General features: G+C 35.3%; 2 protein-coding genes across 3 annotated transcripts in view; one reads left to right on the forward strand and one right to left on the reverse strand.

The window, feature by feature from the left end:
* The window catches only part of LOC110446309 (biogenesis of lysosome-related organelles complex 1 subunit 4-like), a 5073-nt gene extending 1477 nt beyond the window's left edge, over positions 1–3596 (forward strand). Inside the window, exons 2-5 of the mRNA XM_021491391.1 lie at positions 183–254; positions 585–686; positions 1313–1432; positions 2470–3596. Coding sequence (XP_021347066.1) covers positions 183–254; positions 585–686; positions 1313–1432; positions 2470–2640 — 465 coding nt within the window. The 3' untranslated portion in view covers positions 2641–3596. The remainder of the gene's footprint in view (positions 1–182; positions 255–584; positions 687–1312; positions 1433–2469) is intronic.
* Positions 3597–13547: 9951 nt separating this feature from the next.
* Positions 13548–41989, reverse strand: LOC110446310 (oxidative stress-induced growth inhibitor 2-like). 2 transcript variants are annotated; one of them, XM_021491392.1, is made up of 6 exons: positions 41871–41989; positions 28061–28312; positions 19915–20051; positions 19503–19694; positions 18697–18788; positions 13548–18290 (listed from the first exon to the last, which is right to left on the reverse strand). In XM_021491392.1, exons 2-6 carry the CDS (start codon positions 28122–28124, stop codon positions 17264–17266), a joined length of 1512 nt encoding a protein of 503 aa, XP_021347067.1. In that variant the 5' UTR covers positions 28125–28312; positions 41871–41989; the 3' UTR covers positions 13548–17263. The 2 variants fall into 2 exon arrangements, with proteins under 2 accessions (XP_021347067.1, XP_021347068.1); XM_021491393.1 differs by lacking the exon at positions 41871–41989 and adding an exon at positions 29468–29504.
* Between the last annotated feature and the right edge of the window lie 30100 nt (positions 41990–72089).

Genomic DNA, 72089 nt, shown 5'->3' on the forward strand with positions numbered 1-72089 from the left:
CAGGGCAAAGGAGGCCAGGTATGGATATTAGTACTATATTTGGGCATGCATGCCATACATAAAAACAGATCATTCAGATAACATCATACACGATCTGTCATGGTAGTCATTTCTTTGTTTTTCCAAGACGCACTTCGCTAATTTCGTGACATTTTAATTTAACTTTTTTTTTTCATTAACAGAAAAACAAATTTGGTGAAACCATTGAAGATATGTTGACCAAATTGGATGAGTTTGGTAGCCTTGTGGATATGGTAAGCCAGAAAAATTGATGATTTCTTGAACTATAAGAATATTTCCCCTTGTAAATAAAAGGTATGGATGTCACAGTGAGTTTCTTTTAATAAATTGGATCATGAATTTGTACTGACATGAAAATAAAATCCGTGATTTGTTTTGAAATTCATGAAATTAAGTACACATGTACAGGTATCTCTTTTTATGCCCCCACCATGAAATGGGGCATATATGTTGCCCATATCCGCCCTGTCCCGTCCCACATCTCAAACACTGAAACTAATTTCACATGGTGACGGGGGCATTCATGTCTTACAGACATTTTCTAAGGTGTTTGTACATTGTAGATACGCAGTGACTCCACTCTCTGTCTAACGTCCACACTACCTAAGATACAGAGGAAACAGGCTGAGATCCAGGATATGTTTGACAAGATCGACAGACTAGAGGTTTGTATTTAAGCTGCCAAAATACATTGGCATCCAAATGTTAATGGGATTAACTTTCTGTGATGGTGATTATCAATATTGTCCCCTGCCACAACACATTAGTGGATTAACTTTCTGTGATGGTGATTATCAATATTGTCCCCTGCCACAACACATTAGTGGATTAACTTTCTGTGATGGTGATTATCAATATTGTCCCCTGCCACAACACATTAGTGGATTAACTTTCTGTGATGGTGATTATCAATATTGTCCCCTGCCACAACACATTAGTGGATTAACTTTCTGTGATGGTGATTATCAATATTGTCCCCTGCCACAACACATTAGTGGATTAACTTTCTGTGATGGTGATTATCAATATTGTCCCCTGCCACAACACATTAGTGGATTAACTTTCTGTGATGGTGATTATCAATATTGTCCCCTGCCACAACACATTAGTGGATTAACTTTCTGTGATGATGATTATTAATATTGTCCCTGCCACAACACATTAGTGGGACATGCTTTAGGGCCACATCAGAAGAATGCTTCACTTATTTCCTTCAAAGTTTGTTTATAAATGTTTTAATTATTAAATGACAGGATGATGCAGTGTCATTCCTTTTGTGTTTGGTTTGCAGGCGTTTGTGTCGGTGGTACGTGAGAACACAGCCATGATGGAGGAGTGTGTCAACAGAGCAGAAGACGAGATGGGCTCCTTCAGCGGACTCAAGAAAATGCTGTCCTCGTTTGTTAGTCCAGTAAGTCCTGTTGTAGTGTACAGTCTGTAGGAAAGCCCCTTAAAACATAGAACTTTTACACAATATACTGCCTGGTAGCTTTACTAACTATCTTCAAGGCTTTGAGCAGATCCTTGAGAGTAAGTTTTGATTCCCAAGAATAAGCCTTTGGGGTTTGAAAGGACTTGTCTATTCGCCAAGTGTTTTTCCAGTCCTAATTCCAGGGAAAATGTGTTAATGAAATATTTGAATGTCTAAAGATAAAATATACTGTTTGCACAGAAACAAAATATTATTAACTAAAACCACTTTAAATAATGCATCAGGTCTGGAAGCTAGGTAATGTCCTCAGTTAACATTGATCCTACAGCTTACTGGTTTCAAAGATACGTCATAAGTGTTCTTGGGTAGAATAATCTGGAATTAATTTCCAATACATTTTTATATAGCAATTAGTTTGAGGAAGTCTACAAGGCTTTGGCTACTTCTTGAAAACTGAATATTCTCAAAAACCTCTGTTTACATAACTTTACAAAACAAGATATTATATTTTGGAAAATAGGTAAAAAATAATATGTGCAGAACCTTATTATCCTAATTGTTAAATATTATATTTACAAACAACGTATGAAAGGTGATACACGTTTTATAGAAAGTGTAAAGAGAGAGATATAGTGTACAATTGAAATGTGGAAAAATATATCGCAAAATGTAAAGGGAAACAAAATACCTTTCTCCAACAATGGAGACTCTTTTCTCACTTAATGATGCCATAGCTTATTTACCAAGTCTTGTGTATTTATCCATATATGCAACTATAACTTGAACCTTATTCGATTGCCGCCCGAGATGTGTACCAACTCCAGACCGCAATTTTACGGTCACAAATATACAGGTACTACTTGTGAAGTGCACCACTCGGATGGGAAGTCGAAAATTCTCCTTAAATGTCCATAGTGCGAGAGCAAGAGTGTATGCAAGTTGTGTTTGGTGCTGTCTTTTGTAAAAGGATTACAAGGTTCTTCTGTTGAATCTCTGTCAATTATTTTTCTCCACAGAAGCGTTCTCAGACCAAAGACAACCAGACTCTATCATTCACCCCTCCACAAATATTTAAAACAGAAGAATATTTCCCAAGGCAGTCGTCACAAGAGGATACTCCAGGGGAGACAACTGAAGGTGTTAAACCAGAAAGAAATATCACATCTGCAACATCAACAGCCTCCTGATATTTGAATGTGTGTGTTTTTAGTTGATATAGAATAATTTATGCCCTGGTCTTATGAGTGCTGTGTCCGAGAGCGTGAGTGTTTGGTGCAGAGGATAGTAAATGTTATGTAACATTCCAGGGAATTGTTGCTGTTGGCAAATAATAATATATACATGTATTTAATTAATACTAAAATACTACTTTAATAACCTATGAGTTTATTGACTGTATCCTTTTCAGGTCAAAAGTGCTCAAACAATTTCCTTTAAATGAAGCTTTGAGAAATGCCCTTAGATCAGTGAACAATGTTGTGACATCATAAAGGGTGTAGTGCATCATGTCTTTTAATCCATTACCAATAAAAAATATTAAGATTATTTTTGAAGGTAGTTGAACTATATTTTGTTCATGATCAAAGGGTGTAATGCAACAGTATCATACTTTTATCCATTACTTAATAAAAATATTTAAAATACAGTTATGTTTTTGGTAGTTGAAGTATATTTTGTTTTTAATAAAAGAATAAGGGACTTTTGTGATGGTGAATTCAATGTGTTGTATAGATGTAACATTGAATGTTAATTCACACCACTCCATATTTATAAATTTTCGATGCTTTGCCGAGGGTTTTGCCAGATTTGAAAATCGCGAGGGTGGAATTTCCCTATTCTACAACCATGGGCAAGAAAGAGTATTTTTCTCTCACTACACCTACCAGGATAAGTTCAGAAACCATGAAAATGCATTTGGACTGGCTACCATTTTGAAAATATCAATTTTTCCCCTGAGCTTTTTAGACAAAAACGAATCCGTCGGCAAGATTTAGCATGTACAGTAAATATATCTCTAAAGGTTTTGATTTCATCACGTCACCTTTTCCGCATTGCTGCATCAGAGTTTTCCAAATTTGTGACGTCGCATCATTGTTGGGCTATTATGACGTCACGACACATGAAATGAGGTGTAAGATAGAAATTTCCTACGCCCCTTTCTTACCCTGGACAGCTCTATCTTATACACACGGAAATGAGAGAAATACATATATCTACTGGCCATGCTATCTTGTCGGCAAAATGAATTGTATACTGATTTTTGTAATACTTTAATATTTCAGAGGATAGAACCACAAATTGTCATACAACTGTATCGTCATTTATTTTTAGACAAATTATACTTGCCCAGTATATATACAATCATACAAATCTACATGAATTATAGCATACCCACAGTTATAGTCAGAAACATTAGATTACTCAACAACAGTATTTACTGAAATGATAATTTGAAAAAGATATAGAGGCTCTTAAATATTTGACAGGTTTGTAGACATTGGGTTGTACTAGGGCCTGTTCGTTATGCGGAACAGGTTTGACTAAAAATAACATTTTCCAGTATAAACCCTTGCGAACCTGCAGAAGTTTACACGGTCCTTGCAAGGCTTTGTCGAGGCTCGCCTGAAAACAATATCAGATTACTAGGGTCAAACTTATTAAATAAACGAACAACTCTGGTCCAAGATGTTATTTTTACTTCAGTTCTACATTTGTCATATTGTCAGTAACTTTTCCTGTAGTTGCCTCCCTTCCATCTTAACACATAAATTGTATTAAAACTTGTTAGATTTTGTATCGTTGTCAAAAAGGTGATTTAAATCAGATAAAGATGAAAAGATGGACTTGTGGTAAAGAGGATGACAGGTTTTCCACGTTTGCTGTCCAGGTTTTTAACCATATTCTGTCTGAAGAAGTGATTGAACTTATACTTTGATGCCATCAACAAAATAACAGTTATTTGAAGGGTTACATTCTAGGGTTATATGCTTCACACAGTCCTCCAAATTTAGGGAGCAAAGTGTTTAAGCATGTCTCAACCCCAAATATGTAAAGGATGGTTTTACTTGTTAAAGATCCTGCTTAAGTATTGGACTAGTTCCTTTTGGCAATCATATTGACTGTGAATGCTAACTGAAAGGTGTTCAGTACTTTATTTAACATTTTTGAAATAATTTGATCCCATGAAAAATTAAATTTATACAAATGAAGAATTAACGTCAAACAAGTGTATGTATCCTGTATGCATATTTAATGAACAGCTTCGGGGTGGTCAGTGGTATCCATCGTTACAGTTATGTCGTGATGACGCTGACATGTTAGCCATGACATTCATAGTTGATATGGATGCCATCCTTACTAAGTAGGGTTATACAGTGGCATTGTCATAGACTGGTAATTATATAATGGCATGCCTCTTGAATATTTAGTATTGAAAATATAATACTGATTTTTTTTATGTCTATAAAACTCAAAAAATAACGTTGTGGCAGAATTATGTCAAAAATTGGATAGCTATACAATGTTGTGCTATTCATACACTTGTGCAATATAAAAGTAATAAAATAATAGTACTCCATTATCACTGTCTTCATTAGCTTTTTAATTGGACAAGTTATAAACTTGGTTTTGTTTTCAACATAATAATTATTAATAAATTGTTGAATGCAAAAGGTGTACGACAACAATGACATAACCCTTCAGGATATCAACAAGGTGACCAAGTAGAACATCAAGAATTAATTGTGTAGCAGGCAAGGAGTATTAGGGGGAAATACTGCCTTACCAGTGAGCTAGCTTTTACATGTGGTATAACCCTGGGACTTGCTCATTAAGTTCTAACGGCAAGCATGATCAGTGGCTGGATAAGATCCACACCCATATTACAAATATTACAAGCGAAGCCCAAGGGAAACATGATTTATCTCGGGGGAAACAATTCTTCAGGTCTCCCTCACACCATGGCAATAAATGTATAGGGTTATAATATATAGGTGTCAATTTCAGGTCCCGGAATGGAAAGGGATATTCATTTTTGATAGTTAAATAGCATAAATTCTTGCTTATACCATAAACGATATGTTTAGCTCAGAATATTTTTTAAGGATGAAATTCTTTACTGATTGTTAATTAACAATGTATTAGCAGTCTTTGTACTTCGTTTCTAACTTATGTATCATATTAGCTATAATGGGACATTGATAATCCTGAATTCATTAATAATGTCTGTTGTAAAGAGGTTCCTGAAAATACACCACATTTATAATCAATTACTCATTTTGGTACAGAAGTTAATTTATCTTGGTGTTCAATATTTAAAACAGCACTCTGTATCCAATCATTTGAGATGTAGGAGGTACAATCAACCATATTTTATATCTTTTGAATCAAAGGTGTTGAGCTAGCTCATAAGTCAAAGATCGATTATGACATACTATATATATCATATCTATATGTATTATGTCATGATCGATCTTTGACTAATTATAATGAGCATGCTAAACACCTTTGAACCTGTAACTTTTAGGCTTTCTGACCGAACCTGTGGTGTGGTACCATATGGAATGCGTTCTTACAGTCCATGTACACAATGTCCAGCTCCTCTCATCTGCCCACTTTTAGCTATAGATGAATGAACTGGGTGGTCGGGTGGTGCAACATATAGCGCGCATACTTTTCATCAAGATGACCAGGGCTTGATTCCCTGATTAGGTACAGTATTGGCCATGTTGGCTTTTAGCTCACCGGGTCCAAAGGACCAATGTGAGCTTATTCCATACTGTGGCATTCGTCATCCGTCCGTCAACAATTTCTTTAAACGACTTCTTCTTCTTAATCACTGATTGGAATTAAATTAAATTTGACTGGAAGCATTCCTAGGTGGTGGGGATTCAAAATTGTACAATTGGTGGGGCTGACCGACCAGGGGGCTAAGGGGTGGGGCAAAAAGGGGGCAATTTAGCTATATTGCTTTAAGCGACTTCTTCTCTGGAACCAAGAGATGAATATCAATCATATTCGACTGGAAGCATCCCTAGGTGGTGGAGATTCAAAATTGTACAAATCGTTGGGCTGACCCCCCAGGGGGGTTGAGGGGCGGGGCCAAAAGGGGGTAATTTGGCTATATTGCTACAAACAACTTCTTCTGTAGAACTGATGCACTGGATATTAATCATATTTAATTAAAAGCATTCATGGGAGGCAGGGATTCAAAATTGTACAAATGGTGGGGCTGACCTCCCACGGAGCTGAGGGGTGGGGCCAAAAAGGGTTATTTGGCTATATTGCTTTAAGCGACTTCTTCTCTGAAACTAAGAGATGGATATCAACCATATTTGACTGGAAGCTTCCCTAGGTGTTGGGGATTCAAAATTGTACAAATGGTGGGGCTGACCCCCCAGGGGGCTGAGGGCGGGGTCAATTTGGCTATTTTGCTATACACAACTTCTTCTGTAGAACTATGCCATGGATATCGATCATATTTGGTCGGAAGCATTCATGGGAGGCAGGGGTTCAAAATTGTACAAATGGTAGGGCTGACCCTCTGGTCTAAGGGGTGGGGCCAAAAAAAGTTTATTACTTGGGAATTGTTGAGATCCACACCATATAACATGGCCCTAGGGTCTGGCCCCACCCTTGGAGACATAGTCCCTGGGCCATAACTTTAAAACGGTTGAGATCCCCACCCCAAAACTATATATACAATTGCTGGGCATAAAGAGACGAATGCAGTCATGATATTAGAATAGACCCTGGGGTCTGACCGAACCCCTAGGGACCTAGTTTCTTAGTCACAACTTGGAAACAGTTGAGATCCCCACCCTATAACCATATATACAATTGCTGAGTATAAAGAGATGAATGCACATATGCTTTCAGGATGGCCTTGGGGACTGCCCCACCCTTGGAGACTTAACCCCTGGGTCATAACTCCAAAACTATATATACAATTGTTGGGCATAAAGAGACGAATGCACTCATGATATTAGAATTGACCCCAGGGTCTGCCCCACCCTTGCAGACTGAACCTCTGGGTCATAATTTTGAAACGGTTGAGATCCCCACCCCAAAACTATATATACTAATGCTGGGCAAAAGAAGAAAAATGCAGTCATGATATTAGAATTGACCCTGGGGTCTGGCCACAACCCTAGGGACCTAGTTTCTGAGTCACAGCTTGGAAACAGTTGAGATCCCCACCCCATAACCATACATAAAATTGCTGGGCATGAAAAATCTAATACAGATATGCTACAAGGATTGGCCTTGGGGTCTGGCATATTCCCTTTGATCTCATTTGGAGAATATCTTGCCATGATTGCTTAGATATCCAGGTGAGCGATACAGGCCCTCTGGGCCTCTTTTTATTGACTATTGTACTATTACATAGCTTACTGCTTGACTGATAGGTGTGAACCATACAACATAAAAGCTTTTAAGCAAAACTTGTTGCGATACGAGTACATCAAAGTAATAACTTTTTTATTTTTTATTTTTTTTATTTTTCATAAGTGTTTTTTACATATATACAAAAAAATATAGTACCTCCTGACACCCTTATATAACGACTCTCACAACAATGTCCGAAGAATACTCATACTTGACCTTTGCGTAAAGTTTGACCAAAATCAATGAAAGAATGAAGTTGCTATGTGTTTAAATTGAATCAGTTGATGATTTTCTATATATAGCAAGAGTGACCTTGGCCTTGACCTTGGACCCCCTGAAACACAACAATGTCCGAAGAATACTATACTTGACCTTTGTATAAAGCTTGACCAAAATCCACGAAAGAATTAAGTTGCTAAGTGTTTACATTGAATAGGGACGTGACAGGACGCGACGGGACGGGTGTTTGCATTGAATCAGGACGGGATGCGATGGGACGGGACGGACATGGGCAACACTATATGCCCCTTCATTTTATGGCGTGGGCATAAAAATCTGTTCTAAGATTTAAACAAAGACATTAAGTTGAACAAACTTTATACATGTAGCCCTTCATCCCAGAATGCAACTTGCTAAATATTACTTCCCTATACCTTTTTTAATGAGAAGACTTTTAAAGAGTCATACACAAATTACCAGATGTGAGCTTGAAAGAGTGTCAAAGTCATTCACATGAACAATCTCGATAGCTCTTCATCTGAGCATGCTTCTGGTCACATATCACCATCCTTTGCATTTTGTTTTTTCAAAAGATTTTTTTTTTTTTTTTTTCATATTTGACCCCTGTGACCTTGAATATAATTCAAGGCCATTCTTTTGAATAAGCTTTTCAAATCATCCAAGCATGCTACTGGCAAAATGTCATCATCCTAGCCATCTTGTTTGTTGTTTAGGAGAAGTTTTTGACATATTTGACCCATGTGACCTTAAATACGGATGAAAGACATTCATTTGAAAAAACTTGGTAGCCATTTATCCAAGCATGCTACTGGTCAAATATCATCATCCTGGTACTTCTGGTTATTCAGAAGAAGTTGTTAAAAGATTAACATATTTTACCTGTGACCTTGAAAATGGGTCAAGGTCATTTAGTTGAACGAACTTGGTAGCTCTTCATCCAAGCATGCTACTGGCCAAATACCAACATCCTAGGTCTCTTCGTTAATCAGAAGTCATTTGAAGATTTTAAACATATTTGACCCTGTGACCTTGGAAATGGGCAAAGGTCATTCATTTGAACAAACTTTGAAGCCCTTCATCCAAGCTTGATACTGGCCAAATACATTCATCCTGTGCCTTCTGGTTATTCAGAAGTTATTAAAAATATTTTTAAAATATTTGACCCCTGTGACCTTGAATTATAAATCAAGGTCATTCATTTGGAAAAGAATTGGTAGCCCCTTATCAAAGCATGCTTCTGGCGAAGGACATTCATTTGAACAAACTTGGTAGCCATTTATCCAAGCATGCTACTGGTCAAATATCATCATCCTGGAACTTCTGGTTATTCAGAATAAGTTATTGAAAGATTAACATATTTAACCCCTGTGACCTTGAAAATGGGTCAAGGTCATTCATTTGGACAAACTTGGTAGCCCTTTATCCAAGCATGCTACTGGCCAAATATCAACACCCTAGCCATCTTAGTTGTTCAGCAGAAGTCGTTTAAATGTTTTCAATATATTTCACCCCTATGACATTGAATATAGGTCAAGGTCATTCATTTGAACAACTTTCAAAGCGTCACCCTAGGCCTTCTGGTTATTCAGTAGAATTCATTTAAAGATTTTAAACATATTTGACCCATGTGACCTTGAATTAAAATCCAGGTCATTCATTTGGAAAAAAAATGGTAACCCTTTATCAAAGCATGCTTCTGGCGAAATATCATTAACCTTGGCCTCTTGGTTATTCAGAAGAAGTATGTTTTAAACACATTTGACCCCTATGATCTTGAATATAAGTCAATGTCATTCGTTTGAACAAACTTGGTAGCCCTTCATTCTAGCATGTCCCTGGCCAAATATCACCACCTGGGGCCTTCTAGTTATTCAAAAGAAGTTGTTGAAAGATTTTAACATATTTGACCCCTGTGACCATGAAAATGGGCAAAGGTCATTCATTTGAACAAACTTGGTAGCCCCTCATCCCAGCATGCTACTGCACCCTGGGCCTCTTGGTTATTCAGAAGAAGTTGTTTAAGATCATAGGAGTGTATTGAGAAACGGAAATAAGAAGTTCATCCCTAGTTGAAAATCCAATGTACTGGGAGACAGTATCACAATTTCCACATATTCTAATGTTTAATATTAAACTATAAAGCTGGTGAATATTGTATGTTTATTATTGTCAGCACAGTGTGTTCTCTCAATATTAAAGTATTTCAAAGCAATTCAGGCATTAATTCAGTTGTTTTTTTATCAATGAGTCACATGTGTCCATTTTTGTGTACTTCAGGAAACCGGCTACCTATTTTCACTACTGTGAAGTTTTTCAAGAAAGATAACTCTTATATGCATTTACTATGTGTATATGGTTTTATTATAAAATGTTAATTTTTCATCGTTTATAGATAATAAATTTTACACAATTTCAGCATTTATTCAATTGATATACATTAATGCAATACTAATCTGTGTCAGTTTCATTTTTTTTTCAAAATTCTCTCCTTTTTACATAAATTTCCATTTAAAATCCTTAAAATTCTGACAACCTATATTTTTTTGTGGCAGAGAATTTCCTTTGAAGAAATTCTATTGAGAAATGGTGACACAATTCTATAACTTAAAGTAAAAAGTTGACGCCGGACGGATAAAGGACGCCGCACCATGGCATAAGCTCACTTGTCCCTTTGGGCCAGGTGAGCTAAAAAACCCTTAAACAAACTTCTCCTGAATAACCAAAAGGCACAGGGTGATGATATCAAGCCAGTAGCATGCTAGGATAAAGGGCTACCAAGTTTGTTAAAATGAATGACCTTGCCTTGTATTAAAAGGGGTCAAATATGTTTAAAATCTTTAAATGACATCTTCTGAATAACCAAAAGGCCCAGGATCATGATATCAGGCCAGTAGCATGCTAGGATGAATGACTACCAAGTTTGTTCAAATGAATGACCTTCACTCATATTAAAGGTCACAGGCATCAAATATGCCATGACTTATGTTCAAGGTCACATGGGTCAAATTTGTTTAAATTCTTTAAACGGCCTCTCCTGAATAACCATAAGGCATAGAATGTTGATATTTGGCCAGTAGCATGCTTGGATGAAGGGCTATCAAGTCATTTCAATGACCTTGACTCACTTTCAAGGTCACATTTGGTCAAATATGTATAAACCTTTAAATGACCTAATCTCAATAAACAAAAGGTCTAGGGTGGTGATATTTGGCAAGTTGCATGCTGAGATGAAGGGCTATACATTTTGGTCAATGTAATGACCTTGTTCGACTTTCAAGGTCACAGGGGTTAAAATGTTTTAAAATGTTTTAACAGGTTGTTTTGAATGACATAAATACTGATATGATGCCTGTAGCTTTATTTTAGAACACTTTTAAGGTAACAAGTGTGATATTAATACCAGGTGAGCGATGCAGACCCATTGGGCCTCTTGTTTACGGTCTTGCACATGGCACTTGACATGTCAGATCAGGGCCCGTATTCATGAAACCGTTATGGATTCTGTGCTCAACTCTAATTTCTTTTTCCGTTTATAAATTAATAATGAAAGATTATTTTGACAATGATTTGGAAAATATTTGAAGACTTAAAGTCAAATACTGTTTACAATGTTTACATTTGATATCATAGTCAGCAGTTGCTCTTTTAAGCCACTCCAGATAGTCTCAATGTGTTTGTTTAAACAAAAGTACAATTTAAAAAGACCCAAATTTAGCCTTCGTCTTAGTATATTGTACATACTCATTAAGATTGATGGATTGATAGTTAAGCAGGTTAACTTGCAGAAACCAGAGTGTGGGTGGATGCTCCAGATATTTGTGATTTTGCTGGCCCCTAAACGAGTCTTTCATATTTTGACAGATAAATCTTTCACAATCTGGTCCTGGGGCCAGAGGAAAGTTGAGTTAAACTCATTTGAATTAAAATTTCTTAATATAACCCACTGGTACATTGCCTAGTAAATCTGGAATTTTCATGATTCCCTATAAATTTCCTTGGTAAAATGCAAATGGACTGTTATTCCATAATACTGGTGATGTCTGGTCATAACATCTTCTAAAATATCATTAGTCAATTTTAAAAGGCACTTGGTTTAACCTTTTGTTTTGAAAAATTATCTAAGCACATTTTCCAACTTTGTCTCTACCCTAGACAGGCAGGTTACAATATCAGATCTATCTATCCTGTTAAGAGCGCAATGATTGATCCTATTGTCAATCTTTATTCCACACATATTGAAAGAAGAACACAAGAATGATTGAAGTTAAAAGAGAAATAAATCATTTTATTTTTCTTAAAGGCAGTTGTTACTTTAATTTTTGTAAAAAATACAAATGATTGAAAGACATAGTAGTAAATACAAAAAAAAACACCTTCATAATTGTGCGATCGTGACGAGTCGTATTACTCTCAAATGAGGGGAAAGTCTGGTACCTAAATGGGTTCTAAGGGACTTCCTCTCCAGCATACCAATCACTGGTAAAATACCTGTAATACGTTATTTTTATTTTTTTTATCAAAAGTTTAACCCTTTAGAAACATAGTTAGATCATTTTTATTCTGCAGCAACAGAGAAGTGGCACTATACCACAAATATTCAAGGAAATAAAAAGACAAACTGAAGGCTACATACCCATATATTTGAATAAAACATAGAGCTTGAAGTGTATTTATCACAGTAAGGTATGGTACATTCCTAACTGTTAATATCAGACTAACATATATATTCCTATTTGTATAGATGATGTTATATCAAAGTTTTACCCTCTACACAAACAATGTACGTATTAAATGTGTCACAACGTTTCAAGACCGACTGGTCCCTTTGTCAAGCTATGTCAATAGGGGGTGTATGCACCCTGCACCAGATCGGTCATAGCTTGACAAAGGGACCAGTCGGTCTTGCAACGTTGCGACACGTTTAATACGTACATTGTTTGTGTAGAAAGTAAAACTTTGATATCACATATTTCCAAACTGATGAATCTTATTAAAGATATAGATGACATTGTCATACTTATTAAGGCCCCATTGTTAAACCCTGTATTCTCAAGCCTCTCAACACATAATCGTATGGATTTATAAACTATTTCCTGAGAAATTATTGCTGGGAAGTATTGAGCAGAAGTATTTAGAAGTGAAACCTTCTTTATTGATGTACACACTAAAATGTAAATGCTGTACAACTAGATTTAACTTTAATATTCTCTTAAAGGCGTTATTTAGTCAAATGACAAGCAGAATATTGAGCCGATTCTGAAAGTATATATCTTCTAACGTAAGTTTACGTAGTTGATAATGACATGACCTGAAGCCAACGTCCAGTGTGGTCAGTTTCATTTTTTGAGAAAGCCGGTGATAAAAATAGGAACGACAGAAATAGCACAATATCCGGGCATTTCAGTGAGATGGACAACACAGTGTCAGTTATAAGTATTGAGTTCACACATAACACATTCTTGAATTTACACAATACATCGCAAGTAAGAATTATAAGTATCATAATATATACCTTTTATCAGATATTTCTGTTCACATTTGGATTTAAATAAAAGCTAACAGGTTCAATTAGACGCACTGAGAGGGTGTAGCAGGGAAAATGTCAAACTCATTTATAACGATGTTTGAGATGATGTTGGAAGATGATTTTGCTTCAGAATAAATGTATGTACTTGTATTCCAAAGAGGCTAGGCGAAAAAAGCGAGAAGTTACCTTCTCTCCTCGGCTGGAAAGACATTTTTGTTAGCTAGAAATTTACCGACAACTGCTGCTAAAACGTACAGCTGTACAGTCAAGGATTTCTCAATTACTGATTAAAAATGCCAAGAAAACATTTTCTCTTGTAAATTTCTTGACATGAATTGTTCATAAGGAGTATCAAACTATATAATCATGAAGAATTTTGTGTTAAGGATATAAAAAAAAACTACTTCACTAAATTGTCCCTTTAATGTCACTGATTATTCTGTGTTGTTCATAATCCTCGTTATTTTCAAAAAAACATAACTTTCTTGGTCCCAAATTTTTTCTGTTAAACTGGTTTTATTTTAAATGAAAATAGACTGAGTCTGATATTACGTGTACGATACACAAATTGTTTCTGTAATGGTCCTTGTGTTTCCTCTAAACTAATGGCCATGAGTATAACAATTAAAAATATAATGACTTCAAAAACCTAACACGAATAGTCAGAATCATAATGCTTAAATAGTCACATTTCTGTTTCCTATCTTTTTTAGTCAACTTGTTTTCTAAGTTCTTATCACTCAATGGTAAAAGGTTGTCTTTTTAATAACAAATCTACTGAACAAGTTCAATTCAGTAGACAAGATAAACAACACAAAGTGGAAAAGTGATCACAATGTTAACTCCTTATCCCAAGGTTAGAGATAACTATACACAGGTCTGACTCTGCCACACACATGTAAGGTTAAGTTGGATATGATCACATACATGTACTTCTAAACCATATCTTTGTAACTTGCATCATGATTTTAGGTTGAAACTTTTACTAGTGCCAATTTTTCCACAGAGTTAAACCTGCATCGCAAGGTCAAACCTTTACTAGAAGGTACTGTAACTACCGGGATCAAAAGGTCAAGCATGTGCACGTGTCAATAGGTCAAACTAAGGTCATTAGGTCAAACCTACATAACAAGGTCAAACATGTGTCATTAAGTCCAAACATGAATACAAGGTCACAGTAAAAGCTATGTCATAAGGTCAAACACATGACCGGTCAAACCTGGGTCACAAGGTTAAACCTGTGTCAGGAGATCAAATCTTGCTTCAAAAACATTATAAAATATGTACCAAGATTTGAACAATGTGACTAAAATATTACCATTGTATATATAGACATATCACAATTCAGTAACAGACTGACATACAATAAATGCCTTGAAAGCATGGGGATTTCATTTCAATAATCATATTTTGTCACAAAGCTAAATATTTATAATTTACCAACTTTGATTATGTAGCATGTACAAAATAATTTTAAGTTATAAAAACATAACTCAAATTATCAATTAAAATGATAGTGATTGCACTTCATCTTATGCTAACAACAAAACGTCTACATCTAAACATGTAATAAAACTGAAGACTTGTGTCGATTTCTATACAATTCCAAGGCAACTGATTTGTCATGAATCCTCTAAACACAGATTATTCCTAAACATATTTATTTTCCCGTTTACCAAAAAATATCCAGAGACTTGATTAATAGATTAAGTGAACGGTTAAGTTAATGTGTAGATGAGTCTGTGATTAAATAGGTTTAAAATCCATTTATTGTCCTACAATATTTCTGTTATTTCTTAGATTATTTATCAATTTATATAAACATGCTTACAGAGAACTGAGAATTCTATTCAGTATTAATTGTACACCACTTTGCTGGATATTCAACAGTAAGATGGTTTAGGGGAGTTTTACATCACTTAGTCGTTAGCTCATCATCAAAATCCAAATGCTCCGCTTCCAATACACATAACCTCTCTCGACCCCTAGAACATGTCACGATAAAATCAAAGGCTCTTTTTAAACAACATCTTGCAGATGATACAAATAGACTAACATGGTGTCTTTTTTTAAGAAAAACAAAGGGATGGACAGGCTTTGTGTAGATGGACAGGCTTTGTGTAGATGCTACATAATCTTCAAAGAATTGTTTCAGTCTACCGATTGGTCAAATTTTTATACTCGAAACTGATCAAAAAGCTTATCACAAGCCTTTGATGTTGTCATGACATAAACCTAGGGTGCAGGAAAGCTATGTGCATCAGGAACAAAACACTTGGGTTTTGAGAGTACACAGAAGTGACATAAACTAGCCATTATATGTTGGGGCACTAAATGAAAAAAAAACCCCAGAAAAAACAAAGAATGTTAAAATCCAAATGATTTGATCCAAATTCAATTTACTACATCATCATCAGAAGCAAGTTGTTAAGTCCATTTCAACCTTAAACTGTTAACAATTATCCTTAGTAACATATTCTAAACTTCATGACATCTCTGATGTTATATCTGTTATATGTATAACACTACATAACGTAAGCCATCTGGCAACACATTGGTTAAGGGAAGTGATGTGTTAGACTTAATTTGAAAGGAGAATGATAACGTCTATTACATAGAGTTAAGATAAATATGTATGCCACCCACATTTTTATTTATTATAAAATTCCCATTACAACAAACATAAACAAAGTTGTGTTTCAAGTCAAATAAACAGAAATACAACTAATTCATTTTTCAAATAAGGGAAACTGAAATGCATTTTAGCTCAAAAGTAGCGTGCAACATTTCTTGGTGTACTACAGTACTACATGTACCCTATGGCTATGAAATGGCTTATAACAGCCATAAAAATGTCCTACCCTGGTGAGATAGTATATGAAGTAAGGTTATAGTGAAGAGTTCCCATACAGGATAGCAAAGTTGTACAGCTCCAATGCCTTTGTATAACAAATTAAAACAGCAGATAAATGCTCACTGCCATACCAGTACACACATCGGTACAGTTATAAAGGTGTAAACGTCAACATACATTGATTGGTTCTATTATAAATATACACTCAGTTCACAACCTATCACAACCTCCACACATCATTCTCTGTAATTATACCTCGCACACATTACTAAAAAAATCCTCAACTGAACATGGCGTTAAATTTTTGGAAAAAAAGGTACGTCACATGAAAATAATAGTGAAACGGTGCGAAAAAGGCACACGACAGGAAACAAATAGTGACAACCGCAGTGGGAAAAATGTATGTGACTTGAATCTAAGAAGTTAAAACTGCAGTGAGAAAATAGGTAACTGCAACCAAATTTACCTCATTAGAAAATAAGATAATGTAAAATATAATAAAATGAAATGTCCAATTTGATAAGGAATTAAAAATCAATATTATGCGGTGTTATTTGTCTATCTTCAATTAACCACCATACATGCAGTTATAAAACTATTAACATGTGTAGCAACAGGCACAATTTCTTTCACTTAATGTGTACTATAAATAGTGGTATCACAATTTGTCATCTCTCTACACACACCAAGGAAACATTATTGCATAAATTATCTGTCACATCTCTCTCTCTATTAAGAAACTTCTTAGCTTTCATTCACTCAATATTCCTTTTTTTCTAACATATATAATTGTATCACAAATTCAACAGCAGGGATTACCCTTCTTTCTGTTTTTCATGAGGTAATTGGTGATTCCCAGGGCACCCCCAATACCAAACCTAACAAAGTTATCCCCTACCAATGGTCCCATAGAGAACAGGCCTTTATGCTTGATTGACTCATAGGAGAACATGTCAACATCTAAGGTATTATTTTTGCTGTTTATTGGGTGTTGAGGATCTATCCCCAAGCTTCTTCCTTCCTCAGGGAGGAAGGATAAATTTGGGCATGAGCCAATCAGAATAACAGCAAATGTAACATCAACAGTAGTAATGTCATTTCCTTTCGTATTTTCCAACAAAACTCGTTTGTCTTCACTGATCTGCACCAAGCGATGCTTTTCATATGGACGATATAAAGGGTCAACAACTTTTCCCTTCATCAGTGAGTGAATTCTGTGGTACTCGGGATACAGACCCTGAGGCAGTTTCTTAAAAATCAAGTTTGAGTCATTTGCTCCTCTTCTGAAAACATGAATCACAGGCAGGTTTGCACCTAGAGCCATGAGAATGGCATCGGCAGCACTTAGTCCAGCTCCAACAATTAACACAGGGTCGTCAGATGATGAAGGAATCTCCTGCCAACATTTCAGTGCAGATTCAAAGTCATGCAGTGAATGGATAACATGTGGTAGGAGTTCCCCTGTTATATTAAGTCTGTTTGGAATGTCGAATGTCCCGGTGGCTACCACTACATGTGGTGCTTGGATGCAAAACTCCTTGCGGTGCACATCGTCCTCGTCCTCAGCTGATTGATCGACCACACTAACATAACCTCTGACCTCCCATAGGAAGGAGTGATTTTTGGCAATATTCTTACAGCACGGTTCTACCTCACCGCTCTCCAGGTCCATGTCATTGCGTAAGTGGTATACTTTCTGGATCGATGTGACAGTGTGATTGTCGTAAAAGTGATTTTGAAGGTCAAGGCTGGCCACATAGTCCATGTAGTAATTTCTGACGTCAGACATGGTGGCTCTGTTACTGCATGGGTCAAGAGACTCCCCCTCCCTGTCAAAAGGAAACTATTCTGTCATATACAATACTCTAAATACATAACAAAAAAACAGATCTTTCAACTTATCTATGACTTCGAATAAATAAGATTTTATATTTCTTCCTACAGTTGTTAATTAAACACCTTTTCTACAACAGTGCCTTTTTTTGTTAACAATTTATACAATATAAAACAGATTGGTTAGCAAACTCAAGCAATTAAAGTGCCACTTGCACTCAAGTAATTTTTCTATTACCACCATTTCTCTATTTTTACCCTGAGGAATCAGCGAGCACCATTAGATGGACATTTAGCAATGACTGTGTATAGAAAACGGGAGACTTGGACAGCCATTGTACAAGAGGGAATATAAATAAGTGTGTAGAAGAAACGTGTGAAAATATAGAAAGACCTGTTTACCTGAATTTGCGATCGCGCCAGTCCTTCAGTGGAACAGATGGCAACTCCATCCAGTTTCCTAGACTTAATGTCTGCATACTTCCGTCCATTTTCTGTAAAATATATGACAACACATGTTAGGCATTTTAAAAAGTGTATAAAACTGTGCCTGGAATAATTTAACATCAACCTGCTAATCCCATATACACTACAATACATTTTGTATATTTTTAAAACACAGCGAAAACAAATACATGTACTTTTATTTTTTTTATCATTAGGGCTTCAACAACATATAAACCTGACGATGCGATACGTATTGTGATACTGTGGTCACGATATGATACGTATCACATTACATATAGTAACAGTAGAAGCAAAGAGAAAAGATATGTTGCAATTTTTTCATGGCAATATTACAACTGGAAATAGACTTGGTCCAAAATGGGCATGACTTTAAAGTTTCACACAATTCACGTCTCTCTATGTGCATGCCAAGCTGGAGCTGTCACTCGCCCCATGTGAACGGATGAGTAGACTAAATTTAGAAACGACAAAATCTAAATAATACCATAGGTGTTTCGTGACCTCCCTAAAAATATTGTGTATCATACCACATTCAAAATATTGCGATATATTGTTGCAGCTCAATTGATCATTATGACCCACTTCATGGACATACACTGATAAAGCCCCAATACATGTTTCATCTTTTCTGACCTAAGGAACCACATTCAATTTTGTCACACTCCAAGGACAAACCTTCCTAGCCAAACTTTCCCACCTCACGGAAATACCTGTCTTTTCATCTACACAAGAAATATTACCTGCCAAGCCCCGCCCACTTTGCCACGCCCCAGGACGATGTGTCTGAAGGCATGTTCCTCCTCCTTCTTCCAGTCCAGTAGGGAGGGTAGCTCTGCCCCCATGTCAGCATCAGGGTGGACGAGGGCATCAAACAACAGAGCCACAGGGTTAGAAGTCCTCCCCTCTAGACCTTCTGACAGGAAGTCAATGTCCTGAAAGGGAGATAATTCAAATACTCTTTTCAAAATTTGGTGTTTGTTTTTTATCCGAATTCTTTTTTTTTCAATTAATAATTTTGTTAACAAATTACAATACGGTAGGTATCACTGCAATGTTCATCTTCATCAAAACATTCAAGCATCTTATTACTTGTTTTCCATGATCTGTCAAATTTTGCAGAGATCTAGATAATTAAATTTGAAAGATATGTACCTGGTCAACTATTGACTGTGTTGGGCCAATCTCCTGTAACTTGGTGTGAAGGTATGTGTTGGAGTGGGGGTTCCCATTGTAGTATGGCCTATGTCCCGACAGGAAGTAGGACAGACTGATTGCAGATGGACCATTTCCTGAAATCAAATAAAAAATAGCAATTTATGCACGTCTTCACAAACAAGAGGCCCATGGGCCTTAACGGTCACCTGAGTCTATAGTATTTATTTTTGTTGTTGAAATATGTACCAATTTGAGTAAAAAATAGTATAATGTTAACTTAACTTTGTCAGGACCATGAGCTGATCATTCCTAGACCAATTTTAAGTGAGATCGGCCTATTAGAACTTAGTAGCAAAATAGCGGCCATGGCAGCCAAATTGTATTTCTGATTGACCCGAAAAATAACAACACTTTGTCAGGACCATGATTCGATCATTCCTACAAAGTTTCAGTTCAATCGGCCAAGTAGATCTTTACTTTAAGTTTGAAATAGTTTACCAAAATGGCAGCTGTGGTGGCCATATTGGATTTCTGATCGACCTGAAAAATAACAACACTTTGTCAGGACCATGAGTCAATCATTCCTACAAAGTTTCAGTTCAATCGGCCTAGCAGAACTTGACTTTAAGTTTGAAATATGTTTTCAAAATGGTGGCCGTGGCGGCCATATTGGATTTATGATTGACCTGAAAAATAACAACACTTTGTCAGGACCATGAGTCGATCATTCCTACAAACTTTAAGTTCAATCGGTCCAGCAGAACTTGACTTTAAGTTTGAAATAGGTTTTCAAAATGGCGGCCGTGGTGGCCATATTGGATTTCTGATCGACCCAAAAAATAACAACACTTTGTCAGGACCATGAGGCGATCATTCCTACCAACTTTCAGTTCAATCGGTCCAGCAGAACTTGACTTTAAGTTTGAAATAGGTTTTCAAAATGGTGGCCGTGGCGGCCATATTGGATTTCTGATCGACCCGAAAAATAACAACACTTTGTCAGGACCATGAGGCGATCATTCCTACCAACTTTCAGTTCAATCGGTCCAGCAGAACTTGACTTTAAGTTTGAAATAGGTTTTCAAAATGGCGGCCGTGGCGGCCATATTGGATTTCTGATCGACCCGAAAAATAACAACACTTTGTCAGGACCATGAGGCGATCATTCCTACCAACTTTCAGTTCAATCGGCCCAGCAGAACTTGACTTTAAGTTTGAAATGTAAAATGTTAACGGACGACGGACGACGGACGACGGACGACGGACGACGACGGACGAAAACGGATAGCAATAGGTCACTTGAGCTAAAGCTCAGGTGACCTAAAAAGTAATTATTCCAACAGCAGGTCATGACATGAAGTAATTCAAGAAGAATGTTCACCCTAAAAACTTCACAATTCAACAAGAGAACTTTGATGAGCTACTGATACAGAAATAGCACATGTCCTTTAGTCATGCATATAGGTGAACTTGAAAGTGTGTGTGTTTGTGTGTGTGTGTGTGTGTGTGTGTGTGTAAGTACCATGTTGTAGTTTTCCTGGTCAGTTGACTTCAGGATACTAGGATGGATGGATGTGTTTGATCGTTATAAAAATTCACACAGAGAAGTTTAAACATTTGATATGTTCTTATTTTTATGCATCTCGATAACTTGACAGTAAGCATAAGTTTATACTTAAAATATTTACATATGTTCAGAATAACAACCACACTGATAAAACTTCTTGTGCGTGTACCAGCAATTTCAAACTATCTGATATTGATTGATTATGTGTCAAAACATTAGCTTTACATTTCACAGCTATATTTTATTGTGCTTATTCTGCTATCACACTTACAATCAGCTGGTTGATGTAATATAAAAAAAAACATCTAAAGGCCTGACCCTTTGTGTATATGGTAGGTATAACATCAATGTATAGATATTATGAATTTTAATATCTAGGTAATTAATTGAAAATTTATTATGGAGATGAAGGTGAATGATATTCTCAGTAATTTAGAAAAACTGGGTGGTCTGGTGGTACACTTAATAGCGCACTCGCCGACGGCCAGGGCTCAATCCCCGACTCAGACATGTAAGTCACTGGGTCGATCACCTGCCTGACCACGCAAGTTTTCTCAGCATACTCCAGTTTTCTCCAACAGTTACAACCCCTGTTCAATCCCCCCCCAGGCCAACAAGAGGTAAGAAATATTGAGAAAAGTTGTTTTATAATTGTAATAAACTGAAGATTATGTTTTTTATTTAGGTGAATGTAAAACTAAAACCACATGTTATCCATATATTATTATGTTGAACATTAAACACTTGAATACTTTTAAATAAATTCAAAGACTATGTATTGTTTCTTTGTAGGGTCAACGAACGTCACCCAACTTAAGAAAACCAATATCTACGCTCCACAAACAGACCTCATTATATGCCACCACTTCAAAGATTTTTTATAGGCAAAGAATCCTGAATATGCATCCGTATTTTTATGGAGTTAATCCGATTATTTGTTATGATTAAAGTAAAATACCAAACAGGATTTAATTTCATGCCTGAGAAAATGTTGTATTATTCATGTCTGTATATCTGATGAGATGCAATTATTATTGTGGATTTGACTTAATTCTGCAGCACACCAAAACACAGATCAATACCCTTGTCTTGATGGTATGGACCCACACACAGCTGGTGCGTAATCCTGTCACACGTACGCTGCTACATTAATACCTAGCTCCCAAAACTCTCAAATATTTTTATACAGTCAAACAATAAACTATCAATTGTTACAAAATACTTTTGTATTCAATATTATCATATAAACATGCTTCATTCATAAATTGGATTTTTTTTGCTATCAGAGTTGAAATGGAGACACATGTACTCCTCACTTTACCCTCATCATCATTCTGAAGACCTTAAATCCACACATTTTAACTTGGGCAACAATAGAATTTTATATTGATCTTAACAGTTCCTTCGAAGATAAATATTAACATTAACAGCAATTATCCACACACATATGGAGCAAGCTGTAAAAAGTTTCCATGAACATGAAAATGGCTGACATTATGGTTAATTCACTTTCACACTAGCTAATGATTGTAGGATTAGATTGGAGGTCAACTATAAAGAGTGTAGTTCTATTACTGCTATCACTCTATACCAGTTAAAGGCCATTCAAAAGCACACATAGGATCCTAACACATTTTACACCATGTATGCATAGTATCATTTTGTCGTATTTCACCACAGTCCTCTATCACAATTCAAACAAAACACATGCTCCAGATTCTCTGTTCTCCGACAAAACAAATGTACTGTTTATAAAATCATTAGTGTTTGCAAGCGCTACCGCACCATAACATCAAGTACTGTATTACCTACAGTTCCGTAATGTGTACACAGTTGTACTTCGAAGCAGTAAAAAAAGTCAGAGTTTTCACACTATCACATGAACTGTAACATTTATACATTTTGTAAATTGATGCTTCTTGGGATAAAAAACAGGACAGATGTGGTTCATTTCTTTATGCCATCAATATAATGGCTATTGATATGTAAAACCCAATATTCTTAAATGGCTAGTGCCAACACCTTGTGAATACACTACCATTGATTTGTTTTTAGCCTAATGACCTATATATATATATATATCATCATAGCAACAAGCCTTTTCTAGTCAGATACTCACAGGCAGGTATCATCTCACAGATAATGAGCCCAGCGATATAAAGATCAGTCAGCATAGCATACAGATTACAGGATATCAATAGCTCATTCCAAAATACATGTTTTAAAAATAATCAGAAATCAAAATAAAGACAAAAATACAAGTAAATTTTAAAATATGTTTTATATGACTAGGACCTGGCAATTTATATATAGAAATACTGATAGCAGACTGACTTTAAAAGAACTCGGTTCTAACAGAAAACCTGGGTAGTGAGGCAATTTTTTCATACCTAAGCAATTGAGCTCCGACTCATCGAGATGAAAGTAGAAATGTATATTAGCGTTATTGCATAGGTACTTGGTAGTCTAGGGTATAATTCAAGTACACACCAGCTGATATTCATCAACTTACACTTACAGCAGCATGCGTGATCTGCTGATGGGGAAACACATGAAAAACTCTACAGAGAAAATTCATCCCTAAATGACACTGAGTTTCAAATATCATGTAATTTTTGTATTCAAAACTTTTAAAAATTTACTTTAATTATCTAATGATACATGTACCGTACCGATGTATTATTGGCACACCTACAGAGCTAGATACATTGTATATTACTGGTACAAAACTTCAACAGCTTCGTATACTTCTGAGAAACATCTAAACTTACTACACCCATCACTTTTCTTAAAATAACTTCATTTGCGGCTTGGCCTTGGAGCCTCTTAAAGCTCTGAAGCACTTCCAGACTAGAATGTATCCAACAACATTTCTAAAGGTGTAAACCAATTTCCTTAAATATCATTTACATGTACTAGCCAATGATAACAGACCCTAATTATTACCAAACTTAGCCAAATCAACCCAACTTAGAACTAAGATATTTATCAAGGATATTGAGACAATTAGTTGACATTAATGATTTATCATCATGTGAGGGGTACCCCTCAGATTTTTTTTTAGATCTAGAAGCTCTGTCGTTCCATCTGGTGGCTTTTGAGATACATATTTGAGTGATTTAATTTATTTTACAAACATGTCTGAGCCAATATAAACAGATTAATTTATTCAGATTTTTGCTGTTGTGTTCCCCAAACCCTTTTTATATCATCAACATGTCTCGGAACATAAGATGACGGTAGCTCCTATATCGATGTTTAGATATATACATATATACCCAGTAGTCCTACTGAAGATAGGCCTAGGACTACTCTTAAAAATATACTTCATCAGTTGATGACAGGGACAAATGAATGTTTCTATGATGTGAAATTCTCAATAGGCCTGGGTACCTACAGCTGCTTGGAAGTCATGTATCAACTTGTTCTTCGAAGATGATGCAGGTTTTCATTGGCTTTGCAGCTATGTTTACGATGTTGACAACTTTAAAAATATTAATAATAAAATCGGCACCAGGTACCCTAGGTTCGGGATACGTACTGATTGTCGGCTGTCGGTTATACAATTAAATTTAATATATTTTTCAATTGAATCACACATCATTTAATCACTATTCCGGACTATAATGAAAGAAATAATAATATAATAGTATATTGAATTTTTGATCTGCATGCAACTGCTTATTTGCTTACGTGGCAGCTACGCGCCTGCAAAGAGCAAAAATGACAGAATTTTGGACTTCAGTAATGACCTAGGAGAACAAGTAAAATATTCTCAAAACTTCTTCATTTAACATCAATTATGTGATAAAATTGATATAAAATTTGTTTCTACTTGATACAAAATTTATGAAACTCATCACAGTTTTTCATTTTAGCTCACCTAATGCTTGCTATAAAAAAATGAGAAATGCTTAAAGTCTTGTTTCACAAATCTCATTTGAAATGGAAACTTATAAGCAATAACCTACATCTATAACATATTGAGATTGTATAACAAACAGGTTAGCATACAAATGTAATGTAATTTACCACAGAATTAGACAGTCGAAGTCTGTGATCATACAATGTATAGAAATTGATATTCTGAGTTAGGATACATAGAACTAGGATACAGAGTTTGTGATACCATCACCTCGTTAGGCTGACAAAGTTTAATTCTAGTGTATCATGCAGCCCTGGATCCAATCTGACTCAGAGATCTACACCAGGTATGACCAGTTAATTCCTGTACTTGGCATGTCTCTGGTATATTTATAGTACAGTATAAAGTATATATGACATGTTTATTGACCTATGCATGAACATATTTCTGAACTATTGACTGACCAGATGATCTAGATTTTCACCCGCTGAGGATAACAAGTTTATATAACTGGTTTGCTGTACAGGACTGTGGTGTAGAGTAGTGACACACATTCTGACCTATACACATGGCTAATTGATCAGGAGCATTAGTTACACCACAGGTACTAGCCTCACCTGTCAATACACCTAATATAATCACTTGATTAAGGGTCATATCACTTGATTATATTATAGGTGTATTGACAGACAAGGCTAGTACCTGTGGTTACACAAGCTGATTTTAAGGGTTGTTGTCAACATTACTGGCAGGTAAATATTTGCCTTCCAAAAACAGAACATCAGATTTTTTTAAAATCTAAATTTTGTTTTTCCCAGCACAAGCCACTAACTGAAGCATATATTTGCATATGTCAATTTTAAAAATGATTCATATGTATATTCATTATAACTAAGTAGTCGCTATAAATACCACTGCATATTGATTGGTTTTTCATGAGCAGGTTTGTTAATATTGCTTCAGATCTTGTGTTAACTATTTGGAATGTCCACCAACCCTAGTTCTGGTGACTCTCCACACCTATGACTACACTATTGATTATAGCAAACAGGACATGATGTGAACACCAGGATATACCGTGACCATGACGTCGACCAAGTATAAACTGTACCCAGTCAACCCCGACCAATGACCACAAACATCATAGCTTATATCTATTGTTTAGCACTGATGTTACAAACACACATTGTAGCTAAATTTATGACTATCATCCTGACTATCACCGTGGGTCATCTGCATATTTGGAGATTATCCCTCACCAAATTGTGAAAATTAAATATATTGTGTATTTAGTCTGGTAGAGTTGATAACATTGAAATGGTTGAACATGATGTGTATGACAAATTCTGTCAGTGGTACCGTACTTGTAGCCTAGACAAAAGACAACAAGGAATTTAGTAAATACACATTAGTGGAATGCCTTTTGACTTTGAGATATACATGTGTGTTTCCTTACTTTAAATTTTGAATCATCTAGAATGAATGGTTTTGCATAAGTTTAAGTACTTGACCTAAATTCTATGTACACATATCACGGAAGTGCGTTTATTTAGTGTCACACACTCACTGAGGCCATCATGACAAAAATAGTAATGACAGCCTTGAGATTCCGTCTTGTCCTACTCCACACGTTCTTTACAGACATGTTCAGTGTATGACAGACAGAGAAGTCTATATATACAACAAGCAGTGAATGCACTTGGTGAGTCTTCCAGTGAATCGTCCGGTGAATCTTCCGTGAACACACTGCAAGTCTACTCGTGAGTGCATCAAACTTGTTTATGGGTGAATTGGGAATGAGCCCTGATGACAATTTAATTATTTGGTGATTGTGTGTGTCAATAAAAAACCTACAAGCAGTATTGTTTTATCACTTGTTTGCTCTTTATTGTTATTTAAAAACATATATCAGTTTTTTGGTCTTCTTAGGATCACTACTTAACAAATATCATCTAAAAGACTGAAATGTTGACTAGCAAACAGGACATGATGTGAACACCAGGATATACCGTGACCATGATGTCGACCCAGTATAAACTGTACCCAGTCAACCCTGACTAAATATCCTTTAAAATTTATCAAAGATATTTTCATTTTAAACTATTTTTAAAGTGATTTCCATCACATTGGAAATGGGGTCAATTTTTGGCCCAAAGATGACCTAATAAAAAGTTGTTCATACAGAGAGAGTATACTAGTGAATATAACAGGAGTCTATAGTGATTCAATATGTTTTGCTACAATATTTGTGATATTGTTTGGCTTAAAAACTATTGGTAAGCCAAAAAAAAAAATTAGTCATGCAGCAAGGATGTAAAAGAACAGAAATAAACATCTGAAACATGTACATAGGTATGATAGAGAAGATAATGTATGTACTTTGTAGTGTGGTACATGTACTGGGAATAGTAGAACCTACAATCTAATCTTGTTTCAGCTTCTGAAATGACTGACTAAAAATGGCATCCACTGAAACATATTTTTGAAACTTTTGGTAAAATGTTGTTTTTTGCTTGCTAATCAAAAATCACTGAAACTTCAGGTTTTATATAGAAAAATAAGATATCTGAAAATAAAACAAAAAGACCTAGCTAACAACTACCAGCTGAAATTAATGTGAGTTGGTACACTGCAAACAATTTTTTTTTAAGGAAGGCCCTACATTGGAGTATATATTTTCCACAGGTTTTGTTTGTGTATCTGGTACGTACCTATGATAATAACGTCAGTGTATTCTGTACTGCAGCAGGTATGACATGATGGAGATGACATCATAGTAAGGCACTTGGATGTTCAAGGGTCAGAATGGACTTCAGATTCCCAGATTACCTCCTCCTATTGGACAGCTTGACAGACAGAACTGGTCATCCGTTTCTGACCTTGACCATCAACCTCGCCCCCTGTGATGGCTATATGTATAGCCAAAATGATGGTTAGGAGTAGCTCAGCACCATGGTGTCCTCCTGTCAATATAGAAAAAGACAATGTGTTACCATGGTTACAGGATGTACGCTAGCTGGAATATCAATGACAATGTAATAGAAGTTCACCAATTACCAAGTGTTTTACCAACACCTGTTGTTTAATGGGATGGCCTGCGATTTGTTAAATAGGGACAACTGGGGTTGAGAAATGTATCATTTTACTGTTGTTCTACTGTTCTGTTCTTATTAAATGCAAATTTGAGCAGCTTGCAGTAACATAACAGCTTTTACGCTACACATCATGTGTATACATCAACACGGTAAAGCTGATATGGAATTGTGGTTCAATCACAAAACATACAGTTGTATACAGCTGTTCAGGTATTTATGCTTACTCAGACAGGTTTACATGCAGGTCAAGGTTATCTACATACTGTGCTAGCAGCCACTGTACTCATGTATACTAGGAAACTTTTGTCCGATAACTTTCTCATTTCGCCGATAAAATAAATATTTTCCACAGGGTTTATTTAACACGTCCTATTTAATTACTATGTATATGCATGTTGCTTAGTGAAATTTTGCTGTGATTATCAATTTAATAAAAAGTATAGAGGTCAAGTCAACCATCTAACCTCATGATCACCTGGAAATAATACAAGTTCAGTCAGTATTGTCTACATTGTACATACAAAATAAGCAGCCTCTGTCATAGCTACATGTGCAACTTCAAATTCCACTTGGCTGAAAACCATTTACCATTTGATTGCTCTCTATTACAACAGAATATCAATTTGCAAATTAAATGACCAAATATATGCATTACGGTATATGGAAAGTATTTATTACCTGGTGCATGATTCTATGCTTCAAAGCATTTCAAAATCTGCAATTACGTGAGTTATCTTACCTGATCAATGCATAATGCACCAAATAACTGATGCATTTATATCTAATATTTTAACATCTATTTTGAAATTTTGATTTGTCACTTATGAATTATTTAATTTGATCCGGCTTAGGTAATTTTTTTTAAGTTAATTTTTTAACACATGATGAGATACTCCCAGATTAATGCATGGTGCATCAATTAAATATTTAATATTTTAAAATGTATTTTAAAATTTGATATATTACTATGAATCAATTTGATCCAATTCTAACTCATATAATCAAAATAGATGTACAACTTACCACACTACCAAAATGACAACTCGGCTCAGTGCTCAACACTCAAAAGAAAGACAAGGAGAAGAATTCCTTTGAACGCGCCTACATACCTATGCATGCTGGGATCTTTTATAAATAGATTTGGACCTTATCTTACCAGGAACTGACCACATGATTTCAGAATGGGCTTGACCATGACCTGGTGTTTCAAAAATGACTTGACCATGAACTTGTGTGTATTTATAATAAATACATGTAACATCGAACAAAAATTATAAGTACCTATAATTTTCTATTATGTTCAAAATAATAAAACACATGTTAATTTTTCCTACACTGACTGTTAATGATTTTTTATCCAATACATGTAAACGTATTACTGTAACTTTAATTGTTTTTTCTATTATAGTAACCAATTAAAAACAGTCCACCTTAATTAATACTGCCACACGCAGTGTTAAGATTATTGGTATGAGTGAAGCTGACCAGGCTTTTAAGAGGTCACGTCACACCTTATCCCATGGCACACTCCCAGTGTAGTGTTGACCCAACAGTAAAATTATATTGACCAAGAATTAATCGGCTCACAGTGTTACCTACCTCCCACACTCCTGACATTATATTCAAATACAAAAGAAAGGAATTATCTGAGGCAAGTAGACCTTTGCCAACCAGACAAAAGGCCACTAAAACCTTATATAAAGGCTATTTAAACAGTAACGGGAGTAGATCAAAATCTATCCCAGGTACACATAACTATGTAACACAGAATGTCATTCAATATTCGTTAGCTAATTGTATAAAGCTAGCTTACGCTTGAGAAAACTGACATGTCTTAAAAGTAGAGTGTCACTAAATAGTCATTCGCAGATAAATATAAGTCAACCTTTAACCCTTTCACCCCTATGTAACTTGAGTGAACTCTACCATGCATTAATTTGGAAGAGTCCATTATGGACTACAGTGGTGAAAGGGTTAACTGGTTTCCTAATAATGAAGGGTAGCTCAAAACTTACTAGTGGTAGGTGATCATTATAAACCATCATTATAATTTTCATGACTGAAATATTCTGCAAAAAACACAGGAAGAGTGTTAAAAATACATGTACTTCCAGCGACTCCTAGGAGCTCATTCAATAATAGCATCAAAAGTTAATGAGGTTCAAAAATGAAATCGGCCATTTTTTTTACCGTAAACCTTCAGTGAGATTGACAAATTAAATATACATTGTCAAACCTATCTGGCATGTCCTTAAATAACCATAGCTCAAACCAAACCAAAGTGATGATGATATACAGCTANCCCCCCCCCCCCCCCCCCCCCCCATCATTCCTCAATTGGTTTGGGCCACATGACCATTCATACCTGCAATGCTCAATTTTCATGTAAAATACTTCTCAGTGCTTTTCTAGTTGTTTCCTCATATGAGGAGTAAGTAAAACAAATCCTTGCTCCATGAATGATGGCCATGGCTGCCAGTTTATACACTTGTTAGCAATTAATTACAGTACCATTCTGAATAGTTTTGTTGTAACTATGCTAACAAGTATCTGTGTATTCTCAGGCCAGGCCCATGATAGGATTGTCTTAAACATAACGACCTTGTCATTGACATCCATCCTGCAGGTCACAACAGATAATACAAGGTCAGAAAATAGCACACCAGACACTACAACCGCTTCAGGACAAGTACAGATGACAGCAGCATTCATTAGGTATATCCAGCTATGTTTGAATTACTGCTCTACAGTCAGTCTAGCTTTTAATTGTAACACAATATCCTACACACTCGACACATAGCATTAGGAGTTAACACCTATGCTATATATGACACATTAAACAGAACAATGTATTGTATATTTAAAAACATGTTACTAAGAACTTTCTACTTTTTAATAAAAGCTGTCATGAAACCTACCACATCATCATAAGGTAAGGTTTCTAATCACAGACTAATCAAGAGCTGAAAAAATACCAATATGTAAGCAACTTGACTTGTTCTGATTTGGAGTCCTCACGCGTTGAGCTGTAAAGCAGGTAGTGATTTTTCTGATTTGTACTGGAAAGTAACTTTCATGAAATAGTATCTATTTTTTTTTTGAATGAACCTGGTCAAGTAGTATAGTTTTATTTTAAATTATTTTTAGCACAGTGTATCATTCAGAACAGTGAGGATATCGCACAAGCATTTGTACCATCACTCGAAGTAACTATGCACTTAGATGATGGTCCTATTACACCTTAATTGAGGATGATTGACAAGCATACAACAACAGTACATATATAGTTCTGAATAAGAAAATAATCATTTATCAAGGAATAAAAGTACCTTTTACAGGTTAAGTACCCAATTGAAGTGTTTGTCTGTTATATGAAATAGCATAAAATAAATTGTGTTATCAAACTCAAGGGTTGTCCAATTTGATTAGCTAGTCTGCAGGTTGATCTTGAAAAGTCTTACTAGCTCGACCTATATTTCCATAATTAATAATGTAAAAATTGTTCTAGTCCAAATGTCAAATCTAACAGCCCCATACATATAGGGCTAGTGGAATTGTATACACCCTGCTTTACCTTGAACAGTTCAACAAGTAACAGAACAAGAGATCCCAGAGGGATCTTGGCGCCCACCTTTGTACCATCTTCATTAGTTCTTTGTCAGTTCGAGCTTTTCTCTTCTTTCCTCTAATCTGTTTGATCGAGTGATATTAACAGTTAATGCACCTTGATGTAACTTTTGATCTAAACTTAATACTGATGTGTATGAAAGCCAACCTTCAAAGTGAGTTTGTCATTTCACATATTTACTAGTACAGTACTTAATGTGAAAGGAATAGAATCGATCATTGCAATATGAGAAACATCTGTTTAGTTCTTCCTTTAGCCATTTTGTTTTTATGATCAGTCTCCAAATATAACATGCACAACGACGGGTCAAGGGGAACCTACATATCAAATTTGAGAAAGATCCCTGAAGATATTCCTGAGAAATAGTACTAACAAACATTCAAAGTCAACAAGAGGCCCATGGGCCTTAACGGTCACCTGAGTCTACAGTATTTATTTTTGTTGTTGAAATATGTACCAATTTGAGTAAAAAATAGTATAATGTTAACTTAACTTTGTCAGGACCATGAGCTGATCATTCCTAGACCAATTTTAAGTGAGATCGGCCTATTAGAACTTAGTAGCAAAATAGCGGCCATGGCAGCCAAATTGTATTTCTGATTGACCCGAAAAATAACAACACTTTGTCAGGACCATGATTCGATCATTCCTACAAAGTTTCAGTTCAATCGGCCAAGTAGATCTTTACTTTAAGTTTGAAATAGTTTACCAAAATGGCAGCTGTGGTGGCCATATTGGATTTCTGATCGACCTGAAAAATAACAACACTTTGTCAGGACCATGAGTCAATCATTCCTACAAAGTTTCAGTTCAATCGGCCTAGCAGAACTTGACTTTAAGTTTGAAATATGTTTTCAAAATGGTGGCCGTGGCGGCCATATTGGATTTATGATTGACCTGAAAAATAACAACACTTTGTCAGGACCATGAGTCGATCATTCCTACAAACTTTAAGTTCAATCGGTCCAGCAGAACTTGACTTTAAGTTTGAAATAGGTTTTCAAAATGGCGGCCGTGGTGGCCATATTGGATTTCTGATCGACCCAAAAAATAACAACACTTTGTCAGGACCATGAGGCGATCATTCCTACCAACTTTCAGTTCAATCGGTCCAGCAGAACTTGACTTTAAGTTTGAAATAGGTTTTCAAAATGGTGGCTGTGGCGGCCATATTGGATTTCTGATCGACCCGAAAAATAACAACACTTTGTCAGGACCATGAGGCGATCATTCCTACCAACTTTCAGTTCAATCGGCCCAGCAGAACTTGACTTTAAGTTGGAAATGTAAAATGTTAACGGACGACGGACGACGAAAACGGATAGCAATAGGTCACTTAAGCTTTAGCTCAAGTGACCTAAAAATCGAAGATAGCTGTCGGTAGGCCATTTTGTTTAACTGATCAGTTTCAAAGTTAAACATGATCAATAAAGGATAGGGGGGAACCTGCATTGGCTGGCTCAAAATATATTTTTTGGGTGAGTAAAAAATTTGAAGCACTGGCCCAAATGACATATTGGTGGCCCAAATAAATTTGGGAAGAAATATTTCCACAGCATTTAACACAATGCTTTGGCACATTTAAATTACATATAACATGACAATGTTTTTAATCTGTAAAACAGAAAAAACATTATATTTTTAATTCTTCAATCCTAGTTAAAACCTGACATGTTTCCCAAAGAAATACACAAAACTCGCACCTCAAAGAAGACAGCCTGGCTGTATTTTATATAGAAAATTTAAAAAAACATAATCATCACATTTTCAAAGTCACGGACAGTATGATTCAAATCGAAGTAATGACAACTGAAAAATGTACTGTCCCCCAGTTAATGTGGAAAGAACTATAATTTCTTTTATTCATAAATTTTTCAACAGTCACCCAAACTATTGTTGTTGGGCCAGTGACTACCTCACTTTTGACAACTTTTGGTCGTCCGAGCAAGACTTTAATCGCCATTGGTGAGCGGGAGACCGTCCATTTCAGGCACTGCTGCACAGCTAAAGACCAAGGGGAACCTACATATAAAATTTGAGAAAGATCCCTCTGGTACTTCCAGAGAAATAGCGATAACAAACTTTCACTATCGAAATCCAAAATGGCTGCCTGTCGGCCATGTTGTTTATCCGATCAGTCTCAAAAGTTGCCCTGCACAGCTAAGGACCAAGGGGAACCAAATTTGAGAAAAATCCCTATAGCACTTCTGGAGAAATACCGATAACAAACTTTCACTATCCAAATCCAAGATGGCTGCCTGTTGGCCATGTTGTTTATCCGATCAGTCTCAAAAATTGCCCTGCATAGCTCAGGTCCAAGGGAAACCTACATATCAAATTTGAAAAAGATCCCTTTGAATCTTCCAGAGAAATAGCGATAACAAACTTTCACTATCAAAATCCAAAATGATAATAAAGTTCAAGTGAATCTACATCAATATTTATGGGTAAATTAAATTTATAAAATATGCAGTGAACAACACTTTTTTTCTTCTCTTAATCGCTTTTAAAATTTTAATTAAGTAATATGAGTAGCACTTTTAACATTCTTATTCATTTATAATGGTCTTTATGTGCACGCATGGACACACTTCTCTGGTAGTGACGCGGTCGTACGTCGCAAATAGAAGCGGACATTTTTTACTTTACTGTCAAATAATTTTAAATGTGCATCCAAGGAATATATAATAAGTTTGCGAGCGTCCCTTTATTGTATAATCAGACATAATGGATCCCGAATATGTTTTGTGTTTCTAGATGTTGTAGGAACCAAACGATGGCTGCCATCGAACAGTTATCTCACTGAAGCGGGAACGGCGCCATATTTGAAACAAGGATCAATCCATTGAGCCTTTTTTCATTGCGTATACGCTAATTTATACGCAGTCAGAGTTAACTTAGCTTAAGAAGGAATGGGTGTAAATATATATCTTTGTGATGTGTTTGCAGCATCATGTAAAATGCAAAAACCTGTATTTTTGGCAGAGAAAGCTTCTGCTCTTACCTTCCAATACTACATGAGTTCCTGTAAATAACTTTTTGTATTATACTGGTTGAAGGCTATGCAATCGTTAAATATAAGTTTGCATCATTCAACCAGCTTAATTTTTCAGTCATTATACTTTATTTTGTCACTGTATTAAGTTTCTTATAATTATTGTTTATTTAAAATATGTATTTAATATAACTCTTCATGTCTGGAGGAATAAAGTTATGAATGATAGGATACAGTTATAAAGTGGTGAAATACTTCCTAACATGGTGTATACATCTAAGTGCTTTATTTACTGGTAGATCTGTACCGGGAAGATTTGTCATTCTTCCGCTATTTGTTATAATGCTAGTGTAAGTGACATCAATATGAAGATACACAGTGTATGTTAAACACATCAAATCATTAAGTAAAATAAAGATACACTGATAAACATGTTGACGTGTCCCAAGGTCTCTACGCACTACATAATGTTATCTCTGATGACAAGGTCGTCTATGGGATATCCCTTCATACATACACAGTGTCCCAAGGTCTCTACGCACGTACTACATTGATATCTCTGATGACAAGGTCGTCTATGGGATATCCCTTCATACATACACAGTGTCCCAAGGTCTCTACGCACCACAATGATATCTCTGATGACAAGGTCGTCTATGGGATATCCCTTCATACATACACATACCGGATACATATTTGTCATCGCTCTAGAGACTTCATTTCTAAAAGGATCTTGATCAAACATCCTGCATATATTGGTCATGTATTAGAATACCTTAAATAAGTTTAATGCGTTGTTTGTACATGTATTACAATACATTTCTAATTCCTTGAATTTTTTTTAATAAATTAGAACATGAAAACAGCCATATATATAGTATCCATTGATGTTAAATATCTTATCATCCTACCGTTACATTATATCCTTATTGAAATGACCCAATATAATTACTTCTAATGAATTATTCATCAATTTAATCATTTAAATGTATAGTAGATACCGCTCAATATATTTAACTATCTAGGATATTATTTAATTTAACATAAATAGCATGCAAGCACTGTGATCTTAAACAATCTTAATGTTTCTGTAGCCAATTCAACTTTTCAATTTTAATTTTATTTCTCTTTACAAAATTATAGATGTACAGAGAAATCATTAGAAGTATACAATATCAAACGTAAAGTGTTTGAAGGACAAATCATGTGACTTATTAAACAAAACTTTGATATTTGATTTTGCATAAATTTCTTCAAATATGAACATTATCCAAATTCTTCAGTTCTGAAAGCTTTACAATATTTTAATATATAGATATTAAAAAATTAAAAAATTATTACTTAATTCAGTCGGCCAATCTAAACATCCTCAAAACAAGCTTGAAGTAGCTCAAGTCTATCTGGGGACCTCTACCTTGAAACATAAATTTGTTACAAAACTCATTTTACATTTCTGAGCATGACGTAGCTTATTTGCTGAAGGTTTTTCTCATCATTTCATGCATAGCAAAGCTATTTGGATGATTCTGCAAAAAGTAAACTTTACAAAATAATGTGACGACCCTTTTTGAATTGTCTTGTCATGGATGAATACTTCAAATGAAATTTCTAGCCATTTTGTTCCATATGAATCTACCACAAGCTCAGCCTTAAAAAGTAAATTCATTTGTATCTGATAATCCTAAAATACTACATCTAGTATTACATTACTGTAATATCATGATGACACGGCAAAAATCCTACCACAGCAAACATCCTACAGCACTAGGGCTCACACAGCCACAACCACAGGTGCATACAATTTCACCTCTCACTAAAGTGCTTAAGGATCCCTGTACTAAAGCCAAAAACTGTAACTATATGTACTAGAAACTTTCTTCCCTGCTAAATCATTTCTGAAATAAAAAAAAGCATACCTTGCAGAACTTTTATGAAAAGATGATAAAGGTTAAATAAACCAATAGGATAGACTACACAAGAGTGTTCAGAGACAGAGTGTAAAAATACAATGATGTCAGACCAGGATTCAAATCCTAGACCACTGATCATGAGCTTCCTGGTCAACAGTAGTACCCTGGATCAATGGCACTTCAGTTATGTACAAAAGAAAATTCAGGAATGGTTACTATGTGTACAAAATTATTAAGAGGAATTCTCTAGTGTTTTACCTGCGAATGGATAGGGATCCTTAAAGTATTTGGTGTGATGTAACAGGTGCCCCACCACCCCTTATAACCATTCCATAACTATCCTCTTTTTTTGACGAAGAACTAGATGAAATTGTACAAATGTATATGTAACAGGTGCCCCCCCACCACCCCTTATAACCATTCCATAATTATTCTCTTTTTTTGATGAAGAACTAGATGAAATTGTCCAAATGTATATGTAACAGGTGCCCCACCACCCCTTATAACCATTCCATAATTATCCTCTTTTTTTGATGAAGAACTAGATGAAATTGTACAAATGTATATGTAACAGGTGCCCCACCACCCCTTGTAACCTGACACCATCCCATAATTATCATATTTTTAGACAAAGCATCCTATCCTTCATCCATTTTGGTTATTTTTTCACAGGCATTTGAAGGTTATGCAATCCCTCTGATTTCCTTGAATTTCTAATGCCAAACAAAAATATTTGGTGTTATTATACCATTAATATTCACTTTGTGTACCTATCCTAAACTTTTTAAGGCAATTTTCATAGAATCACTGTTTAAGTTAAGTCCTATATAAACCACATAGAATTATTTTTAAGAATAAAACTTGTTAGTTACCTACAGGTCTACCCTAAATCTTCCCAATATGTTACAGGAACACATGTTTTTGTCTGGCCTTGGGTGCTTATTAAATCTGTAGGACAAAAATGCATGTATTGCTATTGTTGTTCAAAAGTAACAGGGTTAAGGGAATCAAATAACATCAGTCGATCCAATAAAATAAGCACCATCTAAACTACGTGTAGAAGATTCTCATCTCACCCAAGCAAACTTATTTCACCAATTAAGTTAGGTTCTCAATTTCTACTCTTTAATCAAATCCTACATAGGACATCTAAGGTCCAAGAAAAGTCAATAAAACACCTACATGTAGCTAGTATTGGCTACCCATTTCACTTTCTAGAACACATGGAATCTTAATTATCTTCAGACAAGACAAATGTTCCTTAAATATTTCAGATTAAAAATTAATTTCTTCATCAAAAATATTTCTCAACGAATCTCACTGTATATGGTGTATGTCATTTGTGTTCTCCAGATGGTTTTAGAAATATCCCAAACCACTGCATCATTCAGATTTTGATCAGTTAAAATGTCTTCAGACACATTTTCAACTCTTTATTCATACATTGATTTTTTTTCAAGGGAATACCCCCACCCCACATAGCAAGAGATACAAACATAATGTAAAATTCTATATATATATTTTTACGTGTACCAGTTTTCTAACACTTTTTTTATCTGTTATTTCTATACCAGCCACTTAACTGTGCCACACAAGTTACACTGCTTATTCCTCGAAACGTGGTTACATCATATGTCAAAGGATTTTCAAAAATAATAGGATAGAAGAAACAGAAATTTTCCCCTACCTAATCTGTATGACAAAAAAATGTCAACCTCGACTAGAGGTAAGATATTTGAATATTCTCAAAATTCAGTTTATTCGCTTTTCACAAAATAATGCACATTTAACCATATTTACGATTTTAGTTACACTGCGACAGATGATCAAGTTTCGACATTTTCCAAAGTTTTGGGCAGGAAAGTGAATAATTGGTTCCATTTATAACTAGTACATTGTAATATGATTTATTTATTTTTTAAATTGAGATTCCTTGCAACTTTCTCTTGCTTACTTTGATACAATAATGGGGTTTAGCCAGGTACTTATCAGTGTTTTTGCAAGACATCATGATTCAAGTTTGGGGTAAAATCAAGTGGACATCATGTATTCTGTTACCTTTAGATGGAAAGCCTCTTTTATTTTATGGATCAAAAGACATTTTAGGATGTCTAATATTGGGAAAACCCTGCTTACTTTACTATTTATATAATGAATGAATACATTAATTATAGTACACCTATATATTTCTGTGTATCCAGCAATTCCTTATTAAGTGAAAAACTAGAACGTCCCAATAAGTCACCTTCCCATTGATTAGCATACCGTGTGGTAGTAATAGTCACACTTCAAAAGTCAGCTCCTGTTCACAACACTTCTATATATATATCTTTAGTTGACATGTTTTTTAATAAACAATTAATTCATGTATTCCACAAAGAATCCCAGCCATACCAAATGGCATTTAAAGGCTTCTGTAAACAATGACTGAATAAAGTCTTGTCAACTTGACGAATTGTAAATGAATATAGCATAGCAAAGTCTTGTCAACTTGACAAATTGTAAATGAGGACTGAAATGAAAAATCTAAATGAGTATAAAACAGCAAATTCTTGTTAACTTGACAAATTGTTGAGTTCTATATATGTTAACTTCAGTAAAATGATAAAAACTAAATAACAATGTAAAATGTTGATGTTTGACACCAGAAAATGGTCACTTGTCTAATGTGAATGGGTGTATTGACTACAAGCCAGTGGACACATGCAGTAAATACAACTCTCCTGTACATGGACACCATTTTTACTTATCACAATGACAACATTGACTTTTGTTTACATTATCAAAATCGAACCGCTGTAAATTTTGATATTATCAGATATATATAATCATATAATTTATCAGAGACATCTATATACGATAATGTTATATATGTCTCCGTATATATAAATATATCTAAAATGTATTATGTTCTCATTGTCCAGTAGATAAATGAAAAGTTAAAAATCAGAAACACATTTGTCTGTAAAGCATTAGCGCATTTATTATCAATCTTCAGATGGTGTACACAAAGCTATTCAAAGAGATATAAGTTACGACGTCATTAATAAAAGGTGTGAACTTATGTATATTATACTTTTTATGACGTCACAATAGACATTACACCTTTCATTAATGATTTCATAACTTTATGTGTAACTATGTGTAAAGTGTCTGAAGATTGATAATTGTACATACATGATAATGATTGATTCATTACAAGTTATATTTTGATAAAGGCCCACTGCTGGTGTCATCCAGACACAAGGGTTCATTTTCTAAATTAATTGAAGACAGGAAAATATATGTTAGGGTGAACAAGGAAAAGGAAAGACACTTTCCATGAAAGTCAACTCCCTCGACATTCCCAGGTGGCCTAAACAACCGAGATACATCCTGTTATTATATAAAAATCTTCCTGTAACACTAAGCAAGGAAAAAATGGTAGTCAAACAGCAAACAGGCATTATTAGAATATAATGCATGATTTGTGTGTAATCATTATTTCAAATATAGATATAATTTACAGTCTGTCAATGAAATTGTATTTTAACAGCAGTTTATATAGTTTCCATTCTAGTTTATCTAGAGATATTTTATCTTTGCTAATAGGGTTTACCCCCAAACAATTTTGAAATCATCTCGTAAAGTCGAGAGAGTTCCAAATCTGATCAATATTATAACACCAAGTGTGAAAGCTCTCACATTATATGTATAGTACTAATATTAATCTCCTCTGCCCCATAATATATAAAAAAAATCTCTTATCGCCAGAAAGCTACGTAATATGGGATGTAGCCTGACTCTGGCTATATAGACAGAACAGTAAGATCTCCTCAGGTAGATTTGAATCACCCCCGCCCTCCTCCTCCCCTCCCCTTCAGTGATCAGACAGCATCACAAATTAAAATCTAGAACTGACGGATAGATAAATTACTTATTGAACTCACCGCATATAATTTGAATAGAACAAACAAACAAGAGGCCCATGGGCCTTAACGGTCACCTGAGTCTATAGTATTTATTTTTGTTGTTGAAATATGTACCAAATTAACTTTGTCAGGACCATGAGCTGATCATTCCTAGACCAATTTTAAGTGAGATCGGCCTATTAGAACTTAGTAGCAAAATAGCGGCCATGGCAGCCAAATTGTATTTCTGATTGACCCGAAAAATAACAACACTTTGTCAGGACCATGAGGCGATCATTCCTACCAACTTTCAGTTCAATCGGTCCAGCAGAACTTGACTTTAAGTTTGAAATAGGTTTTCAAAATGGCGGCCGTGGCGGCCATATTGGATTTCTGATCGACCCGAAAAATAACAACACTTTGTCAGGACCATGAGGCGATCATTCCTATCAACTTTCAGTTCAATCGGCCCAGCAGAACTTGACTTTAAGTTTGAAATGTAAAATGTTAACGGACGACGGACGACGGACGACGGACGACGTACGACGGACGACGGACGACGACGGACGAAAACGGATAGCAATAGGTCACTTGAGCTAAAGCTCAGGTGACCTAATTATCCAGTACAGAACAGCAAGGAAAGATGAGGAAGGGTGGCCCAGGGCCAGGGATCCCCGGCTTATTAGAGAGAAGTGTGTGTACGTGTGCGGGGGGGAGGGAAGTTCATGTTTCTCACCTAGCCTATTTACATTTGTCACAACACTAAGTAAAAACGTTTTCTGACAATCGGTGCCAAACTGATTGTACGAAAGGTAATAGGGTTGATGACAGAGAAGAAAACAATACCAAAAGCAAGATAACAGAGGCAGACCACAAGTCAAAACATAGCGTAACACGTGAACCCGGCATGTCACGCTCAGTTGCAGACACATGTACCGTCAGAGTACGGTCGTTTCTGGAAATAAATTATATGGATTAGTCTGTAATAGATTTAGTTTCTTACCCTAGAAGTGTTATCCAGACATCTAGAAAGGTATCTCTCTGTCAGGTGTGGTGAGGAACCGGCAAACGACATAATGCATTACACTAACGTTGGACCGGTGTTTATCTCGCGGGCGATCGTATGGATATTAAGTAGGTTACGAAACCCTACAATCTGATTGGTTACCACCGAACGTTCACAGTGTAAGTCTGCATACGTCAAAATGCATATTGGTTCGAGCAGGGCCATCGCAACGTCTACCAAACACCTTCATCAATAAACAGTTATATATACTGAACTGATTGACCAACTTGTTACGGACATTTAGGCCTGTTGTCACTTACTCTCTGTGTGTAAACTTTAAAATATGCTTGTAAATGTTGTATAAATGTATAAATAGACCATTTTGCACATGGTGACGTCATATTTAATTGTATCCGTGACGTCATCGTTTTAACAGAGAAATCATAGGCTACCTAAGGATGTGACAAATAAATCATGAGCAGATAAAACGGGAGACTATTTCCCCTACAGTGAACTGATACTCGGTAGGGTGTGACAGAGAAACCTCAAACCGATCGAAGGTGATTGCCAGGCTATCCGAGGCTTCATGGGAAATAATTATTCATATGTACTATAGCTTGACATTGATACTATATCACCCTACCACATCCAGCTGGCAGTCATCTGGGCTATTAATGCTATCATGAGACCCGATTTTTGACGTCATCGTTACTATGACGACATAATTTTACGTTCGATAATACGATACCACTGACCCTCCCGATACATATGGCAGTTCTTTTTATTGAACAAGCATATATATATACATCTTCGCTAGCCAAGATAGCGAAGATGATATATATATGATAAATATTGATAAGCGCAATTAAATTCTTTCAGTTTTAAATGAAATAAACAGATTCTAAAACGGGTAATATAAGTATTGGACTGCTATAATGCCAATTGAAAGCAGTGCTCGGAACACCATGGATATTCGCATGTTTGCAATTTGTTTTAATTATCCTAATTAGCAAATCATCCACATGTATGGACTCTCATACGAGAGCTGATTGTGATGTCATATGTTTCATAGTTCCGTGACGTCATAGTATAGTTTCTCAAGTTTGCACGTGCATCTAAGGGGGTCAAAGAGAAATCATAGGAGTGGTCGAAGAGAACGATGAACAGGTAAACTGTAGACATTTTTGTGAATGGTAGAGGAAACGTACACTAGATCTGGTTTGGACTCCAGTATGTCTTTGAACGATATTTGCGTACAACAAAACATGAATGTTACCAATTCTAAATGCGTGTTCGACATACCACGCATTTGTACGAACTTTAGGCCGGTGAGTTTTCATCCTGATTTGCACATGACCTGTCCTGTTGAGAGCTTATTGTGACGTCATATTTTATTGTTCCCGTGACGTGTAGATTTGCTTCTTTTCACGTCATATCTGTCATGCCCTTGGTTGTGACAGTAATCATAAACAGGTAAAACTGGAGATAATTCTGTAAGAGGAAGGAGAAACTTTGATCCTCAGAAACCGTTTCACACCTAGCCGATTTGGGTTGCCGGAGCTATACCGGAGTACAAATTTGACGATTTTTGGGGATCGGTACTAGTACGGCAGCGCAACGGTATTTCATCACTAACGCCGGAACTACATCGGTATTGCTACGGTCGATTTAGATTTTTCAAGTGCTTTCTCGCCGGAGCTCTGCCGATTCTTTGCCATTGTTTTTGTGTATTGCTCTGGTTTAGTCCCGGCGAGGTACATCGGTAGTGTGTGACAGGCCCTTAAGGTATACATAATGAGCCTTGTTTGGTAAACCAAAAAGTGCAGATGGTGTATCACTATATCATACAGACGTCCAGATGGCAGATGGCAGATGGTCATCTGATATAAAAGCCAAACATATAAACTGATATTATATGCTCTAAAAAAGTTTCGTTATGACTTTTTTTGAAATATGCATTTTAGAAACCAGCGTTATCCATGGATCACAAGTTAGAGCCATGTATTTCATATCATTTTAGGCTGTACCTATCATGTTTTATTGATATGTTTAACACATCAATAAGAGTTGTGTGCGTTGTTTCTTGATAACTTGTATATGTTTGAGATTCTTGATTCAATAAAATATAAATCATCATAATAAAAATATTAGAGGATAGGCATTTGTCAAGATGGCTCGTTACTTGAAGAGTTCATCTGAAACAGGTCTTTTGTCTCGATGAACTATTAAAATACATATATCATTAAGAAAAACAGACACATCAGTACATAAGAGACGATATGCACACAGGACACTTATAGTAATACACTATAGCGGAAGAAGAATAACATGAGAGTAGGCCATGGTCGTTTACTTCAAAAATTAGTAATGAGAGTAGGATACAGTCGCTATGCTGTACGGTACGAACAACACTTCAGAAGAGGGGAAATTAGGTAAAGTTAACAAACACTCAGAAAAGATACAATAAGGGCAAAATATGAATTAAGGAGAGACTGATATGGATACATTAATAAGAACAAAAATAAGATCAGGTGATCTGGAAAGGTAAGCGTCACACGCTTCTTCTACGACAGCCATGCAAATATGTGTCATATCCAATAATGATAAAAGTCGACCAAATTCTAGTTCTTTAAGGACACAAATAGTGCGCGATGTGGATAAGTTAAGGCCTATATTTTTATTTAGAACGCTTTCCACATTAACTTCTTTATGTTTACCACAATAAGAATAAATATAAACTTTATTCACGATTATTTTACAATTATGAAACAACTTATTGCAACTTATATTTATCACTCTTGTTGGCTCGGATGTTAGCGTGCTATGGGGCTTATTGTGGGAGGAAACCGGAGTACCCGGAGAAAACCCACTTGGTCGGGCAGGTGAACCGATAACTTTTCACGTCCGGTTCGGGGATTCAAACCCCGACCGCATTGGTGAAAGGCAAGTGTGTTATCCACTGCGCCATCCGACCACCATACAACAAGAGTAAGCTACGACCCCTGTACAATTCTGCATACCGAACATCATCGGACGAAATCAAACGTTATGTTCGTACCACTTTGGTAGATTAGTTTGATCCTTTAATGTACATCAAAAGAATCGCTCGGTAGCGAAGCGGTATAACTGACCGGCTATTAAGTATAATGTCCAAAGTACTATCAGCCTAGCGATTGGTCAGGGTTTTTTTTTACATTAAACCAGTCAAATAGCTTACCGTGATCCTTCGACTTTGCATCGAAATATTCCAGGGGTGCAGAACACATAAGTGAGCGTAACCTCAGCTGGAATTTCCCAGGACAGTAAGTCATAAGAGCACAAGTACTAGCTTCGTCTGCCAATACATCTATAATGAGGTTTATAGGTGGACAAGGGTCGTACATGTGGTGAGAACACGCTACAACCGCTGTATTGTTCTACATAGCACTAAAGGGATTCTTTATTCCATGACCATTTCGTACATTGTTAACGCGTAAGTATACACACGAATAACGCGTTGCCGAATCGACTTGTTGGTTAGACTGGACATCATCTCGTGCAATTTTAACACCTTGCTGTAACGACGTTTTACTGATGAAGTGTCTGATGAAGGTGACAGTATGCACATCTTACGTACTAGTCATTGACACGTCGCATTGAAGCATTTCATTGTCTGTACTATATGAATATGTATACATATACCATATATCAGAGGAGGAATTGATAGATTTGAAACTAGATATGTAAAAAACATTTCTAATCATTGAATAAAATGAAAATGCTGTTTAATCTAGTCTTAAAAAACTGTGTCGACATTTTTCCAGCTGAACGTCTAACTTGATTGTCAGGTGTAATATAGATCCAAATCTAAACCAAACGTTCTGTTAGCCGTAGCACTCTGCAGTACTAGGCTCTCGATATATATCTAGTCGATCTGGCCAACACCATCTTATTTATTATTCAGGGGGAAATATTGCACAACACACTATACAATACATCGCCAAGGTGGCTTCGACCCACTTCTGAAGACTGTAAACAGAACATCTATCAGGCTAAAATTTGAAGATAACCTGTACTTTTAGTCGATTTATTCATCCATTTATTTTGCCGCCTGTCGTCTGTAAAGTCACGTGAGGTGACAATATAGACCGCTATGATTTTTGTACCGGAAAATAATCAGTTATACCCTGAACTGACTTCATAAACTCCAAAAGTACATCTAAATCCCGAAATTACTTTCTTAACATCTTTTCTTTCGTTGTATTGCACTGTTGAAACATATAATATAAACTGTCGGTATCAACTATAGTTTACTTACAAAAACACCAAACAAAAAAATGTTTAGTCAATATGTGGAATCGTACAAAAGGTCATCAGTGTTTTCATTAGAACACAGAAAAAGGATACATTTAACAGAATAGAATATAATATATATTAAAAATTGCAATATTAGGAAATCTCGGGAAATTGATGATGGAGAGGAAAGCGGTTAATTTGAGGATGATGATAAAGGGAGATAATCGAGATCAGTGATGATGATGTGGAGGTTCTTCTTCCGTTTACTCAATAATGCCTCGATTTTCACAGCTGAGACGATCGAAGTTAATTTTTCATAAAATACATAAATAGAACTAATTAATAGAAAGAGCAATACTCTGCTCGCACTAATTGTCGATACTAGAAAGCATAAAAATATCGGATATTTAACAATAATCTCAAAATAAACAGAACGTTTACCAGGATGTTTTTTCGATTAGATTTGAAAATAATTTGTAATGTTAGGCGATGTATTCATCCATGCGTTTTCCCGTCTTTCAAGTCACGCGAGGTGACGATATAGACTGCTAGAACCTGTGTACCGGAACACACAGATATACCCCGAACAAACGTCATAAACACTGATGATATTTATCTATAAACCCCTACGTTACTTTCTAACCACCAATCTTGCATTGTATTGCAGTAGTGTGTCTAACACCCGTGATCTATATACAGTCTATGTGTTTCTATAGAAACGGTCTTATATCAATCGACGTTACACAGTTTATTTCAAAATAACTGTTTACCTAAAACAAAAATACGATATTGTATTTAATTTTGCATAGCACCAAACAATACATACCACAATAAAATGTCAACGGCTACGTCGAACAGAACAACATACATTGTATTGTCAGTTTTAAATATTATTCAAAATATTAGAAAACATTATATTATAAAACAAAAACAAACAGAAAATTAACGGGGTGTCAAATGTGCTATGTTTTGATAAGACTTGAAGATAACCTGTACTATTAGGCGATTTATTCATTCATTTTTTTCCCCAGTCTGTCGTCTGTCAAGTCACGTGATGTGACCATATAGACCGCTAAGATTTATGCCGGAAAACACGCCGAACAGACTTCAAAAACATTTAGCATACTTCCTACATTCTTGTATTGTCTTGCAGTGTGTCTGGCACCCGTGATCTGTACACATGCAGTCTTTGTGTTTCTATAGAAACGGTCAATTATCAGCGACAATTGACCACAGCTTTTATAAGAATATAGTTTACTTAAAAATCACAATTATCATATCAATACGTGCACGGCCTTAACAAAAAAGAATTATTTATAACATAGGAAATTGTTCATACCACAATATTTTTTATTCCTGACACAGAAAAACTACATTTAGCAAAACGTAAATTCATTAACACAGTTATACATAATAACATTACGTGTAATATTACCTCAATTAGATGATGAAAGAGTAAGAAAAGATGATGGTAAAGGCTCGAAATCAATGTTTTTATATTCGGGAAGGTAAAGATAAATGAGAATAATCGGGTGACTGTTTTAAAATTCTGATGAATGATGGTATATGATGGCAAAGGAGGATACTCGTTCTAAATCAATGTTCGGGTAGATGATGGTAAAGGAGGATCCTAGTTCTAAATCAATGTTCGGGTAGATGATGGTAAAGGAGGATACTAGTTCTAAATCAATGTTCGGGTAGATGACGGTAAAGGAGGATACTCGTTCTAAATCAATGTTCGGGTAGATGATGGTAAAGGAGGATCCTAGTTCTAAATCAATGTTCGGGTAGATGATGGTAAAGGAGGATACTAGTTCTAAATCAATGTTCGGGTAGATGATGGTAAAGGAGGATACTAGTTCTAAATCAATGTTCGGGTAGATGATGGTAAAGGAGGATACTAGTTCTAAATCAATGTTCGGGTAGATGATGGTAAAGGAGGATACTAGTTCTAAATCAATGTTCGGGTAGATGATGGTAAAGGAGGATACTAGTTCTAAATCAATGTTCGGGTAGATGATGGTAAAGGAGGATACTAGTTCTAAATCAATGTTCGGGTAGATGATGGTAAAGGAGGATACTAGTTCTAAATCAATGTTCGGGTAGATGATGGTAAAGGAGGATACTAGTTCTAAATCAATGTTCGGGTAGATGATGGTAAAGGAGGATACTAGTTCTAAATCAATGTTCGGGTAGATGATGGTAAAGGAGGATACTAGTTCTAAATCAATGTTCGGGTAGATGATGGTAAAGGAGGATACTAGTTCTAAATCAATGTTCGGGTAGATGATGGTAAAGGAGGATACTAGTTCTAAATCAATGTTCGGGTAGATGATGGTAAAGGAGGATACTAGTTCTAAATCAATGTTCGGGTAGATGATGGTAAAGGAGGATACTAGTTCTAAATCAATGTTCGGGTAGATGATGGTAAAGGAGGATACTAGTTCTAAATCAATGTTCGGGTAGATGATGGTAAAGGAGGATACTAGTTCTAAATCAATGTTCGGGTAGATGATGGTAAAGGAGGATACTAGTTCTAAATCAATGTTCGGGTAGATGATGGTAAAGGAGGATACTAGTTCTAAATCAATGTTCGGGTAGATGATGGTAAAGGAGGATACTAGTTCTAAATCAATGTTCGGGTAGATGACGGTAAAGGAGGATAATAGTTCTAAATCAATGTTCGGGTAGATGACGGTAAAGGAGGGTACTAGTTCTAAATCAATGTTCGGGTAGATGATGGTCAAGGAGGATACTAGTTCTAAATCAATGTTCGGGTAGATGACGGTACAGGAGAATGTTCGAGGTCATCGCTCTAATGTTTGGATGAATGATTGTAAAAAAGAAGGATAGAGGTGAATGTTCTGATGCTTGGGTGGATAATGGCGATGGAAAATGATAGAGGTCAATGTTCCTTCCTTAATACCCCTGGTGGTTTAACACCATCCGCAGGGGTTTAAATTACAGAAGACCATATTTCAATTCTTATAGAATAAAGACTTAGTGACGTTAGTGCTCGAGAAAGTTTAATGACATGCTCTACTGCACTGAAATAGTTTGTTTTTATTGGTTAGCGTCCTAACCAGGCAAGGTAATTTAAGGACGTATGCACTGCAGTAACACTACAGATGAATCAACTCTATACGAGACTGCGACGTCTATAATGCTCTGGCTGGGGATATTTTTGGGGAGGTATTAAGTTTCCAAACCTTTATGTTTATCATCTAACTTTACTCCCCTAATTTTTCAAATACCAAATGAAGGTATTTTTCGCACCTCCACTTCTGTTTTAACAGTAGTTTAGACTTATTTGGATTGCCACCATTTCGGCCTTTTATTAACATCGCGGATGACGAAGGACGAAACAGCTGTATAGTACAGGTTAATTCATTTTTGGCTTGCTGTATCTATGTAAAGGTGCGAGCCCCCGTGTGTATCTAAGGTGCGTATCTAAGGTGCGATCCCCGTGTGTATCTAAGGTGCGACCCCCCGTGTGTATCTAAGGTGCGATCCCCCGTGTGTATCTAAGGTACGATCCCCCGTGTGTATCTAAGGTGCGATCCCCCGTGTGTATCTAAGGTGCGATTCCCCGTGTGTATCTAAGGTGCGATTCCCCGTGTGTATCTAAGGTGAGATCCCCCGTGTGTATCTTACTCTCGAGGTACGTCATTTTTCGCATTCTTGCAATTCTTTTACAAAATAAACTGACGTCACTTCGTACCCTTAAGCCGTATCTTTTTATGTTAATTCTTCACTTATTTATAAAGTCATTCATAAAGGCCCCTGTAATTTGAAATACCTGTTCATATATCACTTATCACCGGCGTGGACAGGTCACTGACCGATCGCGGGTCACGTCTTTGCCTCCTTTAAATGACGACAACTTATACATTACCTTGCTTTTTGATCGAATGTCAATATGGCTATATTCTTTAATTTACTCTGAATGACGTCCGACATTTTATCTCGTCTGACATTTTATCTTCAAATTGTTGAAGTTGGTCAGTACCATTTAGAAGTAGAAGTAGTAAGGACAAGTAATGATATATACTGTTCACTCACATGAACAGGTTAAGGCGAAGCCAATATTATCCCATTAAATGACAAATGTATGCAATTATAAGCTGATTCACAGAGTCATGTTTCTTTCTGAATGAATTCAGTATAGATTGTAAAGCCATTCAGATACCTAAACAAAGACTGATAATAAAAGTAGTGTTAATCGGTAGAATATATCATACATGCAATATCTTTCTAACAAATCGTCTTCATCCAGCAGACAAACTAAATAATAACTGTTTTGTACCATTTACCATCAATAACAAATTGTAAACAACGATCATTGTACAATACACACGTGTGTTGTCACAGTAACTAGCATGCCATATTCAACTAGCATTGCAGTAAGATATTTTATTCTCAGACGATACTTAGCATTTTGAGCAATTTTCAATTTTCACTTGAGAAGTGGTCGAAGATATGTCGAACCAGAAATAAATCGTCTTTTGTTTCACAAATAACAGAAAGTGTAAACCAGACAGATTATCTTGACTGTACTATACAATTTGTTGACTGTTCTTAATCAAATTGGCTCTAAATTGCTTAAGTGAGGTTGCGCATTGAATATACCAATCCCGTTTGGTGACAACATTTTATAAAACATGTGTAATCGATAGAGACCATCCAACGGCGATCTACAAACTAGGCCTGTCTCAACTATGCTTCGGGAGAGTGAAGCTACAGATTAATTTGATGTGAAAATTTGTCGCGAATACGTAAATCAACCCACGCACACGATTTACGATAGTTTAGTTTCATTCAAGGCTTAATAACAATTACTATTCGTGAACCAGGAGAATGGTTGATTGTATAGATCTTTGTTCTAGCTGGAGCGGTATCAGCATTAACAATGAAACCAGAAAGTCATAGAGAAGATCAGGCTCAGATGTCCAATCACGGAGAAATATACAGATTTCAGCGAAGGAATGATAACAGGCGATTCTTTACGAATCCTATCCATCATTAATAAGTACTACACGGATATACTGTTAAAGGTCCAACTCACTAAGTTCATTAAGTTCGACAAGGTAATGGAATCTAAACTTGTTAGTGTACTGTCGCATTTTGTATAAATGCCGTTGCATTCCATCATGTATCCATGACACAGTTAAACAATCGTCGTACGCGATATCGTTCGCAGAAAACGATCTAAAAAATACAATTAACTTAACCAACTTTACAACAACTCTTGAGCACTCTTCAGACACAAATGTGCCATAACCGGAAGACATTTAAAAGCTGATTCATTTAAACGATTCACCTTCTAATCAATTCAATGTAATTCACAATATATGGACGGTTTGAAAAAGACGAAAGCCGATTAGTACTTCTGCTTGTGTGTTGGTAACTGAATAGCATAAATGCAAGTTGTTAATGACGAAAGGTATATATATATCCTTTGACCTTTTAATCCCCCCACACAAAGTTGTAATTAATATTGAGGTAATTGGGTGAACCATACAAAGATTACCTCTTTAAACGCCAGAAATGATCGATCCCATCTTTAAGGACGTTCCAGAAGTTCACCCTAATACCGCCCGGATTATTATTAAGGTGATTCAGGTCTGGCACTGTATATGGTACGGGTATAGTGCTAATGATTAGAATGTTGTGTTTCTAGACGTTCCATATTCTGCCTCTTAACCTATACGTAATGTATTGTAGTTATATATCTGTTACATAAAAATACAGCACGAGGCACGATGAAAATAAGGAACGTTTTGATATGTCAAAATAAAACGTTAACTGACGTATGCACGTCCTTCGATGTCACCCTTTTATCAGATATAATTTATAAAGAATTCTACTACGTTTTCGACCACGTATTTAGTACGATAGACTATGCTCGTGCATGTTTCATTTCCCTTGTTTTGAAAATGCAACCTAGCAAGTCTTGGGAGTTGGGACTTATCGAATGAGGGAGCATGCACTTATTCTTTGTATATATTTGAAGATTGTCTGATGAACAAACAAAACTCTAGATCTAATAAAATCCTGTCAAGGACACGCTTAGGAAAGTTCCACAGCTCGTAACCATGAAGACGACTTGAAATGGTGTTCGTACGTCTATCAAGTGTTGATTTCGTGTGTTGACGAGCGGTGTCAATAGATTCACGATTAAAAATTTAATGAACATCTTGAATATAACATGATGTTAGCATTTATTGTTGATCATCTGTGGAATAGAGAAAACTAATGACGACTGAAAATAAAGCTTGTGGGGATTTAAGACCACATATCTATGATCAAGATGAAATATGCAAAGTTGTCGATTTCACTAGTTTTACAAAAACACTTTGCAAAGTTTTCAGTGTGAAGGTCCTGATCAAGCAGCAGAGGTACCTTCTTTGGTGCTTATCGTTTATCGTTTACCTCAACAAATCATGAGGTATATCTAATTTTATATAAGCCGACCAAAAAGGGCAACTGCCCAAAAGCGTCAGAAATGGTAAAAAAAACCCGCACAGCTTGTTATGCATCACGAATGCTTGCACGTGCAAAAAACAGCTTAATTTAAATAATCGGATTATCTAGGTCACCTTGTATAATCAGTCTGGGCACTGAAGTAGACACGAAAACACACATTCATAACATTTAACTTGATAGAATAGATATGATTCACACATATTTGTATAATAGGATAAAATATGATAACTCGGGATTCGAAAATGTTGAAAAAATAAGCGTCATTTGTTATTATGTTTTTTCCAACATTTTCTCACCCTGGTCATACATCCAAACACAATACACGCACACACTTGGAGTTTTTGTAAGTACCCTAACGATTACTTACAGGGTACTGCAACGCTTTCAGATATCACTTTTTATGAATATCACGAGTATGTGTGCACAATAACGGAAACTGCAGTAATAACAAAGTCTAAAATATTCTCTATCATAAAGAGTACTCCTCAAATCAACAAAACAAAATCCATTATGATATGCATTGAGCTAACTGGACATATAGAACGAGACAAACGACATTTTAATCCCAAATTAAGTAAAGCATGTCCTTCTACAGATATAGAAATGGACATCTAGATTATCATATGTATTTAAAATTGATATTACACCACATAGTTAAATACCGCAGATAAATTAATCCTCTGAAAAACCTCTTGGCTCTAACTAAAAAAAATCAAAACTGCAAATGTTATATGCAAAAAGATTATTATTATTATTAATAATAATAATAATATACAACATTTGATATAGCGCCCTATCTAGCTAACATAAGCCACTCTAAAGAGCTTTACAGTACATAGATGTACAAATAATACAATTAGCATATACATTATCAATACAATTTTGAGGAATTCGCTGGAGTTGCCTTATCAGGCGCTAACTTCTAGTCCTATGCCACCTGGCTAATATCTCCCTATGTATGTATGCCTGCGGGTGTGCTGGAGATGTAATGTGTTTTGTTTGTAGTGGGACCGTGCTTTCAACGGCATCATTTATAGTGCCACCGCACTTGAATGCTACAGCACAGATACCACAACATCCATCCCAGACCAATTTATACTCCATCTGGGTTGTTGGAGTTGTGTGGGCAGGAGTAAAGTACTTTCTCTTTATATCCATGCGTACGCCGACTTCGGGGATCGAACCCCGGCCGGCTACGTGGAAGGCTGGAGTGTTAACCATTCGACTAATCCGCCCATTCAATATTCATTATTTGGCCTCTTCAAGTAAAATCCCCTTCATTACATTCAATTCATAATTACAAAACTACAAAGACTATTCGGATATCTTTAGCTATGTGTCATACACCTAGTTCGGATATCTTTAGCTATGTGTCATACAACTAGGTGTAAACCCTATCCACACGTAGCACGGTAATCCACACTTACCAAATGTCTGTAACACTTTTCTGACTGAAATATATCTGTCACTTCACGCCCTTGCAATCTATGGCAATGGAAGGTTTTAGAAAAGAATTATCTGCTTTAGTCTAACCAATAGATAAAACAACTATCCCAGCATCAAAGCACAGTACAAAATATGCCACAGCGTCAAAGCACAGTAAAATATACCATAGCGTCAAAGCACAGTAAAATATACCATAGCGTCAAATCACAATAAAATTTACCATAGAGTCAAAATACATTCAAAAATACCATAACGTCAAAGCACTGTAAAATATACCATAGCATCAAAGCACAGTAAAATATTCCATAGCGTCAAAGCACAGTAAAATATTCCATAGCGTCAAAGCTAAGTAAAATATATCATAGCATCAAAGCACAGTAAATTATACCATAGCGTCAAAGCAAAGTAAAATATACCAAAGCGTCAAAACACAGTAAAATATACCAAAGCGTCAAAACACAGTAAAATATATCATAGCGTCAAAGCACAGTAAAATATACCATAGCGTCAAAGCAAAGTAAAATATACCAAAGCGTCAAAACACAGTAAAATATACCAAAGCGTCAAAACACAGTAAAATATATCATAGCGTCAAAGCACAGTAAAATATACCATAGCGCCAAAGCAAAGTAAAATATACCAAAGCGTCAAAACACAGTAAAATATACCAAAGCGTCAAAACACAGTAAAATATATCATAGCATCAAAACACAGTTAAATATACCATAGCGTCAAAGCACAGTAAAATATACCACAGCGATAAGACATGGTACAAGATATATACCATAAATTAACTATATCAAAATATAACACAGCGTCTACACAAAACGACAACATAGTATATCACTGTATGTTAACACAAACATCATAGCATCAAAACAAACAAAGACAGAATATAACAAAATATCAACAAACAAACCATACCAAAGCATCAACGCAAAAGACAAAATTTACCATTGTGTCAATACAAGTGACAAGAATATAGCATAACATCAACAAATAATACAAAATATACCACAGCTTCCATAAACAGCCAGAACTTTAACACAACATCAACACACAGGACAAAATAAGTCAGGTGTCAACGTACAGGACAAACTTCACTAGTGTCAATACATATTAAAAAATTCCACAGCGTCACACAAAGACAAAATTTAACAGCATCAACGCTAGGACATTTGCAGTACGTAGTCGATTCTCCTTTACGCTCATCTATTAGAGAAATGTCACCTGTTTTGTTATCTAAACAATGTAGTTGACATTTAATAAACTAAACCAAACTTAAAATTATAATTGAGGAAAAAAATTTAACCACAAATGTACCATAACTACTTGATGTTTCAAAGCAGATTATCATACAGAAATATATCACGTGTGTTTTACAGTACAATGTAAATCAGAAATGTATGTGGACAGTTGTGAAATAGAAGACGGTTGTGAAATAGACGTTAGCCGATCTGTATTTGTCACTGTGTATTGACAACGGTATTGGTCACCCCTGGTACTGCCAGAAAATACCGACCCCATTTCTACATCTGTTCTAGAACTTCACCCTTATACCGGCCAAATAATGTGTATATAGTTCTGACTAAGTGGTAAGTATGGATAATAAACTTGTACACTGCTGTTAAACACAGTGTTTCTACATGGATACATATTGACATATTACTAAGTTTGACTAATGTTTTAAGGCTATCAAGGTTTCGGCAAACCTCGGGAACTAAGGTTTCCACTAGCAGATTCTATCACACTGTATGTATCGTGAAAAATTAACTTAACACACAGTAGTTATAACACGCAAAAATAAAGCACAGCATTTCTGTGAAGAAGTCACGGCAGAGTGCAAGGCTGTTACACATCGGTCGTAGACATGCAATAAAATATTCTCAATGGAGCTACTCATTCGTGAAGGCCGGTCTAATTTTTGGCATTCAAGCACACAGCTACCTATGTAGTTATTTCATTGACTCAGTCGATGATCTATAACCAGTGAATTCTCAGTAGAAGCTTTATAATAGGGTATACAAACTGAACTATATATTCTCTATGGTGCTATTCATAAGCCTGACTGCATTGTGTTGGTCGTTCTACATATCGACACTCACGAACCCACCCAATCTTATTTCAAAATCTGATCTATTTTATTAATGAAAATAGAATGTTCTTGTTTTATCATTCAATTGATTCAATGTATATGACAACGACAACAGAAATACAATAATGATTTAGTATACATTATTGTTATTTAAACAATGACATTTATAAGACATTAAGCTTGTAATGCCCGATGGTAGTGTGTCGCGCGTTTTGTGGCTTAGTCTCAATTGTCCTTCGGGACATCTGTGCTGTCTTAGCTTGATTTCATATAAATTGTTTATATGTTTCTAGTATATTATTTGTATAGTAATTTTGCAAGCTACGAAAAAGTCTCAATATCATTTTTAATGTATAAGATGTAATATTAGTTAACGTTGACCGAGTTTACCGATCGCGGGGGTATAATGCTATCTTTTATATTTTCTGGCAGATAATCAAGACATACCACAAAAATAGGCAATACTTCCTTCTTAAACAAATATGATAGCTTATCTCATGATTTGTTAAAATAAAGTTGTAAACAAGAGATTTAAACGAGAACCAATATTCCATATATTTTTTAAAATCATAGATCCGTTCAAGGATGTGAACCAAACATTGGTTTTTATGGGTATAAATGACCGAAAGTACTGTGGGAGTATATTGGAGCTTAGTCGTGTATACCGTTCGACCCCCTTGTTAACCGTTCCAGAAAAAGCATCCGTCTTACTTATTACTTTATTATTTTGTCGTTTTGCCAAAGACATTTTTACATAGTCCATATATATCTTATGTCGGGTGTTGTAATGGTTAACACTCACGTTTTTTAACAGAACGACTTGGTTTAAATGAGTGAATGCTAACCTATCCTGTATCTGCTCGAACACAACACATGTCAGCTTACTATAGTCCAAGAGAAATTTCAAGTACACATACACGAAAAACTGTTTCGCAGAGGCGATTTTGTACCAAACAAACCAGCCTTCGGTTGTATGGGTTAAATTTATTTATAAGTTGGGAAGATGTGGTTTAGGAATCACCAACAAAACCATTGAGATACTAAGTTCTTATCTAACCGTGGAGGAATTTTGCCATCCAGTCGTATCAATAAATACGCATAAATTAGCATACACATATATGGGGCAGGTAATAAAGACACCTGGCGTTCTGTAATAAAAGAATTGTATCGTTACCATGTTACATTAAATGATCAGAGGAATGCAATAGTGTAGATGATAAGGTAATTTATATGTAAGTGAATTAAATATATCAACAGTTGATGTAATACATTCATGTGAAAGTCATACTTAGCCAATGCGAATGATGATGCATATGTTACATCACTGTGCACATGTATGACTAATAAAGCCATTTGTATACATGTGGGATATAGATATTCTATCCGAGGGTGAAGAATGATTAACTCTTTCTCCCCCCCCCCCCCCCCCCCAAACACACACACATCTTAACCAAATTTTGATAAAACAGGAGGTGATGTCACCTATAGACGGATTGCCACAGACAGTTAAAAGACGGGTTGACGCGTTTTCAATTGTGACCGCCGTCATCTTAATTTTATTTCCTAGCACCTTGCTTGGCAATGCCTCACTTTTGGCTTTAGTGTTGAGCGTTCGCCCAGGTGAGAAAGGCATGGCTTCCGTGCCCAAGGCGGGACGTACCAAACCTCTTAACAGAAAGGTAGTTGTTTTTCCTGCTTAACGTTCAACATTTAGGGTAACGACAACAAGTGGTTCACTCGGTGCAACATTATAGATGTGACCGGTCGAATGCTTTGCTTGGTTCCTTAGGCATGGTATTTTAGTCCGATCCGCGCTATCACAAGGAGGAATGCTCCAACACACCATACTTCCAGCATATTTACACAAATGCACGCATGCACATGGATGCACGTCCTTAAATGACCTTAGCTGATAAGACGTTTAATCCTTTGCAACTAACTGAGTGGGACGTCCTAATGCTACCGGTCAATGAGCGCACACATTGAACGAATGTTTCTCCACCTTGTGGGAAAGACAAAAAAATAATCCAAGGGATGGGATTCCCATGGGTGTTTTGTGGGATACCCTTTCCCATATGGGTGTCCCACATGGGAGCCGCGTAACTTTCAAACGCAGGGGAGGGGAAAAGTGGATGTACCACGACCTAACGAGATAACATGTTATCTTTCCGAAATAGTTACAACTACAGTAACGTTGTGGCTGGAATTGTTCTGACACAGTTCTCAGGAGTTCTAGTTTACTATCGAGCGTCCCCTGTGTTTGTTACTTAACATTAATATACCTTTACCATTCGGTATTCCGTTCATGTGTTTTTATTCTTTTCAAATCTAGAACCACAGAATAATCCTAAAGTTTGAAAAGACAATATGTATGGTTGAGTAATAACTAACTTGCAAGTTTTCGTGTTACTTTACTTTTAGGTGGTTCCTTACGTGACATTACAAATGATACAATTAATATGCAAGAATATGGTTAAAATGTCAACGTGGCAACGTTTATCAACATGGATATAGTATGCTTATTGCTTTGATACGTTAATGTGTGAAACAATAGATTTGTTATATCAATGTGAATTTATTCCAGACATTTCAATACATGTACTGTGTCGGTAACGTCTCGCTACTAAAACTCTTAGGTCAATATGTTAATAAGGTCTCAGTTATAGTGGACATGGTACGTTTAAATAACACCATTTAATAAAATATTAATAAATAACATAGTATTGACATGCAACCGTATTTATCAGTCACTACTGTCGGTATGTTAAAGCGGTTTGGGCGTTGAACTAATCATAATTAATAATTCTTAATAGAAAGTGTCTCATGACACAAATACTAAATAATAATGTATTCACCACGCACGGGTCCAATTGAAAAGGTCGTTCTACATTTCGACACCCAATAATTCAAACAAATATATAGTGCACATTCTTTAGTCTAAATACCAACGGGACCTACGGGCTGTCACGTTTTCTTTTGAATGGAAATGTATTAAGAACGTTATGACTGTATTGTACTTATAATAGTTCTAGTAGCTATGAAAATGTATCAAATATCTTTTCACATTAATGTGTAGTACATTCCTATATTGCAAATAAATGAAGACGGACCATTTCAGCACTGAAGAAGACTTAAACTATAAACATTAATAATTCTGGGACTGTCCGAGTGAGCCTTATAAAGTTTGCTGACTAACTACAGTCAAGATAGTTTATCCAGAAACCAAAAACAACGTTATCCTATTCCAGTGGTTTGATATGGTTGCAGCGGATTTGATATGTCAATGTGAAGATTTTAATACATATCAAACGTTGACGTATGTCTCGACACTATCAGAACACAAAGGCGAGCGTGTTAATTACGTCTGCAATCATAGTGGACATGGTAGTAAAAGTTCAAAAAGTTGAAAATGAAAAAAAACCAGATTATTTACTGAAATTCGAAATGATGCCCAGTGGACATCTTTAGCCCGGGGTATCGTTGATGCCCGTTTTGCATATATACCTTAGAAGATGCCCAGTTATGGTATAGGTGTGAAAAAGCGGCATAAGACCTATAACAATATGCCGTGGCCTGTTGAAAACGAAACATTAACGATTATGTACTGAAATTTGAAATGATTTCCAGTGGGCATCTTTAGCCTGGGGTATCGTTGATGCCGTTTAGCATGTGGATACCTTGGAAGATGCCCAGTTGTGGTATAGGTGTGAAAAAGCGGCATAAGAACTATTATGTTAGGCACATTTGAATATCAAATTCGCCCAATATTGCGCCAGCCCAACATTGGTCCAGTCCAATATTGGGGTAGCACAATATTGAATAAGTAACCAACGTACGCTGGTCTGACCGTCTACGATCACTAACCCCCACCACTGGGACGCGGGTCCGAAACCTACGTGGGGCAGTCGCCAGGTACTTGATGCAGGTCGATGTTTTTTCTTCAGATACTCCATTATTCCGCCGGACGTTTTAAGAACAAACAATCTAAAAACCACTGTGTTAAGCTCATATCGGTCGTTAAATTGATTCTAAGCAGTGGTTTCTCGAAAGAAGATGTAAAATGATACACAAGCTAGATACCATGTGATGCTGCCCACGAGCTTTTATTGATAAGATTGTTCTAAACCTCAATATGCAGAAACTTTAAAAAAATGTTGATGACAGAAAAGCATGTGTATATTTATTAGCTTTAATTAGAATGTTCATGCTTCAATATTCTAATTTGACTTTTTAGGACTGTGAGATTTATATGCATACCCTTTTGCTCAAATCCCTTTATTATGAAACATATTTAGAATGCGTTGTTGTTAATCTTGTACCTAAGAAAAGGTGTCAAATGTACGCAATGTTCACAGTAACAAAACACGTATTTATAACAGTAGACATGCTATCTCAGTATTTATGACAGTAGACATGCTATCTCAGTATTTATGACAGTAGACATGCTATCTCAGTATTTTTGACAGTGGATAATGCTATCTTATTATTTATGAAAGTGAATAATGCTAGCTTAGTATTTATGAAAGTGGATACTGCTATCTTAGTATTTATGACAGTGGATAATGCTATCTCAGTATTTATGACAGTGGGCATGCTATCTTAGTATTTATTACAGTGGATAATGTTATACTAGTATTTATGAAAGCGGATAATGCTATCTCAGTATTTATGACAGTAGACATGCTATCTCAGTATTTATGACAGTAGACATGCTATCTCAGTATTTATGAAAGTGGATAATGCTATCTTAGTATTTATTACAGTGGATAATCCTATCTAAGTATTTTTGACAGTGGATAATGCTATCTTAGTAATTATGAAAGTGGATAATGCTATCTTAGTATTCATGAAAGTGGATAATGCTATCTTAGTATTTATGACAGTGGATAATGCTATCTCAGTATTAATGACAGTGGGCATGCTATCTTAGTATTTATTACAGTGGGTAATGTTATACTAGTATTTATGAAAGTGGATAATGCTATCTCAGTATTTATGACAGTGGAGAATGCTATCTCAGTCTTTATGACAGTTGAACATGCTATCTTAGTATTTATGACAGTGAATACACCACACTTTTCCCGAAATATTTACAGCTACAGTAACGTTGTAGCTGGGATCTATTCTGACATAGTTATAAAGATACTTCATTAAAATGAAGTATATTTTGTTGCTAAATTTTGTATTTTTTACTTGATATTTAGCTGTTATAGTAACCTATCGAATTCTGCTATATTTCTATTTGTATATCGGAATTCTGTAAACGTATATTGTTATTCTGGTGACCTTCAGCACCACATAATAGTCCTGATTTGCTAAATCGTAAAATGATCCGGAAGTTTTCTGCGTCACTTAACCTGATTTACAGGTGCTTCCCTATTATGTAAATTTTCAAATAATTAAATATAAAAAGTCAATAGTATTACAATGGGTTTAACAATATGTATAACAGTGGTTACGATTTACGAATGCAAATATGTTAGGACATAGCGCAAATAATCATACACTTAAGTTTATTTATGTGTTTATTGCGTGTTGCTACTACCCCTACACGGAAGTGGGTGTAATAATTACCTCCAACCTGTAGAGAAATAGCACATCATTATGCGGTCTAGTATTAATCAACACAGTCATTATGTTAAGTACATAACGGTCGCGGACGATAAACTGATTAAAAAACCAGCAATTTATAAATAGTAAGTGCTTTAAGATACACAATTTAAATAACATGATAATCCTTTTCTATGCACAAGGTCATATTCTACATTGCTTTTTGTAGAAGCCAAAAGACAGGTACGTATAATGAACAAGACTGTAAATAAGATAAGGAATGGCTCTTTTTTTTGCCGAACACCATTTAAGTCCTGACATGCTATTACAAGGACAACGTTTTAACAGGGTTGTGTACAACACTTACCAAAAACATGTAAAAACGCAGTCAACTCCTTTATTGTATTAGTATAGTCCATGAAATTGATTCAGACTCATGATCAATTAACAATGGTAAAGTACATTTAGGTAGTTTAATTCTTGAATTTGATCTTGTATGCAATACTGGCCATGACATCTATTTCTATACAATGCAATATCAGTATATATTTAATGTTTCGGTTTTGTTTGAAGTAACATACTAGACAGTTCCTGTCCGAGATCGAATCTTGTCCAGATACTAAAGGCAGAGTATTGTGTATCTCTGCAACAGTGAGCATATTTAGGTAGTTTAATTCTTGAATTTGATCTTATATACAATACTGGCCATGACATCTATTTTTAATGTTTCGATTTTATTTGAAGTAACATACGAGACAGTTCCTGTCCGAGGTGGACTCGTGTCCAGATACTTAAGGTACAGTCCAGTGGATCGTCGTAGGGATATTAACAGCTGGTAGAAGGATGTTTTGGTCATGTTCACAATAACAACGAGGTCGGATTGTACGAATCCCAACAAAAACAATGTCTAAATATCAAATACCTAAATGTCTGTGAATAAATTATTGCATCTAGTTACATGAATAAATAGATTTACATTCAAAGATGCAGCTAGGCTAGGTTATAAAGACACCTGGTGGTTTAAAGCTATATTTTATATTTCGTCTACATAATACATATAATCATATCTCAACAAGGTATGGAAGACAGTGTTGATTATATGGTAATGTGTTCAACACTGCAGTTGCGTAAAACTACGTCAGGTTAAGTCATTATGTCAATATGTATAACGGTTAATATTGAACATTAATATGAAATCATGTAAGTTCATAAATTATGGCAATATGTATCACAGTTGATACTGAACATCGATGTGGAACATGTTAGTTAATCTATTATGTCAATATGTATAACGGTTAATATTGAACATCAATGTGAAACATGTAAGTTAATTCAATATGTCAATATGTATAACGGCTAATATTGAACATCAATGTGAAACATGTAAATCAATTAGATACGTCCAAATGTACAACAGTTAATATTGAACATCAATGTGAAACATGTAAGTTAATTCGATATGTCAATACGTATAACGGTTAATATTGAACATCAATGTGAAACATGTAAATCAATTAGATACGTCCAAATGTACAACAGTTAATATTGAACATCAATGTGAAACATGTAAGTTAATTCAATATGTCAATATGTATAACGGTTAATATTGAACATCAATGTGAAACATGTAAATCAATTAGATACGTCCAAATGTACAACAGTTAATATTGAACATCAATGTGAAACATGTAAGTTAATTCAATATGTCAATACGTATAACGGTTAATATTGAACATCAATGTGAAACATGTAAATCAATTAGATACGTCCAAATGTACAACAGTTAATATTGAACATCAATGTGAAACATGTAAGTTAATTCAATATGTCAATATGTATAACGGTTAATATTGAACATCAATGTGAAACATGTAAATCAATTAGATACGTCCAAATGTACAACAGTTAATATTGAACATCAATGTGAAACATGTAAGTTAATTCAATATGTCAATATGTATAACGGTTAATATTGAACATCAATGTGAAACATGTAAATCAATTAGATACGTCCAAATGTACAACAGTTAATATTGAACATCAATGTGAAACATGTAAGTTAATTCAATATGTCAATATGTATAACGGTTAATATTGAACATCAATGTGAAACATGTAAATCAATTAGATACGTCCAAATGTACAACAGTTAATATTCAACATCAATGTGAAACGTGTAAGTTAATTCAATATGTCCAAATGTATAACAAAATGTATACACATGTATTGAACATCAATGTGACAGTTGTTATTATAGGCCTATGTAGTTGACAGCGAACATTACATCTAACTGTGTATGAGGGTGGACATATAGCTCATCAGATTACTCGGTTCCTTTCCTGTACGGTTTTCTACTCCTGTAAACTTACACCAGCAGGAATTTATTTTGGCAAAATATACATGAGATACATGAGATATGTAACCTGTTGTAGCCAGCGTTGTGAATTTTTAACGTAGTCGTTTCATGTAAATTTATCCTGATTTATATTGTTTTTAGATGATTCGGAACACTTTTGACATGCAGTTTCATTCTTTTTACCATTTAGAGCCACCGATTCATCCAGAACGGAGGAAACAGTATGGTGCTTTGGATATTTTCTTCATCGATGATTTTAAACGGGTGCTCCTTATCTAAAATATTAAATGGTTTTATAAAAACGTCAATGTATACTAACCAGTACAGGTTCGGGGAAAGAATAGGTCTGTTGTATCCCACTATATGCTCATAAGAGGCTACTAATGTGTCCTCATCTTGCAAAACCTGGAGTGGTTTTCCTTGTGTTCAATTAGGGGGACATTAAAGAAATCAAGAATAGACCTACTGTATCTCCACTGTGTGTGATCCGCAAAAGGCGACTAATGTGGGGCCCTCTGCAAAATAGGAGGTTTCCTTCTGTGTCTTCTACGAAAGGGACACAGAGAAACCAATATTGATCGTCTGCCTCATTGCAACACTCGGAATCTTTTTCGTTTCCCATCTTTCCTGTCTTCTTTCTTTCCAATTTACTATCTATTTCAGCCGATGTCTCCCTAGGCATCCGTCCACATTTGTCCCTGGCTGTTGCGAGGACGTTAAAAAAAACAAAAATAACACCCACCCTTTATTACAATGGTTTTAATATGAAGATGCTAATATGTATGGCAATTGCCATGATATGCTAATGTGAATGTGTTCAAGAAATCTCGACACTAACCATACGCATTTTCGGCTTTTTATGTTTATGTTCAGTACATCTTGCCTCTAATCATGCACGCGAGTGTGATTGACACAATGTGACACACATTGTGTCATTAGCGTATTCAATTGTTATAGAAATAAAAACAACGTTATGAAATAGCATAGCTGTGCAGTACAATTATTGAAAATCTATCGGTGTCACTGTGTTAAGTACATATAATCACCGTCGGTCTACAACTCGTTATAACCAGTGATTTCTCAATAGAAGCCAAATATGATAAAAAAAAAGCTAAATAACATAGTCGTCGTGCACGATATCTTGATGAACAGGTTATTCCACATTTCGAAGCTCATACACACGCAAAAAAGGAAAAAGAAAATAACCTTTATCACCAATAATTGTATCAGCGCATTTATCTACGTTATCAGCTGATAAAAGCATGTGTATATTTGAGTTTCCAAGCCGCCGTTATAAAAAAAAGAAAAACAAATTTATTATGAAACCTTCTAATGACCGGTGATAGTGATTTGGGTATTCGTGGCCTCGACGGATGTGTTCATATATTACATGTCCCAGGGCATCTGTTTTAGAACGTATTCTTTTGGGAGAAAATTGATTTAGACTGCGATGTATTCTATGAATTGTATCTATTATAACACAGGTATTTATAAAAATGTATTAAATGTCTTGAGCAATTACTCAATGTACAGAATAACGGAACGATTACTACTGACGGTAGGATCAGTTTAGCTTTAACATTACATTTTTTTTTTCTTTCTGTAAAATAGTGAGGACTTTGTATTCCAGTAGGTTGCGAGCCTTTGACTACATATGGTAAGAATTGGCCTCTATTTCACTGAACTCTATGGATAGTCTACAAACACTCCCCTTCAAAAGGGCAATGTCTTGACGGATCTGTGATCGGGCCTCAAATACTTTGAAAATGGACCTTCCCGGAGTTGTTCTAAGTTATTTACTAAACGGATAGAAAACAAGCACCTTGCGTTCCTGTTGTTGTAGTAAGGTCTAGGGTATTGTTTTCAAACATACGTTAAATGAATAATATGCGAGAACTGTGTATTTATGAAATAAGTTCTATGACCGCCGGAGTGAGCATGTTTGAGCTTGGAAAATTAGCTATAGTCAAGCTTTGTTAAGACAGAAATCAATAATCAGGTTATCCCAGCATCTGTATTTGCTACCAAATAATAACTATAGTAACTAACCATACACCAACGTTATGTGTCTACCAAATAATACCTATCGTAGCTAACCATACATCAACGTAATGTGTCTACCAAATAATAACTATAGTAACTAACCATACACAAACGTAATGTGTCTAACAAATAATAACTATCGTAACTAACCATACACCAACGTAATGTGTCTACCAAATAATAACTATAGTAACTAACCATACACCAACGTAATGTGTCTACCAAATAATAACTATAGTAACTAACCTTACACCAACGTTATGTGTCTACCAAATAATACCTATCGTAACTAACAATACATCAACGTAATGTGTCTACCAAATAATAACTATAGTAACTAACCATACACCAACGTAATGTGTCTACCGTGTCTACCAAATAATACCTATCATAACTAACCATACATCAACGTAATGTGTCTACCTAATAATAACTATAGTAACTAACCATGCACCAACGTAATGTGTCTACCAAATAATAACTATACTAACTAACCTTACACGAACGTTATGTGTCTACCAAATAATACCTATCGTAACTAACCATACATCAACGTAATGTGTCTACCAAATAATAACTATAGTAACTAACCATACACCAACGTAATGTGTCTACCAAATAATAACTATAGTAACTAACCATACACCAACGTAATGTGTCTACCAAATAATAACTATAGTAACTAACCATACACCAACGTAATGTGTCTACCAAATAATAACTATAGTAACTAACCATACACCAACGTAATGTGTCTACCAAATAATAACTATAGTAACTAACCATACACCAACGTAATGTGTCTACCAAATAATAACTATAGTAACTAACCATACACCAACGTAATGTGTCTACCAAATAATAACTATAGTAACTAACCATACACCAACGTAATGTGTCTACCAAATAATAACTATAGTAACTAACCATACACCAACGTAATGTGTCTACCAAATAATAACTATAGTAACTAACCATACACCAACGTAATGTGTCTACCAAATAATAACTATAGTAACTAACCATACACCAACGTAATGTGTCTACCAAATAATAACTATAGTAACTAACCATACACCAACGTAATGTGTCTACCAAATAATAACTATAGTAACTAACCATACACCAACGTAATGTGTCTACCAAATAATAACTATAGTAACTAACCATACACCAACGTAATGTGTCTACCAAATAATAACTATAGTAACTAACCATACACCAACGTAATGTGTCTACCAAATAATAACTATAGTAACTAACCATACACCAACGTAATGTGTCTACCAAATAATAACTATAGTAACTAACCATACACCAACGTAATGTGTCTACCAAATAATAACTATAGTAACTAACCATACACCAACGTAATGTGTCTACCAAATAATAACTATAGTAACTAACCATACACCAACGTAATGTGTCTACCAAATAATAACTATAGTAACTAACCATACACCAACGTAATGTGTCTACCAAATAATAACTATAGTAACTAACCATACACCAACGTAATGTGTCTACCAAATAATAACTATAGTAACTAACCATACACCAACGTAATGTGTCTACCAAATAATAACTATAGTAACTAACCATACACCAACGTAATGTGTCTACCAAATAATAACTATAGTAACTAACCATACACCAACGTAATGTGTCTACCAAATAATAACTATAGTAACTAACCATACACCAACGTAATGTGTCTACCAAATAATAACTATAGTAACTAACCATACACCAACGTAATGTGTCTACCAAATAATAACTATAGTAACTAACCATACACCAACGTAATGTGTCTACCAAATAATAACTATAGTAACTAACCATACACCAACGTAATGTGTCTACCAAATAATAACTATAGTAACTAACCATACACCAACGTAATGTGTCTACCAAATAATAACTATAGTAACTAACCATACACCAACGTAATGTGTCTACCAAATAATAACTATAGTAACTAACCATACACCAACGTAATGTGTCTACCAAATAATAACTATAGTAACTAACCATACACCAACGTAATGTGTCTACCAAATAATAACTATAGTAACTAACCATACACCAACGTAATGTGTCTACCAAATAATAACTATAGTAACTAACCATACACCAACGTAATGTGTCTACCAAATAATAACTATAGTAACTAACCATACACCAACGTAATGTGTCTACCAAATAATAACTATAGTAACTAACCATACACCAACGTAATGTGTCTACCAAATAATAACTATAGTAACTAACCATACACCAACGTAATGTGTCTACCAAATAATAACTATAGTAACTAACCATACACCAACGTAATGTGTCTACCAAATAATAACTATAGTAACTAACCATACACCAACGTAATGTGTCTACCAAATAATAACTATAGTAACTAACCATACACCAACGTAATGTGTCTACCAAATAATAACTATAGTAACTAACCATACACCAACGTAATGTGTCTACCAAATAATAACTATAGTAACTAACCATACACCAACGTAATGTGTCTACCAAATAATAACTATAGTAACTAACCATACACCAACGTAATGTGTCTACCAAATAATAACTATAGTAACTAACCATACACCAACGTAATGTGTCTACCAAATAATAACTATAGTAACTAACCATACACCAACGTAATGTGTCTACCAAATAATAACTATAGTAACTAACCATACACCAACGTAATGTGTCTACCAAATAATAACTATAGTAACTAACCATACACCAACGTAATGTGTCTACCAAATAATAACTATAGTAACTAACCATACACCAACGTAATGTGTCTACCAAATAATAACTATAGTAACTAACCATACACCAACGTAATGTGTCTACCAAATAATAACTATAGTAACTAACCATACACCAACGTAATGTGTCTACCAAATAATAACTATAGTAACTAACCATACACCAACGTAATGTGTCTACCAAATAATAACTATAGTAACTAACCATACACCAACGTAATGTGTCTACCAAATAATAACTATAGTAACTAACCATACACCAACGTAATGTGTCTACCAAATAATAACTATAGTAACTAACCATACACCAACGTAATGTGTCTACCAAATAATAACTATAGTAACTAACCATACACCAACGTAATGTGTCTACCAAATAATAACTATAGTAACTAACCATACACCAACGTAATGTGTCTACCAAATAATAACTATAGTAACTAACCATACACCAACGTAATGTGTCTACCAAATAATAACTATAGTAACTAACCATACACCAACGTAATGTGTCTACCAAATAATAACTATAGTAACTAACCATACACCAACGTAATGTGTCTACCAAATAATAACTATAGTAACTAACCATACACCAACGTAATGTGTCTACCAAATAATAACTATAGTAACTAACCATACACCAACGTAATGTGTCTACCAAATAATAACTATAGTAACTAACCATACACCAACGTAATGTGTCTACCAAATAATAACTATAGTAACTAACCATACACCAACGTAATGTGTCTACCAAATAATAACTATAGTAACTAACCATACACCAACGTAATGTGTCTACCAAATAATAACTATAGTAACTAACCATACACCAACGTAATGTGTCTACCAAATAATAACTATAGTAACTAACCATACACCAACGTAATGTGTCTACCAAATAATAACTATAGTAACTAACCATACACCAACGTAATGTGTCTACCAAATAATAACTATAGTAACTAACCATACACCAACGTAATGTGTCTACCAAATAATAACTATAGTAACTAACCATACACCAACGTAATGTGTCTACCAAATAATAACTATAGTAACTAACCATACACCAACGTAATGTGTCTACCAAATAATAACTATAGTAACTAACCATACACCAACGTAATGTGTCTACCAAATAATAACTATAGTAACTAACCATACACCAACGTAATGTGTCTACCAAATAATAACTATAGTAACTAACCATACACCAACGTAATGTGTCTACCAAATAATAACTATAGTAACTAACCATACACCAACGTAATGTGTCTACCAAATAATAACTATAGTAACTAACCATACACCAACGTAATGTGTCTACCAAATAATAACTATAGTAACTAACCATACACCAACGTAATGTGTCTACCAAATAATAACTATAGTAACTAACCATACACCAACGTAATGTGTCTACCAAATAATAACTATAGTAACTAACCATACACCAACGTAATGTGTCTACCAAATAATAACTATAGTAACTAACCATACACCAACGTAATGTGTCTACCAAATAATAACTATAGTAACTAACCATACACCAACGTAATGTGTCTACCAAATAATAACTATAGTAACTAACCATACACCAACGTAATGTGTCTACCAAATAATAACTATAGTAACTAACCATACACCAACGTAATGTGTCTACCAAATAATAACTATAGTAACTAACCATACACCAACGTAATGTGTCTACCAAATAATAACTATAGTAACTAACCATACACCAACGTAATGTGTCTACCAAATAATAACTATAGTAACTAACCATACACCAACGTAATGTGTCTACCAAATAATAACTATAGTAACTAACCATACACCAACGTAATGTGTCTACCAAATAATAACTATAGTAACTAACCATACACCAACGTAATGTGTCTACCAAATAATAACTATAGTAACTAACCATACACCAACGTAATGTGTCTACCAAATAATAACTATAGTAACTAACCATACACCAACGTAATGTGTCTACCAAATAATAACTATAGTAACTAACCATACACCAACGTAATGTGTCTACCAAATAATAACTATAGTAACTAACCATACACCAACGTAATGTGTCTACCAAATAATAACTATAGTAACTAACCATACACCAACGTAATGTGTCTACCAAATAATAACTATAGTAACTAACCATACACCAACGTAATGTGTCTACCAAATAATAACTATAGTAACTAACCATACACCAACGTAATGTGTCTACCAAATAATAACTATAGTAACTAACCATACACCAACGTAATGTGTCTACCAAATAATAACTATAGTAACTAACCATACACCAACGTAATGTGTCTACCAAATAATAACTATAGTAACTAACCATACACCAACGTAATGTGTCTACCAAATAATAACTATAGTAACTAACCATACACCAACGTAATGTGTCTACCAAATAATAACTATAGTAACTAACCATACACCAACGTAATGTGTCTACCAAATAATAACTATAGTAACTAACCATACACCAACGTAATGTGTCTACCAAATAATAACTATAGTAACTAACCATACACCAACGTAATGTGTCTACCAAATAATAACTATAGTAACTAACCATACACCAACGTAATGTGTCTACCAAATAATAACTATAGTAACTAACCATACACCAACGTAATGTGTCTACCAAATAATAACTATAGTAACTAACCATACACCAACGTAATGTGTCTACCAAATAATAACTATAGTAACTAACCATACACCAACGTAATGTGTCTACCAAATAATAACTATAGTAACTAACCATACACCAACGTAATGTGTCTACCAAATAATAACTATAGTAACTAACCATACACCAACGTAATGTGTCTACCAAATAATAACTATAGTAACTAACCATACACCAACGTAATGTGTCTACCAAATAATAACTATAGTAACTAACCATACACCAACATAATGTGTCTACCAAATAATAACTATAGTAACTAACCATACACCAACGTAATGTGTCTACCAAATAATAACTATACTAACTAACCATACACCAAAGTAATGTGTCTACCAAATAAAAACTATCGTAACTAACCATACACCAACGTAATGTGTCTACCAAATAATAACTTTACTAACTAACCATACACCAACGTAATGTGTATGTTGTATCTTGTCGCTTATCATGC

Source organism: Mizuhopecten yessoensis, unplaced genomic scaffold (genome assembly GCF_002113885.1).
Source record: "Mizuhopecten yessoensis strain PY_sf001 unplaced genomic scaffold, ASM211388v2 scaffold2671, whole genome shotgun sequence".
Classification (NCBI taxonomy): Eukaryota; Metazoa; Mollusca; class Bivalvia; order Pectinida; family Pectinidae; genus Mizuhopecten; species Mizuhopecten yessoensis.

Coding starts and splice junctions, on each gene's coding strand:
- LOC110446310 (XM_021491392.1), bottom strand. CDS start 28,124: ATGATGTCATCTCCATCATGTCATACCTGCTGCAGTACAGAATACACT. Junction 18,789..19,502: donor AAGTGGGCGGGGCTTGGCAG/GTAATATTTCTT, acceptor TATATTTTACAG/AAAATGGACGGAAGTATGCA. Junction 18,291..18,696: donor TGGCGCGATCGCAAATTCAG/GTAAACAGGTCT, acceptor TCCTTTTGACAG/GGAGGGGGAGTCTCTTGACC.